Genomic DNA, 72,089 nt, shown 5'->3' with positions numbered 1-72,089 from the left:
TGTGTGTGTGTGTGTGTGTGTAGATTAAACATGAACGGGCCAAAAACGGACATGCAGCAGGTCAAAATCAAATACAAGAACATTCTGCAGAATGGTATGGTCCCTGACATTTAACAAAGCAATAAGCATATATTGTATCCAGAAGCTATTGTCTGACTGTTTTAGCAGTTTTTTGGGTCACCAAAGGCTATACCCCAGCAGAGGACATGGCCTTGGAGCTGAAAAGGCCTGTCTTAAGAGGGGACTGGGGGGAAAAAAAATACAGGCTAGCTCCACAGAATAAATCTCCATGGTAATTTATACCATAACATATCCTCCAGTTAAATTTTAATTGAAATGCACCTATCCATCTTTAGTGCAACCGCTATGATTACGGATCAATTGAGCCAGGATCATTAAAGATATCCTGGCTTAATTGGTGCAAGCCAAATTGGTGCTTTCTTAAGAGGGGATCCCTCACTCAAATAGGTTCCTCCCACAGACCTTATGACATCCAGTGGAACAGCCACTTTACAATAGTGCATCTAGGTCTTTTAATGAATCCGATTAAATGTAGTGGGGGAGGGGGAGAAGGATTACTTTATCCTATCCTAGGTATTCCTTAAAGAGGTGGGGTGATCAGATGTGTTCTACACTGTCAGATCAGATGTGTCAGATCAGATGTGTTCTACACTGTCAGATCAGATGTGTTCTACACTGTCAGATCAGATGTGTTCTAACATTACTGTCAGATCAGATGTGTTCTGAGCCACTGTCAGATCAGATGTGTCATTCATCAGATGTGTTCAGTGCCTGGCAGCACTGTCAGATCAGATGTTGTCTCCTCCAATGGCAAAGGCAAGATGATACTCGATTAAATCCTTTGTTTGTTATTTAACTGGGCAAGTCAGTTAAGAACAACAAATGATCTACAATGACAGCCTACCATGAAACAGTGGGTTAACTGCCTTGTTCATGGGAAGAGAGGACATATTTTTTACCTTGTCAGCTGAGGGATTCAATCCAGCAACCTACTGCTCAAATAAAAATTGGTATATTCCGTAAAAAGTTACTGGCCCAACGCTCTCTAACCACTAGGCTACCTCGAATCAACCATGTCCTCATCTTAAAGAAAATTCTAGAAATGATAGAACTGGTGTAATTCTAACTGTTGGGTTATGAAATGACAGATCAGGGGATATGAGGAGAAGAACAGGCAGAGGAAGAGAAAATAACAGACATGAGGTCATTTGGTCAAAAGGCCCCTAAAAAGGGCAGGGAGACATGTTACATAACTTTTTTACAGGACTTCCTGTCTGACTCATCTTATGATTTCAGATGGTCTGCAATGCTGACTGTGTGATCAGCATTCAAAATCTCCAATATCAGTTTTCAGCATTGGTCTTTTCCCATCTGCCTCACCTTGCCAAGTGTTAATATGACCTTTGGCCTCCAACAGCTTTACCTCACAGTCACACACAATTAGTGCCAACCTGTAGACTCATAGTTACCAGAATTAAAATGTGTGCTTTCAGTTAAAACACTGTTGCCTCAGTAACAATCTACAACATCATCTAAAAATCATTTTTTATCCAAAATCATTGAAATTAATGATCACAAACGTTTAAATAATAACAGATCACAAACGTTTAAATAATAACAGTGGGGTTATATGTGATAACAATGTATAGTGAGCAGTGAAACAACTATTGGTTTCCATTTGTTATATGTGACTGCTGACTGACATTAGTGGATGACATTAGATGAGATTAAATAGATCCTGGAATTTAGCCTGGTCTGGAGCAGGCTAGCTCCACAGAATAAATCTCCATGGTAATTTATACCATAACATATCCTCCTGCCCCCTATCCATCTTTAGTGCAACCGGATTACGGATCAATTGAGCCAGGATCACCAAGATATCCTGGCTTAATCCCTTATCCTAGTTTTGTGCAACAGGCCCCTGGTCTTAGTATTTTGTGTTTTCTTTATTATTTTGGTCAGGCCAGGGTGTGACATGGGTTTATTATTGTGGTGTGTTTTGTCTTGGGGTTTTTGTAGGTATTGGGATTGTGGCTTAGTGGGGTTATCTAGTATAGTCTATGGCTGTCTGGAGTGGTTCTCAATCAGAGGCAGGTGTTTATCGAACCATATTTAGGCAGCCATATTCTTTGAGTGTTTCGTGGGTGATTGTTTCATGTCTCTGTGTTTGTTTGCACCAGATAGGCTGTTTAGGTTTTCAAGGCACGTTTCTTGTTTCGTAATGTTCTTGTTTATCTTTTATTAAACATGTATCAAAATAACCACGCTGCATTTTGGTCCTCCTCTCCTTCATCGGAAGAAAACCTTAACAATTGCAATCACTCCCTGTCCGTAAACTGCCTTTAATAAGGTAAGGAAACAAATATCTATATATGTAAAATCACTGAAATGTCTCTTAAAATAATGAAATAAGTCACAACAAAAACAAATTATTCAATTTCTACTTGCAGTCCCTGTGGAGTTTTGCTTGCTTGCTTGCTTCAGCAGACTATAATGTGGGTAATTGGACACACACTTGTCCTGCTGTCATGTCAAGATTCATCCGCAGGTCAAGAAATGCCCTTCTGAGCTACTGACTCACTGACTCATACTGTAGGCTCAGTGGAGATGTATTGAGCATTTAAAGTGAGTTGGTGGCTTTTGGAATAAATATTTGATACACTGTGAGTGACTAATGTTTCTCAACATCCTTTAATGATATTTCTCTATCCTCTGTGAAGTCGAATGTCTCTAGTCTCCCATTTTAGTTGTGTTCATGTGCCTGTAGGGGTTCTATGCTTCCCTTTTGTTTATTTATTTTCTATGGTTGAGTCTGCATTCTAAATAGTCAGCTGATTGAGTATGCGGAAATAATTGATGTTACACGGATAAGAGGTATACAGCTAATACTTCATGCTCCATTTACCACACAGCACGTGTTCATTTCACCTGACTGCATGAAAGACAGGGAAACATATGTAGAGTGTAAGAAATGCAGAATGCATTTTTAAAGGGACAATCTGGGATTCCAAAAAAATGTATGAACCAATCCCAGATTGTCCCTCTAAAGGGGCAGTCTGCAATTTGAAAAATAACAAAGCGACACCCTGCCACTGATTTGGTAAACAGCTGAGGGGTAGGGCTGGAGAAATGTAACGATTCTCAAACTCATAGACAGAGCTATAGATACACAGACTGACCATCCCTAATATCGGATGTATATTTTTAACCATGTTTTGAGGCCATACAGTATTTGTTTACATTTACATTGTTGGAGTAAAACAAGCTTATATTTTGAGTTCTGATGGGGTACGACAGTTGAACTAAGCCCATGAGGCATCTATATGCTACAGTATATTCTTCAATAATCAATGGGTATATATCATTCATTTAAAAGTCTAAATGGATGTAGCAACTGCAGATTGCCCCTTTAAGTCTTGAATTTCTAATGTAAATGCATCACGCACAATGTCATTGAAGTACAGAATTCCATTGAGCACCATATTGTACACTACTGGACAAGTACAGTCCAATAAAAGGGCAAGTCCTTCAGCAGTCATTTAAAAAAAAACACCCCAAAAGGAAAAAAAAAAGACCTACAAAGAGAGAGTCACCGAGTAAAATACCAGTAAAAGGACCATTTCTATTTTTACCACTGTAAAAAAAAATCTTACCGCTCTGGTAAATCACTAGAGTGATATAATGGAAGCATTCGATGACATGGTTGCTGCATAGTTGTCTGTTGTTACAGCTGGAACTTCCATCAGAGAAAGCTCTTTGAGGATGACTGGAGGGCCTGTCTCCCCCAGGGCTACGCTTCAGGCTTGCCCGGCTTTGAACATCGACATCTCAGAGTGGAGGAGTCTGACGTAAACAAAGATTTTACAACAGGGAGAACAACGACGCAGCTGCATACACGCAGACATGGCCTCCACCACTCAACAGGCATAAGCGAAAGGATGAAACGATGACTTACTGAAGCAGTGTTCTCCACTTCACAATTCTGATCTTAGAAAGCTGTAGATAGACAGTGTGTGCATTCTTTTGTTCCAGCTCAACATTAAATCACCTAGTTTAATGACTCAGCTAATCCACTAATCATGGTCTTGGTGATTAGTTGACGAGACTAATCAGGTGTGTTGGGGCTGGGTCGAGACTAAAGCCCACACATACTGCAGCCCTCCATGAATAGGGCTGAATGACACTGATTTAAAGGGACAATACACTCCAAAATCAAACTTTATCAAAAGTAGTCTAATGTCAAGATGAGTTCATGTCCCAGGAGATCTGTTTTGAATTTAATATAATTTATTTTGGGCAACAGACATACACAACAAAATGCACAATGTAGACCTAGAGGATATCACTTGAAAGTATTAATTAAAACGCTTGTTTCCTAAATGGTCCTCGATGGTAGATCCAGCTCTATGCCACAATCCAAACTGAATGAATAAGGTAATCACCATGTCATTTCCACATTTGCAGTGCTTATCTTTTCAATTCATTTGGGGTTGAGCTGGATCTACAAACCAATGGTGCTTGACATCAACAGGGGCTTTTGGTGTACTCTCTTAGAAGAAAAGGTGCTATCTAGAACCTAAAAGGGTTCTTTGGCTGTCCCCATAGTAGAACCCTTTCAATAACCATTTTCGGTTCCAGGTAGAACCCTTTTGGGTTCTATGTAGGGGACAGCTGAAGAACCATTATGCAACCCTTTTTTTAACATGCTGACCACACCGCTCTTATCACGTGACCGAGCGCTGCAAAATAAATGTACACAAACATGTTATTCAATCACTGCACCCACATCGCTCGCACGCATCAATGAGTGTCTGCGTGGCCAGGCGCTAAAATATAACTTGGTTTGCCTCTCCCATCTCCTCATTGGTTTTTAGGAGCATATACCCATGTGGGAAATTGAAAGATGAACTCCAGTCCAGTCGGTTGTGGTAATGTACCTTAAAGTTGGTTGCCAACTGCTATATAAAGTCCAAAGAAGAAGAAGAAGCCTGTAGGAGGAGCGAAGACTAGAAACAAACATTTTTCATTTTATCTGTTGATTAATTGTCGAAGCAGAGGACCTTGTGCATTTCAGGTAAAATAACAACCCAATGTTTATATCCCAGGACAAATTAGCTAGCAACAGCGAGCTAGCTAGCTAGCTAAATTGCCATAAATGTTTAATGCTTTTCGACTTGTCCCCAAATGAATATAGTTGGTTCAGAGTTTGTTTTGATATTTCAACCTGCATGTCCTGATTGCGTCTGGTGTTGGGGAACAAAATCAACATCCGCGCAATGGCGCACATGCTCGTGCGGTCTGGTCAGCATGTAAGAGTGTATTCTACTGACAACCATAGCGAGCATGTCAGTAAGCTCTCACAGCATACCCATTAGGCTTCACTGCTCTTGGTGGAATGGCTTGAGATTTTGACTGAGGGATGCAAGACTGCTCATTTGAAACCATCCCTTCCTATGCCTACAAGACAGTACAATGACAATGTATGATTCCATCATATTGGTCAGACAGCATAACAAGATAACTTGGCATGGTATCATTTTGCAATATGACGATAGTAATTACAACCAATTTGGAGGCTTTTCTTCCCTGTATGACTTGATAATGAACTTACAGTACATTCTGATATTCTATGTGTATAATTTTCATAGATGCTAGACTGCAAAACTTTATGCCTCAAAAAGGTTGAGGAAAATTGAAAGTGTCACATTCTGTATGACATTTATATGACTTGTGACTTTGCAATGCTAAAGGCTTGTAGGGGACAGGCGATGTCAAGCATGTACACACACACACACACACACACACACACACACACACACACATACACTTTCTGTCATGTCATTGGTCTATTGGTCTATTGGGACCTTGCGTGAGAGCAAGAAGGTTTGAATCTTAAATACATTTAACCTCCAGTCTGGAATGGCTGTTAATCACTGGGTTAATTTGGTTAGTGATGCATGAACAGGCTATACCCACCCACCCACACCCATCCACACACACATGCAAGCATGTACGATTGCACACACACACACACACACACACACACACACACACGTAATTCAACAAGCTACTGTATACTCAGACTGGCTGATAAGAATACGTACTGACATATCATCACAAGCACACACACACACACGCACACGCACACACACACGTAATTCAACAAGCTACTGTATACTCAGACTGGCTGATAAGAATACGCACTGACATATCATCACAAGCACACACACACCAAACACACACACACACACACACACACACACACACACACACACACACCACTGGGTGGTGCACACCACACCGCTGCCCACTGGGCACGGACGTCAGTTCAATGTCCATTTATGATTTACATTTGGTTGAGTTGTCAAATAATGTGAATTCAACAAAAAATGTCACCATGACATTGGATTTAGGTTCAAAGTTGGGTGGAAAAAACCACAAAATTCCCTTGTTTTGCAAATACAATCATTTTCCCACATAGATTCAACGTCATCACTTTTTTTTTTCAAATGACGTGGAAACAACGCTGATTCAACCAGTTTTTACCCAGTGGGTGGCTGCCAAAGAGCCATAGTCACTGGCTTCCCCCTGGCAGTGGTGGAATTTCAACACTGATCCCCTTCCGCGCAATAAGCTGCTGTCACCTCCGTGAACGGTCACAAGTCTCAGCTCATCCAACGCCAGCCATGCTATACACACACACACACCCCTACACACAAACGTGTGCTCGCACACACACACACAGAGACGCACACTAATACACACACACCCCGACACACATACACACACAAACACACACAGATACTACCCACGTACGCACGCGCGCACACACACATACACGGCAACCCCAGAAATGTCAAGTGGAAAGAAAGGCGCCTTGTCACAAAGGCCAAGCCAACTACTGTAAAGGTCAGTCCCAGAATCCACCTCTATAAAGAAACATAGGGTTGTGTCCCAAATGGCACCCTATTCCCTATGTTGTACACTTCTTTTGTCCAGGGCCCATAGGGCTGTAGCCAGAAGTAGTGCACTATTTAGGAAATGGGACACATGCACAGACCTGGAAATTGTCATCATTAACTGACAAACTGAGAAGAAGGTCTTCATGTACCATTTTACTATGTACTTTTTTTTATTAATACCTGCTGTAAGTGAACTACTGTAACCACTTATTCCTGTGCCGTAAAGTAAAGTGTTACCCATGAAAAGATATTGTAGTTATAAAACATTCTTCTGGTTCTTTGGGTGTCAAAGGCAATGGAGGGAGGGGCTTGAGTTGAGAAGTGCCGTCTTTCTTTTCCTTCTTTTGATACAGTTTTTTACAAGTGAACCATTAATCGAATGAAAAAAGCAGCCACAATTCTAACCAACAGATAATAATATCAGGTTGTACACAATGCAATTCTATCTGAGCATTGCATTCTGTAATGGGGCCCTTCGCAAAAGACTCCTGATTAAAGTTAGATGGGATTCTGGGTATCCTTAGATGCCATGTACCGTTGTGCCCTTAAAGGTGATTGGCAAAGGATTCCCGGTCTGTAAAAATAATAAAATAATGTTTAGACAAGAGCGATAGTTTCTGTGTGTGAGCACGCATGTGCTTTCTCTCTATCAGCACAATGGGAATGGAAAGCAAGAGCATGCTCGCACATGGAAAAGTATCACTTGAGTCCAACATAATGGAATATAACGTTGCGGAGTTGACACATTTTTGGTGTGTACAACATCTAAAGACCTGGGCCTCCCGGGTGGCGCAGTGGTTAAGGGCGCTGTACTGCAGCGCCAGCTGTGCCATCAGAGTCCCTGGGTTCGCGCCCAGGCTCTGTCGTAACTGGCCGTGACCAGGAGGTCCGTGGGGCGACGCACAATTGGCCTAGCGTCGTCTGGGTTAGGGAGGGCTTGGTCGGTAGGGATGTCCTTGCCTCATCGCGCACCAGTGACTCCTGTGGCGGGCCGGGCGCAGTGAGCGCTAACCAAGGTTGCCAGGTGCACGGTTACCGACACGTTGGTGCGGCTGGCTTCCGGGTTGGATGCGCGCTGTGTTAAGAAGCAGTACGGCTGGTTGGGTTGTGTATCGGAGGACGTTCAACCTTCGTCTCTCCCGAGCCCGTACGGGAGTTGTAGCGATGAGACAAGATAGTAGCTACTACAACAATTGTATACCATGAAATTGGGGAGAAAAAAGGGGTAAAATTCGAATAAATAAATAAATAAACATCTAAAGACCTGCATCACTAGAGCTTTGCAGTTAGAAAATAAAATGACCTATTTGGGTGTTTTTGGAGGCTTTGTACATGTTTTATGGTAGAGCTAAGCTGTTGCAACGCCAGGGTCCCATGGGTGACCAGTACAAAAATTTATGCACTCCAGCTGCTCTGGATAAGAGTGTGTCTGCTAAATGCCTTAAAAAATATGGCTGGTGCGGTAAGTGAAATCACAAAAAAAGTGTCTGGACACTTCTATAATGTGCTGCCAGGACACCCACTATATCTGATCCTGGTTTCAAACTCCTCAGCGTATTTAAGTGTGTGTGAGTGTGTTCTTGAATGGGTTGGCTTTAAAGCAAAAACGTCACATTTCGGTAATCTGAAAGCCCTCTCACAAAAACTTTTGACACGCCAGTGATTGAAAGATCAATCCCAAAGTGTTCAACCAACATGCCAACCTATAACTATGAACGGAACTTGACATTTACGCTGTTGCAGGATCGAGTCACTCTACTGTTTATTTTTCCTTCAAATGTGACAAATAAGCTGGCCTACTTTCCAGCTGAGAAGATACCCTGCCAAGCATTTACGACATCCTGCTATTTCTCAAAATATTTCTATGCTCTCCTAAGACATGGAGGAAGAAATGCTTGCAGTAGAAACAGCAGCAGTAGCAGTGCTACCTCAATGACTCACGTCAGTTGTCCCTGGACATTGATCTTGGGTCTCCCCAATAATGGTTAAGGTTAGGATTTGGGGAGGAGAAGCTAATCCTAGATCTGTACCTAGAGGAAACTTCACCCTGGAGCACCTCGTTGACTCACGTTCCAGAACAGGAAGAATGGTCCCAGACGGCACTGTGTGATGATGTCGTAAGCCCCTGGTGCGGCTCCTAAAAGCAAAAGGCAGACAGGTATACATTAGCCCCTTAAATCAGACTGAGTGAGCATAGCGGTCAATCTGGTTGAGTTCAGCCATCAGTAATGTTGACCAGGCTTGCATAGCTACATATTCCAAAATAAAGAAAAGTGTAGAATTCAGGCTTGGGATAGTAATGTATATGCCAGTGTCTTCATTTATAAGCACACGCACGCACAAACACACACAAACACACCCCTCATAGTACACAGTAGGCCTATTTTACAGCTTCACTCACAACTGGGGCAAGAAGCCACAGGGAGAAAATAACATTTGGAAAAAACTATAATTATGAAGCCGTCTGTGAAGGAGACAGGAATTAAGAATTCACAAAATATCATGGGAAATCTCTGGAAGCATGTGCTACTTGAGTAATGGTGTGAAAAGTAGAACTTGCTACAAATAACCCTCACACGAGCAAGGCAAATGTAATCATTTGGGACTTGAATCAGCCGAGTGCCTAAAGATTCATTACTTAAGAAACAGGTTGCTGTGCTGGCACTCCAAAACACTGTGACATGCAGACTGGTAGTAGCTAGAAAACAAACTGAATAAATAAAAATAAGGAAATTACAATTAAGTCTTGGCAGTGATGGCTTGACTACTGTAAACTCACAGGCAGCAAACTCACAGGCAGCCAATGCAGAGACCTAAAAACCGGTGTAATGTTTACTCTCCGTCTGGTCGTGGTCAGTACCCGTGCTGCAGCATTCTGTATGTTTTACAATGCAGAGACCTAAGAACCGGTGTAATGTTTACTCTCTGTCTGGTCGTGGTCAGTACCCGTGCTGCAGCATTCTGTATGTTTTACAATGCAGAGACCTAAGAACCGGTGTAATGTTTACTCTCTGTCTGGTCGTGGTCAGTACCCGTGCTGCAGCATTCTGTATGTTTTACAATGCAGAGACCTAAGAACCGGTGTAATGTTTACTCTCCGTCTGGTCGTGGTCAGTACCCGTGCTGCAGCATTCTGTATGTTTTACAATGCAGAGACCTAAGAACCGGTGTAATGTTTACTCTCCGTCTGGTCGTGGTCAGTACCCATGCTGCAGCATTCTGCAAGTTTTGTAGTTGACCAATGGCTTTCTTGGGTCTACCCAAGAACGTCATTGGCAAAACATACAGAATGCTGCAGCACGGGTACTGACCACGACCAAACGGAGAGTAAACATTACACCGGTTCTTAGGTCCTTTGCTGTTGTTCTGGGATTGATTTGCACTTTTCTCAACAAAATACGTTAATCTCTAGGAGACCGAATAAGTCTCCTTCCTGAGCGGTATGACGGCTGCGTGGTCCCATGGTGCTTATACTTGCGTTCTATTGTTTGTACAGACGAACGTTCTACTTTCAGGCGTTTGGAAATTGCTCCCAAGGATGAACCAGACTTATTGAGGTCTACAAAAAAAATTCTGAGGTCTTGGCTGATTTCTTTTGATTTTCCCATGATGTCAAGCAAAGAGGCACTGAGTTTGAAGGTAGGCCTTGGAATACATCCATAGGTACACCTCCAATTGACTCAAATTATGTGAATTAGACAATCAAAAGCTTCTAAAGCCATGACATCATTTTCTGGAAGTTTACAAGCTGTTTAAAGACTCAGTCAACTTAGTGTATGTAAACTTCTGTCCCACTGGAATTGTGATACAGTGAAATCATATGTCTGTAAAACATTGTTGGAAAAAGAACTTGTGTCATGCACAAAGTAGATGTCCTAACCGAATTGCCAAAACTATAGTTTGTTAATTAACAAGAAATTTGTGGAGTGGTTGAAAAACGAGTTTTAGTGACTCCAACCTAAGTGTATGTAATCTTCCGACTTCAACTGTAGGCTTCCACTTTAATAAATGAAACAGTAGTTACTTTAAATAATGTTTACATATCCTGCATTACTAATCTCATATGTATATACTGTATTCTATACTATTCTACTGTATCTTAGTCTATGCCGCTCTGACATCGCTCATCCATATATTTATATATTCTTAATTACATTCCTTTATTTAGATTTGTGTGTATTGGGTATAAGTTGTGAAATTGTTAGATGTTACTTGATAGATATTACTGTACTGTCGGAGCTAGAAACGCAAGCATTTCGCTACACCCGCAATAACATCTGCTAAACACTTGTATGTGATCCCCAAAAATTGGATTGGATTTGATAACCTTAACCATAGCTGTAACCTTAACCATAACCTTAGCCAGAACGTTAAGTATAACCATAACCATGTAACTTGCTCCATTGTTGACATACTGTGCATTCATTTTCAACATAAACATAACCATATGGCTTCCTGCATTTTCACCATACTGTAGTCTACATGCATTGATTATAGCTTTTGAAATCCAGCCGACTGGAAACTATGACCACTAGATGAATCAAGTGTACAGAATGTTTTAATCGAGGTCATGAACCTTCCATTCATACGCTAACACACACGCAGAGAGAAACTTTTGCCTGCAGATAAGTATAGTAACTCTAGTCTTCGTCTTGTTTCACCCATGGCCAAACTTACTGTAGCCAGAAAAGAGAGAGAGACCAGGTGAGAGAGAACAGAGAGAGAGAGAACAGAGAAAAAGGAGGGAAAAGGTCACACCAACTAAGCAACACAGAGGTGGGGGAGAGTTCTCCAAATCATATCGTGGGGAGGCCAAGCATGAGGGCCCTGACAGAGGCAACGCTCAACCCACTGACTCATCAAAAACAGGAGGGATGAGATCAAATAAACAAATAAAAAACACATTTCTATTTTTTCTGTGGTTCCGGGCAACTGCTGTCCCTTGACTCTCAGCTCTCACATATATTTGACTTTGCAACGGGGGTGATTTCTATTTACACATTTCACGTGCGCCAAAGTGACACAACTAGGCCACACTGGCAGATGGGAGAGGCTGGTTTGTGTAAATCATGAAAGAGGACAAGACCCCCCCCACACACACACTCCCTTAACAACTAATAGTGGCCCAGTGAAGCGCAGATTGTTGACCAGACAGATGCCTTGTTGACCTGTTGTAAAGGCATTCATCCACCAGGCGTGAGTGTAACTACTCAAAATTGGAACACTGATGAGGCCAAGTTTGGGTTGTGTTCATTAGGACATGCAACAGAAAATGTTTTAAAAGTTTTTACAATGAAAAACTAAAACAAGTAGTTCTTATTGGACAAGTACAGATAGTACCTCCCCATTTCACTCCATTTAGGTGCGTTTCCCTCCGTTTCATGCCTACTGAACACAACTATGGTCTAGTGGTAGTGCTGAGGCAAACCTGCCCATCCAACTGGGACAAACATCCAACTGGGGCAAACATCCAACGTATGTCTGAATGCCTGTGACTGTAACAACTGAATACTGAGTTAGAGTTAAACTTGTGGAATTTCATTCATAGATGAACCTCTACAACACTATAGAAATAGCGACTTCAGTCGATTGATGTTGTTCTTTTTCAAACAGTTTTGTAGTGGCATTTTATTTTCATATACTGTATCTGTAGAATGTAAGATTGAAGTTGCTGAGGACCAGTTGCCTGTATTACAGCGACCTCTACTGGAAGCATGTTTGTATGGTTTCGTGACAGCTCTTGAATTGATGGTATGACAGATATTTTTTGTCATGATGATAATAACATAATTGATTTGACATTTGACGCCAAGATATGTTGTGCTGTGGCACTGAATATTTATAGTAAATAGTGAAGGAAAAATAAATGCTGAATACTATGCGATATCCTTACATTTGTATATTTTCACCAGTAGATGTGTTTTTCTCTTATTTTCACTTTTTTTCTCTCTTATATTGTGCACTTTAGTTATGATGATTAGCGCCCAACCACAGAATAATAGTGGTTAATGGTACAATATCATCTCAAAATAATTTCCATCCAGTACATTTGCGGAATTGTGACACTGAGGGAAAAAACAAGGAAAAGATTGTAGACTATACATGAACTGTAAATCATCAAGCATATATAGTGGGGGGGGGAAAGTATTTAGTCAGCCACCAATTGTGCAAGTTCTCCCACTTAAAAAGATGAGAGAGGCCTGTAATTTCCATCATAGGTACACTTCAACTATGACAGACAAAATGAGGGGAAAAAAATCCAGAAAATCACATTGTAGGATTTTTATTGAATTTATTTGCAAATTATGGTGGAAAATAAGTATTTGGTCACCTACACACAAGCAAGATTTCTGGCTCGCACAGACCTGTAACTTCTAATTTAAGAGGCTCCTCTGTCCGCCACTCGTTACCTGTATTAATGGCACCGGTTTGAACTTGTTATCAGTATAAAAGACACCTATCCACAACCTCAAACAGTCACACTCCAAACTCCACTATGGCCAAGACCAAAGAGCTGTCAAAGGACAGCACCATGCTGGGAAGACTGAATCTGCAATAGATAAGCAGCTTGGTTTGAAGAAAAGTAGCTGAGCCACAAAATCAACACAGTTTAGCTAGTATTTCATCAACTAGATGAGACTCTCAATGGCAACCTTGAATACACATGAGGTTATATGAGGTCTTGAGCTGCCCATCAGTAAAAAAATAGTTACAGGCCCAATAGCCACAGGGAGGAGGGTTTGGCACTTGGATCTATTTTTACTACGGCAATTAACATCAAAGAATGTGATATCGCTCCATTCTTTGGCCACAGTCTGACACGTAGCTTCGGTAGAATGTTGGATGGCTCCTTTCAACGCTGCTGCTATCCCTTGGATTGCATCCATCTGTTGCAAGAGCATACCTCCACGATACAGATAGAAGGGAGATTGTGGTGTGAGAGAGGAAGGGAGAGCGAGCTATAAAGAGAGAGAGATAACCACGCACCATTCAAAAAATGTAGAACCAGGAACAAAATTAGCTCTTGGTTCACTCCAGACCTGACTGCCCTTGACCAACACAAAAACATCCGGTGGCGTACTGCATTAGCATCGAATAGCCCCCGCGATATTCAGCTCTTCAAGGAAGTTAGGAACCAATATCCACAGGCAGTTAGGAAAGCAAAGGCAAGCTTTTTCATACAGAAATGTGCATCCTGTAGCACAAACTCAAAAAGGTTCTGGGACACTGTAAAGTCCATGGAAAATAAGAGCACCTCCTCCCAGCTGCCCACTGCACTGAAGCAAGGTAACAATGTCAGCACTGATAAATCAGTGATAATTGGGAATTTCAAAAAGTATTTTTCTACGACTGGCCATGCTTTCTACCTGGCTACCACTACCCCGGTCAACAGCCCTGCACCCCCCACAACAACTTGCCCAAGCCTCCCTATTTCTTCACCCAAATCCAGATAGATGATGTTCTGAAAGAGCTGCAAAATCTGGACCCCTACAAATCAGCCGGGCTAGACAATCTGGACCCTCTCTTTCTAAAATTATCCGCCGCAATTGTTGAAACCCCTATTACTAGCCTGTTCAACCTCTCTTTCGTATCGCCTGAGATCCCCAAAGATTAGAAAACTGCCACGGTCATCCCCCTCTTCAAAGGGGGAGACACTCTAGACCGAAACTGTTACAGACCTATATCTATCCTACCCTGCCTTTCTAAAGTCTTCGAAATCCAAGTTAACAAACAGATCACCGACCATTTCGATTCCCACCGTACCTTCTCCACTATGCAATCTGGTTTCCCGAGCTGGTCATGGGCTGGTCACCTCAGCCACGTCAAGGTCCAAAACGATATCATAAACGCCATCGATAAGACACAATACTGTGCAGCTGTATTTATCGACCTGGCCAAGGCTTTCGAATCTGTCAATCACCACATTCTTATCGCTAGACTCAACAGCCTTGGTTTCTCAAAATGACTGCCTCGCCTGGTTTACCAACTACTTCTCAGACAGAGCTCAGTGTGTCAAATCGGAGGGCCTGTTGTCCGGACCTCTGACAGTTTCTATCCCCCATAACTGCCACAGGGTTAAATTCTCGGGCCGACTCTTTTCTCTGTATACATCAATGATGTCGCTCTTGCTGCTGGTGATTCTCTGATCCACCTCTACGCAGACAATATTCTGTATACATCTGGCACTTCTTTGGACACTGTGTTAACTAACCTCCAGATGAGCTTCAATGACATACAACTCTCCTTCCGTGGCCTCCAACTGCTCTTAAATGCAAGTAAAACTAAATGCATGCTCTTCAACCGATCACTGCCCGCACCTGCCCGCCCGTCTAGTATCACTCACGCTGCCAAACATACCCTCGTAAAACTGACTATCCTACCGATCCTTGACTTCGGTGATGTCATTTACAAAATAGCCTCCAACACTCTACTCAGCAAATTGGATGCAGTCTATCACAGTGCCATCCGTTTTGTCACCAAAGCCCCATATACTACCCACCACTGCAACCTGTATGCTCTCGTTGGCTGGCCCTCGCTTCATATTCGTCGCCAAACCCACTGGTTCCAGGTCATCTATAAGTCTCTGCTAGGTTGAGCCCCGCCTTATTTCAGCTCACTGGTCACCATAGTAGCACGCGCTCCAGCAGGTATGTTTCACTGGTCACCCCCAAAGTCAATTCCTCCTTTGTCCACCTTTCCTTCCAGTTCTCTGCTGCCAATGACTGGAACAAATTGCAAAAATCACTTAAGCTGGAGACTCATTTCTCCCTCTCTAACTTTAAGTACCAGCTGTCAGAGCATCTCACAGATCACTGCACCTGTATGTAACAGTATAACTTTAGACCGTCCCCTCGCCCATACACGGGCACGAACCAGGGACCCTCTGCACACATCAACAACAGTCACCCTCGAAGCATCGTTACCCATCGCTCCACAAAAGCCAAGGGGAACTACTACTTCAAGGTCTCAGAGCAAGTGACGTCACCGATTGAAACGCTATTTAGCGCGAACACCGCTAACTAGCTAGCCATTTCACATCCGTTACACTCACCCCCCTTTTGACCTCCTCCTTTTCCGCAGCAACCAGTGATCCGGGTCAACAGCATCAATGTAACAGTATAACTTTAAACCGTCCCCTCGCCCATAGCTTAGTGGGTTGTTCTAGTTAAGTATATGGCTGTCTGAAGTGGTTCTCAATCAGAGGCAGGTGTTTATCGTTGTCTCTGATTGGGAACCATATTTAGGCAGCCATATTCTTCGAGTGTTTCGTGGGTGATTGTCCTTAGTGTCCTGATGTCCTTGTTCTGTGTTTATGTGCACCAGTATTAGGCTGTTTCGGTTTTCGTTACATTTATTGTTTTGTAGTGTTTGTATTTAGATTCGTGTTGCTTCAGTTTAATAAACATGGATCGCAATCTACACGCCGCATTTTGGTCCGACTCTCCTTCACACCTAGAAAACCGTAACAGAATCACCCACCACAACAGGACCAAGCGGCGTGTCAACAGGCAGGAGCAGCAGGAGAAGCAACAGCGGCAGCAGGAGATACGAAATAAGGAATTCTGGACTTGGGAGGAAATCCTAAACGGAGAAGGACCCTGGGCAAAGCCTGGAGAATATCGCCGCTCCAAGGAAGAACTGGAGGCGGCGAAAGCGGAGAGGCGCTGGAATCAGGAGAATCAACAGAGGCAGCAGCAGCAGCAGCAGTGGGAGAGGCTGCATTACTTGGAGAAATGGACTTGGGAGGAGATCCTTGACGGAGAAGGACCCTGGGAACAGCCTGGAGAATATCGCCGCCCCAAGGAAGAACAGGTGTTTATCGTTGTCTCTGATTGGGAACCATATTTAGGCAGCCATATTCTTTGAGTGTTTCGTGGGTGATTGCCCTTAGTGTCCTGATGTCCTTGTTCTGTGTTTATGTGCACCAGTATTAGGTTTCGGTTTTCGTTACGTTTATTATTTTGTAGTGTTTTGTATTTAGATTCGTGTTGCTTCAGTTTAATAAATCGCAATCTACACGCCGCATTTTGGTCTGACTCTCCTTCACACCTAGAAAACCGTAACACCCATCTCTCCACAAAAGCCGCGGCCCTTGCAGAGCAAGGGGAACTACTACTTCAAGGTCTCAGAGCAAGTGACGTCACCGATTGAAACGCTATTTAGCGCGAACACCGCTAACTAGCTAGCCATTTCACATCCGTTACATGTACATAACCCATCTGTAAATAGCCCATCCAACTACCTCATCCCCATACTGTTATTTATAGATTTATTTGCTCCTTTGCACCTCAATATCTCTACTTGCACATTCATCTTCTGCACATCTAGCACTGGTTTTTAATTGCTAAATTGTCATTTTTTCGCCACTATGGCCTATTTATTGCCTATCTTACCTCATTTGCACACACTGTATATAGACTTTTCTATTGTGTTATTGACTGTATGTTTGTTTATTCCATGTGTAACTCCGTGTTGTTGTTTATGTCACACTGCTTTACTTTATCTTGTCCAGGTCACAATTGTGAATGAGAACTTGTTCTCAACTGGCCTACCTGGTTCAATAAAAGTGAAAATAAAAATAAATAAAAATGTCAGGTAAAGCCAACACCATCGTGTTACGTTACATTTGAGCTGTTTATTTAAGTACAGTTAACAAGAACACTTGTTATGCTTACTCAAACATTGACAGTGCAGTATACTCAAAAATATATATATATATATATTCTCAAATGGTTCAGTGCCATTGGTTTCCTACAACCATTTGAGTAAATGTAACTAATCAGGTTTTACAGTGATAGTTGCCTTATGTATGGGTGCATGTGAAAATATGTTATAAATAGGTTTGGGAAAACCTGCTTATTACCTCATAACAATGGGGTAGAGTATAGCTGCCCTATGGCCTGAAACATTGCTGACTTTTGTCTACCTTGTGACAACCTTATGTCTACCTTATGACAGGGTAGTTATGTCAGCGTATGACAAGTTGTTATGTTTACCTTGTGACAAGGCAGGCACACAAACCCTTCCTCGCCAGTCTGCCAATCTTGTGTGTTTTTGTATTTCTCTGTATTTGTTTGTTTGTTTTTACTATCTCTAAACCCCACCACCAGGAGTGCCAGCGCAGAGCAGTGTAGGGTGATAAATGTTAGTTTTATTAACATTTTAATTTACCCTTTACTTAACCAGGTAGGCTAGTTGAGAACAAGTTCTCATTTACAACTGCAACCTGGCCAAGATAAAGCATAGCAGTGTGAACAGACAACAACACAGAGTTACACATGGAGTAAACAATAACACAGTAGAAAAAAAAGAAAAAAAGAGTCTATATACATTGTGTGCAAAAGGCATGAGGAGGTAGGCGAATAATTACAATTTAGCAGATTAACACTGGAGTGATAAATGATCAGATGGTCATGTGCAGGTAGAGATACTGGTGTGCAAAATAGCAGAAAAGTAAATACATAAAAACAGTATGGGGATGAGGTAGGTAAATTGGGAGGGCTATTTACCGATGGACTATATACAGCTGCAGCGATCGGTTAGCTGCTCAGATAGCAGATGTTTAAAATTGGTGAGGGAGATAAAAGTCTCCAACTTCAGCGATTTTTGCAATTTGTTCCAGTCACAGGCACCAGAGAACTGGAAGGAAAGGCGGCCAAATGAGGTGTTGGCTTTAGGGATGATCAGTGAGATACACCTGCTGGAGCACGTGCTACGGGTGGGTGTTGCCATCGTGACCAGTGAACTGAGATAAGGCGGAGCTTTACCTAGCATGGACTTGTAGATGACCTGGGTGGGTCTGGCGACGAATATGTAGCGAGGGCTAGCCGACTAGAGCATACAGGTCGCAGTGGTGGGTGGTATAAGGTGCTTTAGTAACAAAACGGATGACACTGTGATAAACTGCATCCAGCTTTCTGAGTAGAGTATTGGAAGCTATTTTGTAGATGACATTGCCGAAGTCGAGGATCGGTAGGATAGTCAGTTTTACTAGGGTAAGTTAGGGAAAGAGGCTTTGTTTGCGAAATAGAATGCCGACTCTAGATTTGATTTTAGATTGGAGATGTTTGATATGAGTTTGGAATGAGAGTTTACAGACTCCTAGGTACTTATAGATGTCCACATATTCTAGGTCGGAACCAACCAGGGTGGTGATGCTAGTCGGGCGTGCGGGTGCAGGCAGCGAACGGTTGAAAAGCATGCATTTGGTTTTACTAGCGTTTAAGAGCTGTTGGAGGCCACGGAAGGAGTGTTGTACGGCATTGAAGCTCGTTTGGAGGTTAGATTGCACAGTGTCCAAGGAAGGGCCAGAAGTATACAGAATGGTGTCGTCTGCGTAGAGGTGGATCAGGGAATCGCCCGCAGCAAGAGCAACATCATTGATATATACAGAGAAAAGAGTCGCCCCGAGAATTGAACCCTGTGGCACCCCCATAGAGACTGCCAGAGGACCAGACAACAGGCCCTCCGATTTGACACACTGAACTCTGTCTGCAAAGTAGTTGGTGAACCAGGCAAGGCAGTCATTAGAAAAACCGAGGCTACTGAGTCTGCCGATAAGAATATGGTGATTGCTGATGAGGTGAATCTTTTCAAAAGCCTTGGCCAGGTCGATGAAGACGGCTGCACAGTTCTGTCTTTTATCAAGGGCGGTTATGATATCGTTTAGTACCTTGAGCGTGGCTGAGGTGCACCCGTGACGGCTCGGAAACCAGATTGCACAGCGGAGAAGGTACGGTGGGATTCGAGATGGTCAGTGATCTGTTTGTTGACTTGGCTTTCGAAGACCTAAGATAGGCAGGGCAGGATGGATATAGGTCTGTAACAGTTTGGGTCCAGGGTGTCTCCCCCTTTGAATAGGGGGATGACTGCGGCAGCTTTTCAATCCTTGGGGATCTCAGATGATATGAAAGAGAGGTTGAACAGGCTGGTAATAGGGGTTGCGACAATGGCGGCGGATAGTTTCAGAAATTGAAGGTCCAGATTGTCAAGCCCAGCTGATTTGTACGGGTCCAGGTTTTGCAGCTCTTTCAGAACATCTGCCATCTGTATTTGGGTAAAGGAGATGCTGGGGAGGCTTGGGCGAGTAGCTGCGGGGGGGGGGCTGTTGGCCGAGGTTGGAGTAGCCAGGAGGAAGGCATGGCCAGCCGTTGAGAAATGCTTGTTGAAGTTTTCGATTATCATGGATTTATCGGTGGTGACCGTGTTACCTAGCCTCAGTGCAGTCGGCTCTTGTTCTCCATAGACTTTACAGTGTCCCAGAACTTTTTGGAGTTAGAGCTACAGGATGCAAATTTCTGCTTGAAAAAGCTGACTTCCCTGAACAGTTGCATATCGCAGGGGCTATTCGATGCTATTGCAGTCCGCCACAGGATGTTTTTGTGCTGATCGAGGGCAGTCAGGTCTGGAGTGAACCAAGGGCTATATCTGTCTTAGTTCTGCATTTTTTGAACTGAGCATGCTTGTCTAAGATGGTGAGGAAGTTACTTTTAAAGAATGACCAGGCATCCTCAACTGACGGGATGAGGTCAATATCCTTCCAGGATACCCGGGCCAGGTCGATTAGAAAGGCCTGCTCGCAGAAGTGTTTTAGGAAGCGTTTGACAGTGATGAGGGGTGGTCGTTTGACTGCGAACCCGTAGCGGATACAGGCAATGAGGCAGTGATCGCTGAGATCCTGAATGAAGACAGCGGAGGTGTATTTGGAGGGCCAGTTGGTCAGGATAACGTCTATGAGGGTGCCCTTGTTTACAGATTTAGGGTTGTACCTGGTGGGTTCCTTGATGATTTGTGTGAGATTGAGAGCATCTAGCTTAGATTGTAGGACTGCCGGGGTGTTAAGCATATCCCATTTTAGGTCACCTAACAGAACAAACTCTGAAACTAGATGGGGGGCGATCAATTCACAAATGGTTTCCAGGGCACAGCTGGGAGCTGAGGGGGGTCGGTATGCAGGCGGCAACAGTGAGAGACTTATTTTTGGAGAGATTCATTTTTAAAATTAGAAGTTCGAACTGTTTGGGTATGGACCTGGAAAGTATGACATTACTTTGCAGGCTATCTCTGCAGTAGACTGAAACTCCTCCCCCTTTGGCAGTTCTATCTTGATGGAAAATGTTATAGTTGGGTATGGAAATCTCAGAATATTTGGTGGCCTTCCTAAGCCAGGATTCAGACACAGCAAGGACATCAGGGTTGGCAGAGTGTGCTAAAGCAGTGAGTAAATCAAACTTAGGGAGGAGGCTTCTGATGTTGACATGCATGAAACCAAGGCTTTTTCGATCACAGAAGTCAACAAATGAGGGTGCCTGGGGTCATGCAGGGCCTGGGTTTACCTCCACATCACCCGCGGAACAGAGGAGGAGTGGGATGAGGATGCGGCTAAAGGCTATCGCCTAGAGAGCTGGGGACAAAGAATAAAAGGAGCAGATTTCTGGGCGTGGTAGAGTATATTCAGGGCATAATGCGCAGACAGGGGTATGGTGGGGTGCGGGTACAGCGGAGGTAAGCCCAGGGACTGGGTGATGATAAGAGAGGTTGTATCTCTGGACATGCTGGTTGTAATGGATGAGGTTACGACATGTGTGGGAGGTGGGACAAAGGAGGTATCAGAGGTATGACGAGCTAGGGGCTCCATTGTAAACTAAAACAATGATAACTAACCTGAACAACAGGTTGACATTTGAGAGAGACATACAGCGAGGCATAAAGTAATCACAGGTGTTGATTGGGAGAGCTAGCTAAAACAACAGGTGAGACAACAACAGCTAATCAGCTAACACAGCAACAGGTAAAATGGCGATGACTAGGCAGAGAGGGTCGGATTAACTACACACAGAGCCTGAGTTCGCGGCTGGGGCCGACAGATAAAAATAAATAAACAGAATGGAGTACCGTGATTAATGACAGTCCAGCAGGCATCAGCTATGTAGCCAAGTGATCATAGTGTCTAGGCGGCAGCAGTAGATGGAACAGGGAAGCCACCACTACGTTAGCACACGGGCGACACAACGTTTAAAGTTAGTAGCCCGGGGCTAGTAGGAGCGTCTGCTCCGACGGAGGCCGGTTGAAGGCACAGCGGATGGAGTATTCGTCGGCAGACCAGTCGTGGTGGTGCGGCGGGGCGCCGTGTCGACAGAGAATCCAAGCCAGATGGCAAAAGAGGTATTGTAGAATTTAGTTTGCTAGCCGGGAGATGCGTCTGGCTCACGGCTAACACGGCTAACTGGTGCTAGCTTCGTGGCAGTGGTGTTAGCCACTATAGCCAATCGGTAGCAGCCGGGATCCGGTGCCAAGGTCCAGAGTTTACAGCAAGGATCCGGTGGAGTATTGGGCTCTGGCTGTGTATGAGTGGGGTTCGGGTGAACAGCTGAGTAGGCCGGGAGGTGGGCCTCAGGGATAGCTTCGGTAATGGGTGCCACGGTGAGTGCAAGCTAGCTGTGAGCTAGCTAGCTGCAAGCTAGCTGTGAAGATCAGAAGTAGTGGTCCAGGGATTACGGCAGGAATCCGGCGTTGTTGTGGAGAGACAGTCCGATACTGGTAGACTAGTGAGTATTATCCAGGCTAAAAACATGGCTGGTATCTGTGCAGAAGGTAAAGCCGCTAGCAGTGGCTAACAATGACTAAATAGCTTGTAGCTAATTAGCTGGTTAGCTTCTGGAGGTTCTTGAATGTGTTCTAAAATGGAAAATAATAGCGATTCCGTATCACATTGGGTGAGGCAGGTTACCGGAAGGTATAATTGAATAAAAAATCGAAAAGAGATTGAAAATAAATTGAAATATATATACAAAAAATACAAAAAATACAAAAGTACACGAGAGGAAAAACAAACACGTCTTCACTGCTACGCCGTCTTGGTGTCCCTTGTGTCAGAGACGTGCCTGGCAGTGCCCACGGTTGGATGATTTGTGGAGTGTCCAACATTCCTTTCCTTGGCACTTGGGCTGTAATGTGCCATTAAGCAATCAAGGTGACTATTAGGTGACTCGTGGAATATTGGATCAGTGGATTGGCAAGAGACAAGGCTTAAACTTTTCCCACCTTTCCCTAACATGGGTTGCGTCATTATTTCGCAAAAGGTGGGACAGTAATTCCCAAACCCATGAGAAAATCCATTGTGCAATGCTTAAAAAAGGATTGTTATCATTTCGATTAGGGCCATTATAAAACATGTTTAATACGTTAAAGTAAACTATATATACAAAGTAACTCAAAGGTTACTTACATGAAACACAAAATTCCTTTTCAATTCAACATTCAGCAATGTTTCAGGCCACACTTTCCCCCTACGCTGATGATCTGAAATAATACAGGGACAGTCTGGTTTATTTAAGGTGTTGAGGAGAAAAGGAAGAGAAGGAGAAGGAGAGAAAGAGAAAAAAAGACAGCACACCTGACTTTCTCCACAATAAACAGTTGGGATCCATCCCAAATGGCACCCTATTTCCCAGAGGTGGGACCAAGTCATTGTTTTACAAGTCACAATTAAGTCTCAAGTCTTAGTACTCAAGTCCCAAGTCAAGTCCCAAGTCAAGACAGGCAAGTCTGAGTCAAGTCTCAAGTCAAGACCGTCAAGTATCAAGTCAAGTCTCAAGTCCTAAACTTTGAGTTTCGAGTCCTAAACAAGTCATAATGTGCTCTTCACCAAATGTTATACCATTTCATATTTTTAACAAGAGTAAGACAGTATATTACATTTACGCAAATCATGAATGCTTTTAAAAATATCTATATATTTATTACTTTCCAAATAAACGTTATTTGCCGTGGAAAAACATGGGTAGCCATGAGAAAGACAACCCCCCCCCCAATAGGGATCGACTAGGGATCGACTATCGAGGATCACTATGGGGCGGAATCGGGCGATGCAGGCTTGTACACAATCGCCCAACCTTAACACACTCTCTCTGTGTGGTTGCAGTAGGCTAACTAATGTCAATGGTTTTAGGAACAGCAGTAACATCAGGCAGGATTTAGGCTACCAACTGCGTAGCCAGTTGTAGCTCAATCTTGGTTGCAATGTTCACGTTCCCGCACTGACTGACTGTGTGGAGGGTCATTGATTTAACGTTATGTTAGCCTACAGTAGTAAAGTAATTAAATATATAGCTGTCGGCTATATTAGCCACGCCGTTCTTTGTGCAGCTTCAAATGTCGAACAAAGTTGGAAATTGTTGCATCTCCGTCTGTAATTTTCTTCCTGCATGTTTTGCAAGTTGCAATCCTTTTTTATGTTGATACAACGTAGTCTTTATATCCGAAAATACATTTTGGGTATCATCTTTCCAAGGGCTCCATCTGAATTCACCTGCCGACGTTACTCTGCATTGCCACGCACAACTTACTCTCAGCTGGCACAATTTGATTGGCTGCTGTCTGAATCCAACTGTGATCCCGTTAAATGAAGAGTTGATACACTGCACACTTTTTTAAATATCATAATTTATTATATTTGGGATTGGGTAGAGTATCAAATCAGTTCGAGTTAAAAGGCTCAAGTCCAAGTCAAGTCACGAGCCATTGGTGTTAAAGTCAAAGTAGAGTTGCAAGTCATCATATTTGTGACTCGAGTCCAAGTCATGTGACTCGAGTCCACACCTCTGCTATTTCCTGTGTAGTGCATAGGGCTCTGGACCATAGGGCTCTGGTCAAAGGTGCACTAGATAGGAAGAATTTAGGGTAAGACTTGCAACCTTGAAAATGAGCTGGCATGGTAGGCATCCAAGAATATGAAAATGTCTGCCCACATTGACAAAACCAGGTCCCTTGTTTTCCATGGGAGCGGTGAACCGCGTAAGTGACATAAAAATGAGGGCAAAACAGACGGTTAAATAGTATACCTCCATCTTTTGCAACACCTTCTTAAAGGGGGTTGGTATATTGTGACACCCTCTAAAGGAGGTGGTAATATCGCAGCCATGTAGATAGGGGCAGGAATTTATATTTGGTATGCATCTGTTAAGAAACCCAGTGCGCTTATCACTTTGGGTCAACTGGGCCTTTCTTAGTGAGACAATACATATCACAGACTGAGCGATGTGGGAGTTTATGTGGGTCGTGAATGCGCAGTTGCTTGAGTCCTCTCTCCACGTTCTCTTTAAATGCTTACAGCCTTCTTCTGTGAAGGTATCGCTTTTTCAAAGCCCCCATGTGAGAATAATGGATAAATTGCAACGATTTAAGGTTAGCTTAGACTATTTATCCATAAATTGCTGTGTTCATTCTATCCAATCATTGATTATGATTTTGACTCTGCTTCCATAACGAACTGGTGTTTCATCCATAACGTTTCATCCATAACACTGCAAAAGGTCACTTTACACACAGCTGTTTTGCATACACGTGCATCGGAGAGGCACACTCAGCTGCAAGCCAAGACTGGCAATGCCAATACTGTGATGCTTCCAACACCACGGATCGGTTCAGGTCTACCCGCAGGTGCCAACGTCAGCACCACGTACCATCATGGCAGGGCCTAACAAAGCCTTCGGTGTTAGGGCGTGCAAAGTCACTGCCGCCCGTCAGATGGAGCAGAAAGGAGAAGGTGAGTTATTGCCAAACATACCCTGTGCCACAGTGCCAATGTTGTTGAGTAATTTTATATGTGGCAGCAAGGTGGGCCTAATAAGCAACTGAGGAGATGACAGTCAGGCTGGCCATGAAGTGAATATAATAGGCCTACCTACTATCCAAACATACAGTACCGGTCAAAGGTTTGGACACACCTACTCATTCAAGGGTTTTTCTTTATTTGTACTATTTTCTGCATTGTAGAGTAAGAGTGAAAACATAAACTATTAAATAACACATATGGAATCATGTAGTACACAAAAGAAGTGGACACCCATTGTCTTGATGACAGCTTTGCACACTCTTGGTCTTCTCTCAACCAGCTTCACCTGGAATGCTTTTCCAACTCCCTTGAAGGAGTTCCCCCACATATGTTGAGCGCTTGTTGGCCACTTTTCCTTCACTCTGCAGTCCAACTCATCCCAAACCATCTCAATTGGGTTTAGTTTTGGTGATAGTGGAGGCCAGGTCATCTGATGCAGCAATCCATCACTCTCCTTCTTGGTAAAATAGCCCTCACACAGCCTGGAGGTGCATTTTAGGTCATTATCCAAATGATAGTCCCACTAAGCGCAAACCAGATGGGATGGTGTATCACTGCAGAATGCTGTGGTAGCCATGCTGGTTAAGTGTGCCTTGAATTCTAAATAAATCACTGACAGTGTCACCAGCAAAGCACCCCCACACCATCACACCTCTTCCTCCATGCTTCACGGTGGGAACCACAAATCATTCGTTCACCTACTCTGTGTCTCACAAAGACACGGTGGTTGGAACCAAAAATCTCAAATTTGGACTCGTCAGACCAAAGGACAGATTTCCATCAGTCTAATGTCCATTGCTCGTATTACTTGGCCCAATCAGGTCTCTTCTTCTTATTGGTGTCCTTTAGTAGTGGCTTCTTTGCAGTAATTCGACCATGAAGGCCTGATTCACACAGTCTCCTCTGAACAGTTGATGTTGAGATATGTCTGTTACTTGAATTCTGTGAGGCATTTATTTGGGCTGCAATCTGAGGTGCAGTTATTCTAATGAACTTAACCTGTGCAGCAGAGGTAACTCTGGGTCTTCCTTTCCTGAGGTGGTCCTCCTGAGAGCCAGTTTCATCATAGCGCTTGGTGTTTTTTTCGACTGCACTTGAAGAAACTTTCAAAGTTCTTGACATTTTCCAGATTGACTGACCTTCATGTCTTAAAGTAGTGATGGAATGTCATTTCTCTTTGCTTATTTGAGCTGTTTTTCCCATAATATGGACTTGGTCTTTTACCAAATAAGGCTATCTTCTGTATATCACCCCTACCTTGTCACAACACAACTGATTGGCTCAAACACATTAAGAAGGAAATAAATCCCACAAATGAACTTTTAACAAGGCGCACCTGTTAATTGAAATGCATTACAGGTGACTACCTCATGAAGCTGGTTGAGAGAATGCCAAGAGTGTGCAAAGCTGTCATCAATGCAAAGGGTGGCTTCTTTGAAGAATCTCAAATATAAAATATATTTTCATTTGTTTAACACTTTTTTGATTACTACATGATTCCATGTGTGTTATTTCATAGTTTTGATGTCTTCACTAATATTCTACAAAGTAGACATTTTTTTTTTTTTTTACTTGAATGAGTAGGTGTGTCCAAACCTTTGACTGGTACTGTACAAAGGGGTATTTCAGAATTCAGAGAGTGTATTATAAGGATGTTATATCTACTTACGAGTTCTTATGACAGTTCACAGCCAGTGTTACAACACACTACAAGGGTAGGCCTATCATAAGGCATTATAAATGCATGTGCCTCATAGAAAGTTACCAAAAGTTGTTGTGAAAATACCCTCCCTTCTTAGCGTATCTAAGATAGTATTAGCAGAAAAAGTTCCAGCAAGCCAACTGTTACTCAGACAGACCTTATCAAAGCACTTTTCATATCAGGGATAATTACGCCCCAGATGTAGCCACTGAGAGATGTTAATGGTTACTGTGCAAACAACAACCACTCTAAAGACTAGCCCTCTGTGAGAACATCTTAACCTTAAGGGTTTACATTGTATAATTCAAGTTACAACTCTACAGTGTTCAAAAGTAGTCAACTGTATTAGGGTTCATTTTCAACTCTTTGCGGTTACTGAAACTCCCCGAAAGCGAACACTTATAGGATTAAATGTAACACAAAAAAGTGTCTATATTGTTCCACACTACACAGAGGTAGCTAACACTGTGTGGTGTAGGACAATATAGACACTTCTGATTTAACACTTGCTGTTTTGCTGTGAGATAACCACCACAATGTTGGGCTGTCGATCAATTTTGGAATGTTGATTAAAAACTATATTTGTTTTTAAGAAATCTTGAATTGTTGGGAAAGGGCTAGTGGTCAAGTCAGCATGGATGAAAAAGCAATTCATCTAGGACTCTACTCTAAAATTAACTTCAAGCTTTAAGATAACTACAGAAAAAAGCAGTTAGAAAAAGCCCCTAATGTTCTCTTCAAAAACTTGGCAGACAAAATGTCTGCCTCAGTTCAATTCTCTACCTCTCCCTAAGATAGCAATGAGAAATAATCATCTTTGGGTAATTTTATGTCTTATCCAAGGGCGGCATGTCATAATCAGTGCCTTGACACACTTCATGTAATGGCTGAGTTGGCCCTAGTGCCTAGAAAAAACTTGGTAACACTTTCTAGTGTTATAATTTACTGTAAGTATATCTTAAGGCATAACGCAATTTGAAAGTGTTGGTGCCTCATAGAAAGTCTTACCAAACGTTTCTACTTGGTGATTTGTGTTGTTGTTGTTTTTTAAAATTACATTTGTGTCCCTCTGTTTATACAGCAAAAATGGGTATTAATCACAATCAAAATATTTTTGTTGTTGTTGATATTTGAACTATATTTGATTTAAAGTGCATGCTCAACTTTTTAAATGCACCAACACCCTTTTATTCCAAAGTTGAGGAGTATAATTTTGATGATACACTTCCAGCTCATGGTTTATTATAACCCTGCTAGGAGACAGTAAGGTTGCAGGTTGGTCTTCCTTGTTTTTACAATGAAACACATTCATGCCTTCTTCTTCGGGAGAGGTAAAGGTTGAGTGCTATATGAGGTCCTCCCCTCTAAAAAGACTGAAGCCGACTGTGTACGTGGAGCCAGACTCAGTTCCTACAGTTCCTGTAAGAGTGCCAGTATTTACCAAGCAGGTATTCAACTCGGTTTGATATTAATCCTCATGTATTTTATGCTGCTGGTGCAGAGCAATTTCTAGGTAAAGGAACATGACCGTTTGCCAGTATCTATTTTCAGTGAATGAGTCAAACATCAATGGGTGGTGAATTATTGTCAACAGTTTTGATAAGGTGTTGCTGTTTCTTCTTATTTACAGTCCAGGTATTTCTGGTTTATGATGTAGGAGACATATTTCTGGTTTATGATTATTATGATATTAAATTTATAATGTAGTATCATATATTTTTTAAATAAACTCTGAATATACCGTTGTATATGTTAGGCTAATAAGTTCACTCTTTATCCTAGTATAAAAAGTAAATTTGATGAAAGACATATTGCAAATTAACAAAGCTTCATTGCAGGTCGAAACACTTTCTATTCAATGATGAGAAGAATATTGGGAACATCAAATCATGAAATGTACCTAAGGACTTCATAACACATTCATAACTTAGAAACACATTCATAAGCAGTAAACATAACATGCATATGTAAACAACCACTTTAACTTTAACTGCAAATATAAAATAATGAGTGGTTATAGTTAATAATGATTTGAATGACAAAAACAACAACTAATTTGAAAAAAAAACTGCACTCTTTGTTTCAACCTTATGAATGGGCCTTGGCCCTTAACAGTTGGCCATGCCCTCGTTATGCTGACGCCAGGGGTTGGGTTACTTTGGGCTACGTGTGGAGTGAGTTGGGGGGGTTGGGGGGTGTACCCGTGCGTCGTCGCCATGCGACTCGACCAGAACGTCACACTGCAAACAAGAGTCAGACAATTTGTTATGTCGCGTTCAAACAGTATTTGATCTATTACGGAACCCAAAAGGAGCGCAAGTCACCGCATGATTCAATGATTTACCTGGGAGCCCCCGCTCTCCGGTTTCGTTTGTATTGTTTCAGGAGCCTTCTAAACTTTCACGGTAGAAGCGCGTGAAAAGACCTCGGTTTAAAGTGGCATTCGCTCTTGTATAAGCATGGAGAGAGAGAGCGTAAAGGAAAGGGCCGCCGGGACCGATTTGGACATGGACCAGCAGTATTGTGAGCTTTGTGGAAAGATGGAAAACCTGCTTAAATGTGGACGGTGTCGGAACTCTTTCTACTGTAGTAAAGAACACCAGAAAGCGGACTGGAAGAAGCACAAGCAGTTTTGTAAAGAGGCCGAGAAACCACAGTGTCAGCCACAGCCCGAATCAACACAACAGCCCGCACGGACTGCGAAAGGAGGGCAAGACAAGCAGCTAAAAAAGAAAAGCACAGAACAACAGAGTAAAACAGCTTCTCAGAGCACCACAAACACTGGGCTTTCAAATCCGCCTGCAGGTGGCGAAAGAATGAAAGATTTGATCACTTCAGCAACTCGCTCGGGTAGTGTGTCTGACAGCAAGCAGACTGGGGAAGGAATTAAACTCAGCTCTAAGACCAACGGACAAACGATGTCCCCCCCGCAAAAACTGGCTATGGACTATATTGTTCCATGTATGAATAAGCATGGCATTTGTGTTGTTGACAATTTCCTTGGAGAAGAGACTGGACTGAGCATTTTGGAGGATGTGAGAGCCCTCCACAAGACTGGTAAATTTACTGATGGGCAGTTGGTTAGTCAAAGAAGCGACTCCACTAAAGATATACGAGGAGACAAAATAACCTGGACTGAAGGAAGAGAACCTGGTTGTGAGAAGGTAGCCTTTCTCATGAGTCGCATGGACGACATGGTCCGACACTGTAATGGTAAACTGGGAAACTACAGAATAAATGGAAGGACGAAAGTAAGTAAACACTGAAAGTGAGTAGCACATTATTATTAGATTTGAACTTATTGAAATAGCTATTTATCTTCTCCAGGTAGGCATATTTAAAAGTTATGAAAGTCTTAAGCATTTATTTTTGCAGCAACATAATAATCATAATATTGAAAACAATAATAAAATATTTTTAAATGTGTAATAATAATCATATGAATATGGTATCATATTAATTATACTATAAGAATATATAATACATATAATATTATAATAACAGATAGGCTTATTCTTAAAATAATATGGAATAAGCATAGGCCTATACAGTGCATTCGGAAAGTATTCAGAGCACTTGACTTTTTCCACATTTTGTTACTTTACAGATGTTCTAAAATTTATTAAATTGTTTTTTCCCTCATCAATCTACAATCTGCAAATGTATAAAAAAACGGAAGTATCACATTTAGTATTAAGACCATTTACTCAGTACTTTGTTGACGCACCTTTGGCAGCGATTACAGCCTCGAGTCTTCTTGGGTATGACACAACAAGCTTGACACACCTGTAGTTGGGGAGTTTCTCCCATTCATCTCTGCAGATCCTCTCAAGCTCTGTCAGGTTGGATGGGGAGCTTCACTGCAAAGCTATTTTCAGGTCTCTCCAGACATGTTAGATCAGGTTCAAGTCCGGGTTCTGGCTGGGTCACTCAAGGACATTCAGAGACTTGGCTGTGTGCTTAGGGTTGTTGTCCTGTCGGAAGGTGAACCTTCACCCCAGTCTGATGTCCTAAGCGCTCTGGAACAGGTTTTCACCAAGGATCTCTCTGTACTTTGCTCTGTTCATCATTCCCTTGATCCTGCATTTTGGAAAACTCCAACAAGGCCTGATTGGTGGAGTGCTGCAGAGATGGTTGTCCTTCCGAAAGGTTCTCCCGTCTCCACAGAAGAACTCTGGAGGTCTGTCAGAGTGACCATCGGGTTCTTGGTCTCCTCCCCGATCAAGGCCCTTCTCCCCCGATTGCTCAGTTTGGCTGGGCGGCCAGCTCTAGGAAGATTGTTGGTGGTTCCAAACTTCCATTTAAGAATGATGGAGGCCACTGTTCTTGGGGACCTTCAATGCTGCAGAAATTTTTGCTCCGACATGAACTGGTCAACTGTGTGACCTTATATAGACAGGTGTGTGCCTTTCCAAATTATGTCCATTCAATTGAATTTAAAACAGGGGGACTACAAGTTGTTGAAACATCTCAAGGATGATCAATGTTAACAGGATGCACAGGATGAGTTCAATTTCAAGTCTCATAGCAAAGGGTCTGAATACGTATGTAATTAAAGTATTTCTGGTTTTTATTTGTAATAAATTAGCATACATTTCTTAAAATTTGTTGTCACTTTGTCATTATGGGGTATTGTGGTGTAGATTGAGGAAGAAAAACATTACTTTAATACATTTTAGAATAAGGCTGTAACGTAATAAAATGTGGAAAAAGGCAAGGGGTCTGAAAACTTGTATGAACGAAAATTTGGAAAGTAGCCCTGATATGGACAGGAACCCGTGTCCCTGCGTCTGTCAGTCCAACACCTCACACCTTACACCAAGAGTTCTGAACGTACTAAGGAGCCTACACACACTACCCCCATCCTGCAGAGAGCTCACAAGTCCGTCCCCCCCTTTCTCCAGCTGGTACCCAGTCAGGTCCCTGTGTCTGTCAGTCAAATAACAGTCATTTAATGGGGGGAAATGATAATTGAATAGTGCACATTGCATTCCAGTGGTGGAAAAAGTACTCAATTGTCATACTTGACTAAAAGTAAAGGTACCTTAATAGAAAATGACACAAGTAAAAGTGAAAGTCACCCAGTAAATTACAACGTTTTAAATATACTTAAGTATCAAAAGTAAATGTAATTGCTAAAATATACTTAATTATCAAAAGTAAAAGTGTAAATTATTTAAAATTCCTTATATTGAGCAATCCAGACAGCACAATTGTCAATGTTTTATTTATTTGATTTAGGGATAGCAAGGGGCCACACTCCCAACACTCAGACATTCTTTACAAACAAAGCATCTGTGTTTAGTGAGTCCGCCAGATCAGGGGCAGTAGGGATGACCAGGGAAAATGTATGGAGTAAAAAGTACATTATTTTCTTTAGGAATGTACTGAAGTAAAAGTTGTCAAAAATATTTACTGACCAAAAAATATAAATGCAACATGCAACAATTTCAAAGATTTTACTGAGTGACAGTTCAGTCAATTTAAATAAATTCATTAGGCCCTAATCTATGGATTTCACATGACTGGGCAGGGGTACAGCCATGGGTGGGCCTGGGAGGGAATAGGATTATTTTGGCAAAGGAGAAATGCTCACTAACAGGGATGTGAACTAAATTTGTGCACAACATTTGAGAGAAATACACTTTTTGTGCGTATGGAACATCTCTGGAATGTTTTATTTCAGCTCATGAAACATGAGATCAACACTTTACATGTTGCGTTTACTTTACTATTTACACTGGAAAATATATATAAAGTACTTTAATGTATTTTTTACTTAAGTACTTTACACCACTGCTTGAAACAAAACAAAATCAACAAAATTACTTGATTATTAAATTGTTTAATTCATTTAATATTACATACATTTATTAAGACTTAAATTATTACTACGATATGCTACTTTCCATATGCTAGGATATTTGAGTCTTATGACAAAAAAACAGAGAGAATGGGGTATTCCCTATTACTAAAGAGTCCAGATTCTCTTTCCCTCCATCACTACCTCCTTTTTCTTTGTAAGGACAATGGAGCTCTGTCGTCCTAACGTATGTTTTTCAGTTTATTCATGAGGAAAGTGGTGGCAGGATTTGATTTCATGCAGTTATTGGCCATATGTGCTTGGGGGACTACAGCACTACCAATGTGCCACACTCCCACACAACAACCTCTCCCTCTTAACACTAGAACCGCTGGGCCTCGAGGAACCCCTTTCAAGCGAATGAGGAGTGATTCTGTCTGCAACACTCTAACAGTGTAATTCATACATTTCATATATGATATGGCAACAATTATAATTTGATTGTGTTTATGAAGGCCTTGGGTAACATTAGAATATAATTGTTATTTTATTTCAAATAACACTACAGCATTTCCATTAGTTTATGTTACTGTATGTAAAAACAGAAAACACCCAAATTCAAGTGGTGAATCAATTTTATTTGTGGAGTGCCATTGTTACAACAATAAAACAGAAAGCATATGTGTTCGAACTCGGTAACAGCTTCTGTTTATAATGACAAAATAAAATAAATGCCCCAACCACCAAGACACACAGTCAGCAAGATGCGTGGTCAAATGATTAAAACATCTGTAGCCTAAACATCATTATAAGCGACAAGTAACCTTGATAAATTGTAAAAATCATCAGAAAAGCAATAATGGCATTATAATGAATATAAGTGTCTATGACAGCAGTCAAAAATAGTTAATTATTGTCAGCTCATGCTCACATTGTGTGCGTCGTCACGCAATTGCATAATTTGGATTTTATTTAGCTGTTATCGGTTGTCCAACAGTTGACAAAAATCTTCATACTTTTCACTTGCTTGACACACAGTGCATTCGAAAAGTATTCAGACCCCTTGACTTTTTCCACATTTGTTACGTTATAGCCTTATTGTAAAATGTTTTTTTTTTTTTACCAATCTACACATAATACCCCATAATGAAAAGCAAAAACAGGTTTTTAGAAATGTTTGCAAATGTATTAAAAATAAAAAACATACCTTATTTACGTAAGTATTCAGACCCTTTGCTGTGAGCTCCGAGACAGCATTGTGTCGAGGTGCAGATCTGGGGAAAGGTACCAAAAATTTCTGCATCATTAAAGGTCCCCAAGAACACAGTGACCTCCATCATTCTTAAATGGAAGAAGTTTTGAATCCACCAAGATTCTTCCTAGAGCTGGCCGCCCAGCCAAACTGAGCAATCGGAGGAGAACGTCCTTGGTTAGGGAGGTGGCCAAGAACCCGATGTTCACTCTGACAGAGCTCAGAGTTCCTCTGTGGAGATGAACCTTCCAGAAGGACAACCATCTCTGCAGCACTCCACCAATCAGGCCTTTATGGCAGAGTGGCTAGACGGAAGCCACTTCTCAGTAAAAGGAATTTGCCAAAAGGCACCTAAAGGACTCTCAGATTATGAGAAACAAGATTTTATGGTCAGATGAAACCAAGATTGAACTCTTTGGCCTGAATGCCAAGCGTCACGTCTGGAGGAAAACTGGCACCATTTCTACAGTGAAGCATGGTGGTGACAACATTATGCTGTGGGAATGTTTTTCAGCGGCAGGGACTGGGAGGCTAGTCAGGATAGAGGGAAAGATGAACGGAGCAAAGTACAGAGAGATCCTTGATGCAAACCTGCTCCAGAGCGCTCAGAACCTCAGCCTGGGGCGAAGGTTCAACTTCCAACAGGACAATGACCGCCAAGACAATGCACGAGACAATGCACGAGTGGCTTCAGTACAAGTCTCTGAATGTCCTTGAGTGCCCCAGCCAGAACCTAAAAATAGCTGTGCAGCGACGCTCCTCATCCAACCTGACAGAGCTGCAGAGAAGAATGTGAGAAACTCCCCAAATACAGGTGTGCCAAGCTTGTAGTGTCATACCCAAGAAGACTTGAGGCTGTAATCGCTGCCAAATGTGCTTCAACTAAGTACTGAGTAAAGGGTCTGAATACTTATGTAAATGTGATATTTCAGGTTTTTTATTTTTTACATTTGCAAAAGTGTATAAAAACACTGCCATTGACAGTGGAGTGGAGAAATTGTCCATGGTGACATTTCTCCCCTTGCCAACCCTGATATAGGGTACATACCATTTTTCAATACCATACCAATTAGAACAGATCAATACAATAGAATGGCCCGTCCTGTTCTTTATTCACAGTTGGTGATTCCATAATTATACATTGTTCGCTTTCCCTCGCTCATCAACCCATTTACCCCCTTTTCCCCCATTATACTTTACTTCATTTATTTAATCTGTTGTTATATGTGTGCAATCAGTTTCGGTTTAGTTTCGAGTCAATTATTGGGGTGATGGGCATGGCAGGTAGCCTAGTAGTTAGAGCGTTGTGCCAGTAACCGAAAGGTATGACAAGGTAAACATCTGTCGTTCTGCCCCTGAGCAAGGCTGTTCCCCGGGCGCCGAAGATGTGGATGTTGATTAAGGTAATCCGCTGCACCACTCTGATTCAGAGGAGTTGGGTTAAATGCGGAAGACACATTTCAGTTGAAGGCATTCAGTTGTACAACTGACTAGGTATCCCCCCCCCCCCTTTCAACTGTGGGGAGAAGCAGGGGCAACGGGGGATAACCATTCTAACACTTATTTAGGAAAAGTCAAGAACGTAGGGGGCAGTCAAAAGTGTTAAGCCTAAAACAGAAAGGATTCAGCGTTGGCTGGCCACTGACTATTCTTTACCCTTTGTCCGCCCTGAACAAGATTATACATTAATTTGGGAATGACGGCCAATCGCTCACGTCCAACTAACGGCGAGGGTGCGGCACACACCTGTGAGCAATGGTCGACCACAGACGGTGTTGGACGGATCGTTGATTTCGATGTTTCCCCTACTTTATGATTGAGTTCCTGCCTGACTTTATTGCTTCATTACATGCCAGACCTTACTATGCTTGGATATGTATTTAACATATAAGCTACCCACATCATATGATATAGCCATCTGATGCACAGGTAATGATATGGCACACAACCATTGGTACACATCTAGTTGGGCAGGAACGCAACCTATACTTGTGTGTGAGATCATTCTTCACCCCTCCACCAGACAGAACTGTTCTAGGGTTATAATACAGTGTTATTCCTCCAGTCTATCCACACACACCAGTTGAACCACGCTGCTAGTATGCACTCATTAAGTCTAATCTCTTGGAAAACTTTGAAGACTTAACCATTCTATATACAGAGTTGGTGTGTACTGTTAACCGGTTGACAGGTGATGCAATTTTTACAAGACAATGGAAAATAATTAAATGCAAAGCAATTCGAATACCTTCGATTGAGTTGCATTGCTGCCCCTTGTGCCTGTTAATGGTACTCTACTGCCAAACTCTACTTCATTCCACAATCTGTCCCCCTCGGGAGGACTAATGCATCTGTTGTGGCCCTTATAGGTTCTCGCCAGGGGTTCATTGAAGTCCCCAGGCCCACAGCCAAACTGCTGTGTATCTTCTCTCTCTATTGTTCTGAACTCTCTGATATAAAAGCTAGAGTCCATTTCTTTAAACAGGGACTTCCTGGCAGGCTGCACCCAATGCTACTGATAGGCTGTATTTGAGTCATCCATCGCCAGGACGACCTTCACATTTCCTGCATGCGAGGAACGCCCCTTTACCGTCAGCTTTGCGCCCATGCCTCAAAAAGGTTGTGTTTTGTTTTAGAGGACAGTTGCCTTAAAGATACACATTGGAAGTTTAGTTTTGTCAATGTTTAAGTCAAATTTTGGCTTGGATGTTGTCTGCATGTTTCATATGCATATTATACGTTAATACATTCATTTCCTATTTTATGAAATCACACATCCATTTAATAGCATTAGGGAAACAATGTATGCTTTTTCTCATGGTTGTGATGTGCCACTCTGTCCAATGAGGTCATTTCTGGACAATGGGTTATTTCTGTCCATTTAGGGTACTTCCTTTGGCTCAAGAGCACCTCCGGGCAGATGCTACATATAGCCTCTTTAAGTTGTTTGACCATTAGAGAAAAAAATACACTGATGTGTCAGTTACTGATGGGTTTTGTTTGGGTATGTGTATCTGAACCCTTCGAGCTGTTGTAGTTCTCTCCACACTGTTGGCTAGCTAGGTGACTTGTTTTGTCACAGCTGTGAAGAAGGATGACCCCTGATAGATTGACTGTTTGGACTGTAGATTGGAGGGCTTCCCTTATCAGGCCCTACACACAGACAGACGCACGCATGAAGCTCAACTTTGTGGAAAACAGTGCAGCTCTGCTTGCTTGTCACGCAAGCCCCAGATTCAAGGTCTGTGAACTTTATATCCGAGTGTCTAACCAAACCAAAAACGTCTAAACTGCTCTGAGAATGTTGCTTTTGGAGCCCTAACATGCTCTGTGTCTTGATGTGATGTATCTTCTATCTATAATGATTGGTTCTGTTGTTGACGTGGGGAATGCAAACACAACATTTCACTACAAGCAAAGCCCGGCTTTTGTGGTTACTAGAATTGGTATCTGGTGTCAAGATCTCAAAGTAATATGAAATTACAGCAATACTACACTGGAAATAACACTATGGTATGATCTTAAAGGAAAACAATCCTCTACCTAGAGTACAGATAGGGCTTTCAAGAGAAATTTGATAGGAAGTAATCCGCCCTGCAAGCTTGTTTATTTTCTATAATAATTGGACGTTTGCCTCAGTCATTAGTTTGTGAGAAGCAGAGCAGTGTCCAGGCCTGAAGGTTTCATTTGAACATTTTCCGGGTGTTAGGCCTAAACAGTAGGAAAATAAACAGACTGACCATGATATTGTGCGGCGAGTATTCAGACTCCCCTGCAGTATCAGCTAACAAAAAAACAAAAAAATACATTATTGTTTCCTTATTGATTGTTTTCCAGAGGTCCTGGGACCTGCCGTATCAGTTAACAATTTTTTATTTAAATTACATTATTGTTTCCTTATTGATTGTTTTCCAGCGGTCCTGGGACCTGCCGTATCAGCTAACAAATAAAAAAAGAATTACATTATTGTTTCCTAACTGATTGTTTTCCAGCGGTCCGAGGACTTTGCACAAATGCACTCTGTCAAGGTCTTAAAGGATAAGAAAATGTCCCCTTTCTGTGATTGCAAGGCTTTGACTTATTTGCCACCAAATATTGCACATCTATGTGTTGTCTCTTGTCACTATTTTGAAATATACATTATCACCCAAAGTGTTTGGAGCCTAACACGCTAAAGTTCTTGATTGATGGACTGTGACTTTTAAAATGTGTTCATTTATCAACACTTTTCAAAGTTTTAATTTAACGCTTTTCCGGATAATTATATGTACATGTTGAAAGTGTTTATTTGAACACTGTGGGTGTTAAAATTGCTTAGGAGATTTTCCTGTGTACTTTTCTGTTTGACAGTTCGAAGGACATGTCAACTGCAATTGATAGACTTATTCCGTTGGGAACAAATGGAAGATACTAGGCGATATTTGGAAAATGCACAACACCAGATACACTTTTGTACACATTCAAGGAAATTGGCAACAGTTCAATGCAGCTGGTCCCTGTGTCATCTGTGGCCGTGCACTACAACAGGATGTTTCCAGAAGCGCCGAAGCAGTACTTCCTGCAGACACTGATACAGGCAGCAGGGCCATGCTGGTTTCTCTGGCCATTAGCACAATAGCATGTTAGCACCTACTAGACAATGAGAAAATGCTCAAGTTACTAGGCAAATAATTGTACACTATCCCTTTCCCCTTAACATGGCCCATTGCATAAATTTGGGATCCACCTGTGCTTCCTAAAGAATCTTACTTATGGGGACCTACAAAATGCAGTGGTCCACACGTGGTAATGGGAAACTTATGGCATAATTCCTCCTGGTTGTCTATACTGGTTAACTCAGGCCTCATAAAATTCCAAAAGCCTTTGGTGAGTTACAGGCTGCGTTAGGGTTGTTTGAACCAGTCCTGGCAGTTTTCTCGCCATTTTTCTCCTGTCTAGGAAGCGCTATTGATTAATTTAGGGGCTTGTTTGGACAGGCAGCGATGCAACGGGTTGACCCTCACAGGCTAAGGAGATAAAGGCTAATGGGTGCTAAAACAGCAATTTAGGGAATGTAAACAAAACAGGCTGAGAACAGGGTCAGCGTCCAATAAGAAACACACATTTTCATTTTTCGTGGCAAAAATTGTTTTCCGTTGCGTGCCCTAATGAGCACGACCCTGGTGTCTCTGGGTCTGTCAGCCTATACTTCCTCCCTGGTGGTGGGTCGGTGCTGGAGCTCTAGGAAATGCCCAATGCCTCTCTATACATTCTAAGGTGGAGATGCACAGACTAAGGAGAGACGGTTTTTCCCCGTTGTTTTAATTCAGAAGACCAAGGCTGCTCCAGTCGCCCAGAACTCACAGTGGCTCTGTAGACTCCCCGTGGAAAGTCCCCCTCAGTACAGTCTGAAACTGACAGGAAACAAGAGTTTTATGTTACTCTGTTTGAGAGGTTATTTAAGAAATGTTCACATCATAGCAACGTCCTTTTTTAAAAATCCTTGAGTGCTTGAACTCCTTATCTGTGCTGCAGCTCGTATGTGAAAATCAAACGAATCCTGGTCCAAATGGGTTCTCATGTGCTTCTGAAATAACGTTGCTTTACCAATGGTTGAATTGGGGCTACCGACTTTCGTCTCCAGCTGCACAGAAAGCTTTGATATGATGGCACGACTTGTTGTAGCAAATTCTTACAGTAGTGCAATACTCTTCTGTCGTGATCTTAGGGGACCCACAGCTTTTGCACATTCACGCCCCTGATAAGTTTTAATGTGGTGTGTTTAGCTCTGGGATAGAACTTAAATGTCCACACCCTTGGTGGTCCCCAGGACCTAAATTGTAGAACACTGCCATAAAGAAGAGCATATTTATTGACTATGATTGAATTGGATATTGCATGCAATTTCAAACATGGATGAGTTGCTCCCTGTTATAAGTGAAGTTGCATTGAAAGAGTGAAAATAGTTGCTTTTTAAAACAGCTGCTTTAAGTAAATCTAGCTTAAGGCATAAAACAGTGCACAACCGACGTGAAAGTCAGTCTCACTTTAAAAGGTCACTTTGAAGGCAGTTCAGGTCCTCCATCTCAAACAACACTAAGTGTCTGTGTCATACAGTAACTCATTAAACGTAAACTGCACACTGCGGGGGTTGTGCATGACCCGTCTCAATCCTCAATTGGCTCGCTAACCTCCCTCCCTTTGACCATAACATATGTGTTTACTCCAACACCGGTTGAGCCTGGCCTGGATGCTCTTCTAGTGCCAGGGCAGGTCCCCACTCCCCGCTAGAGGAACAGCAGCCAGCTAGAAGACAGACAGGCAGCCTCACGCACCGCACGTAGCGCGATCATTAAAATAAATCCTGTCTGGATGGGCTCCAGCTGCCGACACAGCCACCGCCGAGTTTAGATCAGTTCAGCCACTCTTCACCCTGGAGTAACTTGGGCAGTATACCGTTTATACCGTATACTGCAGTGGAGGCTGCTGAAGGGAGGACGGCTCATAATAATGGCTGGAACGCAACAAATGGAATGGCATCGAACACATGGAAAGAATGTGTTTGATGTATTTGATACCGTTCCTGTCACGTCTGCTCCCGCTCCCCCTCTCTGGTGCTCGAGGTCACCAGTTCACTCATCATTACGTACACCTGCCACCATCATTACGCGCACCTGCGCTTAATTATGGGACTCACCTGGACTCTATCACGTCATTTACCTCATTTACCAAGTCAGCATTGATGTTATGTTTCTCCTGTCCAGACGCTGGTCTTGTTTTGTTTCATGTCTATTTATTATTAAAACCACACCCTGTACTTTCAATTCGCGCCCGGCGTCTCTTCTTACAGAACCATTACAGAATCCTGACTCACCAATTGGAAGCAGAGTTTTTTTTATTTTTTATAAAAAAAATTTGGTGACATTGGGTCCGGGTGCCGCTACCGACACAATCGGGGATGCCTCAGCTGGCTTGAGAGTTTCGCAAGCCTCGGCCGGCTCGTCGGGCTCCCACACCTCGGCCGGCCCGCCAGGCTCGCTCAGGTAGGACGCCAGGTGTCACCCCTAGAGGACGGGGTACTGCTCGAGGATACCAGTTCACTCATTACGCACACTTGCCACAATCGTTACGCTCTCCTGCGCTTAATTATGGGACTCACCTGGACTCCATCATGTCATTTACCTCCCCTATATTTGTCACTTCCTCAGTTTCATTCCCGAGTCAGCATTGATGTTAATGTTTCTCCTGTCCAGATGCTGTTCTTGTTTTGTTTCATGTCAATTTATTATTAAATCCACACACTGTACTTGCATCTCGTCACCCAGCGTCTGTTGTTACAGAACCGCTATAATTCCACTAATTCCGCTCCAGCCATTAACACAAGCCAGTCCTCCCCAATTAATGTGCCACCAACCTCCTGTGGTATACCCGGGGTATTGGACAAAGCCACAGGATGGTTTTTCAATACTGTCAACAATTTCTATTAAGTTTTCAATAAATGTGAATATTTGTACCTCCCTGCAGTCAACTTGTGTTATATGTTAGGAGATAAAGCAGATTGAGTTCTTCATTTTACCTGTCACATTATGAAGCTTACCATATTTCCCCAGAACAGATGAGCCGGCGTGTGTTTATTTTTAAATAGCACAGCAGGAGCTGGTGAGTCCATAGCATTCTATGTATATCGGTGAGTCTCAGTTGTGTGGCGCACATGAGGTGATGAAGTTACGCTTGTATGTAATTCACCAGATATCTTATTATGCCTTTCTGCCGGAAGTCAAACTCTGGATGAGTTATTTGCACAGCTACAGTTCTTCCCATGTGCTTCCTATTAGCATTTTCTTCCCTCCTCCGTTTTTCTCCCATCTGCTCAGTGTTCACATGCTGCTCTTCCTTCAGAAAAGCATGCATCAGAACTTTGTTCATTTGCACAATTTCTCTTATTTCTCTTATTACACAATTTCTCAATTTCTCTTGACTTTCGGTAACTTTATGAGCTCGATTTCCCTTTGCAAATTGTTTGTTTGTTTTTCATTCATTAGCAGTTAGCAGTGTCTTTGATTTTTTTTTTGTGCTAATGTTGTTAGCATTCCGGTGATAGAAGGCCAATTAGCTTTTCTTGCGTTTTTAGCTCCCGCTTGTATGCTATGTCGGTAATATCCCGGAATGAGAGAAGGATGGTATCACGATATGAAAATCTGGATACTACCCAACCCTACTCTGGAGGTGGCGCGTGTGAGAGATCGAGCAGGATGAGAGAGCAGCAGACCATTCTCACGCACACACTGACACACTCACTGAGGTGCATTCACACAGACACACACTCATTTTCAAACCATGCAATTACACAGAAAGACTGAAATATGCACAGACAGCCTTACCTTCAGACACACAAACACAGGAATACTCAGACATTTACACTCAGATACAGATACACTCACTCAGATACACTCCAAGTGTGCAAGACTGGAGTGTTGAAGTGTATTGTGCGCAATGCCTACAAGTGCAATATAGCCTATTCCATTTATGTGGCCTTATACAGTTCAGAGCTGTGACCCATTTATGCATTGTGCCTACAGTAAGCGAGTACCTCGCTCCAATACATTTCTATTCCATAACGCATACATTGGCTTTGTCACGTCTGCTTGCAGCAGTGCAGAAGACAATGTAACTGATCACCAACTTTGTTAACATAAAGCGTTCATTAAACATCTGGAAAATAAAGTAACGAGCAGAAATTTCAGGTCACAGTTACCAAATGACTCTCAACCCCCATAACAGTCTTGTTATGCATATTAAGTGCTTACAGTGTAAGATGTTTCTTGTATTTTGTAGACTGCTGTTGTATCATAGTAAGGTATGTGTAGGGTTGCAACATTCTTGGAACTTTGAATCAATTCTCTGGTTTTCCCAAAATCTCAGTTGGAGGATTCCCAGATTCAGGAGCGAATAAGCAGAAAATCCATAATCCTCCAAACAGGATTTCTAGAAAACCAGGGAAGTTATTGAAAGTTTCCAGAATTTTGCAACCCCAGGTTTAGTATGGGCACTGTCTGTATGAAGGCGGTATGGCTGCCAACCCCCTCACCCGCCCTTCTCTCCATTCACATGCCCTCTCTCGATGGAAATCGCTCTTGCACAGCACTAATGGTTGGAATAATGGATTGTGGGGGCTGTCATCTGTCACACACACACACACACACACACACACACACCTATGGTCACCACTGCCTATACCAGTTAGACTCAAGGCCTGACCCAGAGCGCCGGTGACCGATTTCGTGACCTCCGACCCCCTTTCCTCCCTTTGATTTCCTTTCTTTTGCGTGTGGGCCTCTCTTAAATAAAAAGACGAGGGGGTTTCCACCATCTGGAAATGACCCTGGCAGAGCGGCGTGAACGTGAGACGTGCAGAACATCCTGGTGGTTAACAGCCTCCCGTCCCCGTCCCCCTCTCCCCTCCCCTCAGCTCATCTCACCCCTCCGTCCTCCTCCCTCCTCCACAGATGGAAAAGAGATCAGAAGGCCTTCCAGGTCACAAATAAACACATACAGAGAGAGCCCAGCGATCTGGGGAAAACGGCAGTGTAAGCAGTCTCATGTCATAGTATCATACAGTCCTGTGGGGTGGTGAATTACACTCTGGCCCTTGTTGACAGTCTAAGGACCTATCGGAATTCTGTTATTAGTTTAGCATAGTTATGATTATTGTAGAACATAATTGAAGAGGACTTGCTATAGGAACTTGACAGGGATATTGTTTGGAAAGCAGGTCGAATTCAGAGTGTTGTCAGTTTGTATACTTTGGAATTGAATGGTAACAGATTTGTAGCATCAATGTCTCCTGTTTCTGTGATTAGATATGAAATATATACGGTAACACTTTATTTGGATAGTCCAAAATAAGTGGTTTGTATATGATTTGTAGATGTTCCGTAGTTGACAGTTCAATAACTGTCAACAACATTTCAACTAACTATCCACTAACCCTAGCCCTAATCTTAAACTTAGCAAGCAATTGCTTATCAACAGATAGTTGTCCCCCATGATTAAATGAGTCCCCTTCCGTCAGTATGTTTGTTCGCCACACATGATTTCTCAGGCACCACTGGACTGATTTTGATGAAAATTTGCGTGAATGATGTGTCTTGCCATAGAGATCCGGCATTTACAAAATTACACTGATTGTCCAGATGGTGGCGCTTTAACAAGCTAGTTAAAATTTGCCTCAGGAACCCAGGGATTTTCCACCCTTTAGAATGTTGTGAAAAACACTTAAAATGCAACTCACGCAAAAAATGTGACATCTATGGACAAAAGTCTCTCAACACAATATTTTCCTAAAACAACATGAAATTTGGCACACATGCTCAGGGATATGAGTAGCTAACCCATGCGATATCTCAGACACCACTGGCCCGATTTTGATTCAACTTGGGTGAATGATGCATCTTGCCACAGAGATCTGTCATTTACAAAATGACACTAATTGAACCAAGGGGGGTGCGGCATCATTCATGGGGGACGACATGTTTACTGTTGCCTTGTTTGACCATCTGTACTTTCAAGTTTCAAGTTGTATTGTCACATGCACAAGTACAGTGAAATGCCTTTTTTGCAAGCTCTTTCCTAACAATGAATGAATCAATATCAGAGCACAGTGCCATCTCTTTTGATATGTAGATCATCTATATGGGACTATCCAAATAAAGTCTGACAAAATATACTACTTTGTGACTACTCAATTATAGCCTATGTCCTTGGAAGTACTATACATCTCCAATGACTGAGCAAAATACACGTGTGTGTGTGTGTATGTGTGTGTGTGTGTTTGTCCCTCCACTTTGGCCCGGTCCCGTGGCAATACCCGAGAACCAAAAGGATGTATCCATTTATAAAAATAAATAAATACAGAGGATGTATCTGTGTATAAAAATAATCCAGCTGGCTTTTTTTCTTCTTCCCACCCACGGTTTATTACGTAACAACTTGTGCGTGTGACCCAGAGACCGACATAACAAATCATTGTTTTCTAACACTTGAAGTAAAGGCCAGACCGATGACACAGCAAAAACAACTTACTCCAATTAGCCTCTTTCCTTTCAAATCAGCCCAGCAAGCGTGTCAATCTCCTCTCTGCCTCGTCTTTCACATATCAGCAATTATGAATAACAAGCTCCCCTTTTTGTTTGTGATTCTCTTTTTTGTTTGCATGTATTGAATGGGAATAATTTTGTAAATACGTTTTATACACATATTAATTTCAACAGCAGTATTATCAATTATGAATCAATGAGACTTCTTAAATGACATGACAATTTCATAATAGGAAATATGTTGTTCTGTTATATGCTTTATCAGAGTGTAGACTAATCACGGAGGCAAGTATTCTGAAGTGACATAGAATAGCCTGTTAAAAGGGGTCACTTTAACCCAATTGGCTATGCGTTAATCATTTGTTGTGAAACGCATTGTAATGATTGTCACAAAATGTATTTAAAAATGAATTTGGAAGCAACAGCCAAGCAACTGAATTGCATCTGCAATGATATCCTCAACCGGTGTAATTTATTGCTGACTTGAATGGACATCTCAGAAATAGGTGTTGAAAGTATGTCTACTGTTGGGAAGCATTTTTATCTTGTGACAACTTTTACAACACTGTCAAAATGGCTACCCAAAATATTTCCTCCTAACATGTCCTTCTCATGTTCTTTTTCAGGCCATGGTGGCCTGTTACCCAGGCAATGGGACTGGGTATGTACGTCATGTGGATAACCCTAACGGCGATGGGAGATGTGTAACGTGTATTTACTATCTCAATAAAGACTGGGAGGCTAAGGTATGTCAATACAATGAACTGAAAGCAAACTTTATGTCCAATATTTAGTTGATTTTTTAAATGTTTTCTGCTACTAAACCCCAAATTTGCCTTTTTCTGGTTGTAAACTGATTTTCAGTTTGTGGAGACTTCACCGGGTAAAGAAGTATTTTTCATTACAAGATGAAGATGGCGTGGGAAAGACTACATATTTTGGTCAAATTCTAACTAGTAAAAAAAATATTGTTCCTTATTTTTCTGGTTCCTTAAAAAAAAAACAGTAGACCTATACAAGGCCTATTAATCAAAGATGCCATAATGACGTCGTTGCAACCAGTTTTCTCTGCTGGGACAACACTGTGGCTTTGTATATTGACTTTGTTAATTCCATGCCATCATTGTAAATAAGAATTTGTTCTTAACTGACCTGCCTAGTTAAATAAATTCCATGCCGTCATTGTAAATAAGAATTTGTTCTTAACTGACCTGCCTAGTTAAATAAGTTCCATGCCAGTCACACTTCAGTCACCCTTTAGAGGTCAGTTTCTGGATGTACTTCCAAAGTTCACCAACCAGCCCACTAAATGAGTTTATGCGGAGGGGAGAAGTGTTGATCGATAAAGTGAGGGGAAAGGGGGGTGTCTAAACAGGTACTGACACGCTATGGATGAATCCCACACATACTGTACAATGACTCCATTGCCTGGCTTCTGAAACTCCTTGCTCCAGAGACCAGTGGGTTGGGCCAGAGCCAGAAGTCATTTTGAAAATGTATCATTGGCTTTGATACTCTGATTGGTTAGAGATGATCCAATCACTGATGACTTTGTTTTGTAAAGCACCCCTCATTTTGACGTCACCACAGACGACTTTAACAATGGCAGTCTGACTGAAGTGTGTAGCAAATGATAGAGCAGCGAAATAACTCAGTTTGAGTCGTCAGGTAACTGACTCCATACCATATGTATGGTGTCCATATAAGGACAGCCTCTGATGGACACCAACACCTTGTGAATCTGTTCTAATATGGCAACCATACATGCTACAGTGTGACAAGTGATGACAAAAGCACGGCTGGAGTCCTGTTGGGACGGAAAACATGTAATGGACACAGTCTGCATAATTTACAGCTAATGTAGGCACTCACTGCTATTACATTTTCATGTAATTGCACAAATAATGCTCACAATCCCACACACACAGGCATTCATGCACCAAAGGAAGGGGCAATAACTGCTAGAACCAACCCCAGGGCACTAGAACATTGTGATTGCAGGTGGAAACTATGCTGGAATGGGGATGACAGGCAGGCAGCTCCTCTCACACTCCCACTCTGACATTGTGGGCCTTAATTCTAATCCGATAGCGCCCCCCCTTCTCTTTTCCCCTGATCTTTGCCTTTGCTGACCCTCCTCTCAGATCTGAAAGAATGAACGTGAATAAGGGGATAGGGAGTTATCAGTTTGGAATCCGCTAGTGGGGTCGTATAGTAGGGCTGCAGCCAAGGTCCTAGTAAGACTCAACAGAAGAGAAGCTGTCAGTCTCACTGCCCTACAGGCCTGGTGTAAGATTAACAGCTAATTATGAAATTAGGACCACTTAGAGATTTTACCTGGGTCATGTTCAGTAAGGAGAAAACGGAGTGAAACAAGGAACTACCTAAACTTTTCCAATAAGGACACAGATTTTAATTTACTGTTGTTTAATTTGCCTATGGTGTGCCCTACTGAGCACGACAGTAAACTTGCAAATGCCTCACCATCGGACACCCAAAACATTTTGTTGTAGCCCTAAACCAGCACACCTGATTCAACTAATCAAGGGCTTGATGATTAGGTGACAAGTTAAATCAGGTGTGCTAGCTCTGGAATATCACATAAATGGAATGGCTGGAAGTCTCCGTGGAATGGTTTGAGGAATGCTGGAGAAGTTGATAGCAGCTGAGGTTCTATCAATAGATGCATCATCAGTGTTTCCGTCATCCAGTACCCCCGGACAAGCACACCTGATTCAACTTGTCAACTAATCATCAAGCCCTCAATTAGTTGAATTAGGTGAGTTTGTCCAGGGCTACAACAAAAATGTGTGCTGTTGAGGACCAGGGGTTGGAAATTATTTAAAAAATAATACCTGAGAACCCGGGAATTATTGTCAGACAGCTCCCTTCAAGGGCTGTTCTGAGACCCTAGGTGAAGCCAAGGGCCGGGATACAGCCCTTGGAGGGAGTTGTCACATGAACATTTCTGGGTATGTGGGCATTATTGCTTTTAGAAAATGTTTGTCAACATATTTATAAAAATATTCATTACAAGTAAATTTGGTTTTGCATTCTGAAATTGCTCCCCTAGCTGGCTGGTCTTTAGTTATTTTCTCATGTTTTTACCCAGTCCTTAATTCAAATAATTATATTCATTCAACATAGTTATGCTAAACAAATCATTGGCATTGTAGCTAGTTAGCAGAGATTCAATAATGATGAGAGACAAGAACCTCAATAAATAATGATTTAATAAATATCCAATAGGCTAGTTGGTGATGTTAATAGTGACGTTTTCCGTTGATGGCACACGAATGGAAGAACTGGTCGTGAGTTATTTTCTCATGTTTTGGCCCAGTCGTTAATTCTATTCATTCGACGTTGCTATGCTGAACAAATCGTTGACATGTAGATAGCATCCGATGATGAGAGACAAGAACTTCAATAAATAAGGATTTAATAAATATTAATACATATCCCACACTGCGCTGGTTAATGACGGAATCGAATTCTGAGTGTTTACGGTTTCCATGGTAAATGATTAGGTTCACGTTCGTTCTTGGGCTAGATAGCCTACTGGCACAGGAGAGATAGCATTTGTCAAATGATACATTGTTGCACATGACGCAGACAACTGTTGCAAACCAAATAGTATTTTTTCCCCAAGGGAGATTAAGTTTATAAGTTTATGAATTTCCTGCCTGGGCTGCGGGACAGTGGAATTAACACGTCATGGTATATTGCGGGAGTTGTTGTCCCACAGATCAACCAATCAGCATCCAGGATCCAAACAACCTGTTTTATAATGATCTACATTAGGAACTCTACTAAGAGGTAGATAATTCCAGTGGGTCTTAATAGCTGCTAATACACTGAAGAAAAATATAAATGCAACATGCAACAATTTCAAAGATTTTACTGAGTTACAGTTCATATAAGGAAATCTGTCAATTGAAATAAATAAATTAGGCCCTAATCTATGGATTTCACATGACTGGGAATATAGATAGGCATCTGTTGGTCACAGATACCTTAAAAGAAAGGGAGTGGATCACATTTTCCCTCATGCAGGGCAACACATCTCCTTCGCATAGAGTTGATCAGGCTGTTGATTGTGGCATGTGGAATGTTGTCCCACTCTTCTTCAATGGCTGTGCGAAGTTGCTGGATATTGGCTGGAACACACTGTCGTACACGTCGATCTAGAGCATCCCAAACATGCTCAATGGGTGACATGGCTGGTGAGTATGCAGGCCATGTAAAACTGGGACATTTTCAGCTTCCAGGAATTGTGTGCAGGTCCTTGTGACATGGGGCCGTGCTTTATTGTGCTGAAACATGAGGTGATGCCGGTGGATGAATGGCACGACAATGGGACTCAGGATCTTATCACGGTATCTCTGTGCATTCAAATTGCAATCAATAAAATGCAATTGATTTCGTTGTCCCGATCTTATGCCTGCAAACCGCTCGCCCACACGACACCATACACACTGTCTGCCATCTGCCTGGTAGTCATCCATGAAGTTGGTTACGGACTTCCGAACTGCAAGACCTTGGTGAGGACGACAAGCACAAAGATAAGCTTCATTGAGATGGTTTCTGACAGAAATTCTTCGGTTGTGCAAATCCACAGTTTCATCGGCTGGTCTCAGACGATCCCGCAAGTGATGAAGCCGGATGTGGGGTCCTGGGCTGGCGTGGTTACACGTGGTCTGCGGTTCTGAGGTCGGTTGGATGTGCTGCCAAATTCTCTAAAACAACAACACAACACATTTTAGAGTGGACTTTTATTGTCCCCAGCACAAGGTGCACCTGATCATGCTGTTTAATCAGCTTCTTAATATGCCACACATGTCAGGTTGGTGGATTATCTTGACAAATTAGAAATGCTCACTAATAACAGCGATGTAAGAATATGTGTGCCAAAATGTGAGAGAGATAAGCTGTTTGTGCATATGGAAAATGTCTGGGATATTTTGTTTCTGCTCATGAAACATGGGACCAACACTTGTTGCAATTATATTTTGTTCAGTTTATTTCAGAGCACATAGTAGGATGTTAGATTACACCATGACTTGGTCTGTGCCATCTACAGCAGTGTTAATCTTGGGACCCAAAGGGGTGCACATTTGAGTTTTTGCCCTAGCACTGCACAAATCCACTAATCAAAGGTTAGAGGATGAGTTGATTAGTGGAATGACATGTGTAGTGCTAGGCCAAAGCAAAAATGTCCAGCCCTTTGGGTCTCCACAAACAGGTTTTAAGAAATACTCATCTACAATATAGGATTATTAACAGATCAAGTTTCTAAAAGGAGGCCTGGGTAAACCCAGATGTGCCTTCAGTTATGGATAAAGAGACTTTATAAAACAAACTGCAGGACGAATTATAAAGTATGTGTGTTTAGTGCCATTTACACCATGCAGATCCTCGGGGTGTTTTCACACTTGGTCCCTTTCAGACAATTTTTGTGAACTCAGTGCGGTTCCCTTGATTTTTTTGGTGCAGTGTGAACACTCTAAAGGAACTCAGACCCCTCAAATGAGCCCCCATATGGAAATACATAAAAATGTTATATCAATAATTGTCTTTCTTTATATCAATAATTGAATTTCTTATATTAGTAATTTAAATTTATATTCCACGAAATATTTATTGATATAAAATTGCTTTTTATATCAATATATATATATATTTTATTCATATGAAATGTTTTATTTGTATAATTTGTAAATTATTTTTGATATCAATAAATCATTTTTTGATATCAATAATTCTATGATAATGACCTTCATGTGGGCAGGATCACATTTGCATGCTGCTACATACGTTCTCTGCTCCCAACAGGAAGACACAGCACCGTGACCCTAACCCTGTTGCTACAGTAATATTCACATTATGTAGGTCTAAGCACAACTCTTCTGGCGCTGTTGAGGAGCAGCAGTGGATAGTATTTTCAGGGAGGAAAAAAGTTTGTCTGCTGGGGGAATCGAACTCACAAACACCAGTTTCTCCATTGAATCCTATTGGGAGTTATTGATATATATAAAAAAAATATTTAAAAAATAAATGAATACATGTTAAAACAGCTTTCCATAGCCCACGTGATCTCGAGAGGTTGCTTGAATTACGGGGGTCAGGTTCCCTTTTTTAGGGCAATGTGAGCTCCTCAGGTTCGCTTGTCATTATTCTTGCACCACACTAGGCTAATGCAACACAAGCCCTCACATTGGTGCCACAAGAGAGAGATGGTGCAGGTTGGCAAAAAAAGTGCAGTTTTTTTATATTGATTAGCTATTGTCAAGGATGCACAGAACCTAAATAATTGTGTTAACAAATAATATGTTTTAGTTAAGATTATTTGTTTGCAATATGTGATCTATAGGCTAAGAGAGCTTCATAAGCTGTTTATTCAACATCATATTTGGTGAGAATCACAACATAGGGTCCAAAATCAATTCTAGCTCTTAAGGGAGCAGTAGCCTACATTGGGTGTACAATTTTGAATGAAAGCATGATTTACTCTGCAGTTATTCTTTTGCTATTTATTTAAATTTTTTCCACATTTTGTTGTTACAGCCTGAATTAAAAATGTTTTAAATTTAGATTTTTCAAAGTGGAATTATATTTTGTCAACATTTTTGCAAATGTATAAAAAATGAAAAGTTAACATGTGAGTCTATAAGTATTCAACCCCAGTGTTTAACATTTTTGAATGAATACCTAATCTCTATACCCCACACATACAATTATCTGTAATGTCCCTTCAGTCGATTAGTGAATTTCAAACACAGATTCAACCATAAAGGCCAGGAAGGTTGCAGGAGAGGAAGGAAACCACTCAGGTATTTCACCATGAGGCCAATGGTGACTAAAACAGTTACAGAGTTTAATGTCTGTGATGGGAGAAAACTGAGGATAGATCAACAACATTGTAGTTACTCCACAATACTAACCTAATTGACAGAGTGAAAAGAAGACAAGCTGTACAGAATACATTTTTTAAGCATCCTGTTTGCAACAAACTTTTGGTCCTGAATCAAAAATCCAATACAACACGTTACTGAGTACCACTCTCCATATTTTCGAGCATAGCGGTGGCTGCATCATGTTATGGGTATGCTTGTAATCGTTAAAGACTGAGGAGTTTTTCAGAATAAAAAAACAAACGTAATGGAGCTAAGCGCAGGCAAAATCCTGGTTCAGTCTGCTTTCCCCCAGACACTGGAAGATGTATTCACCTTTCAGCAGGACAATAACTTAAAACACAAGGCCAAATCGACACTGGAGTTGCTTACGAAAACAGGGAATGTTCCTGAGTGGCCGAGTTACAGTTTTGACTTAAATCTGCTTGAAAATCTATGGCAATACCTACAAATAGTTTTCTAGCAATGATCAACAATCAATTTGACAGAGCTTTAAGAATTTTGAAAAGAATAATGGGCAAATGTTGCACAATCTAGGTGTGGAAACCTCTTAGAGACTTACCCAGAAAGACACTCAGCTCTAATATTTTGTGTAGATCCTTTGACACAAAATGACAATTAAATCCCACAATTTAATCCCACTTTGTAACACAACAAAATGTGGAAAATGTCAAGGAGTGTGGATACTTTCTGGATACTTTGACAACTCCATTGTGTCCTCCTCCCAGAGCGCTAAGAACCTTGGCGTGATCCTGGACAACACCCTGTCGTTCTCAACTAACATCAAGGCGGTGGCCCGTTCCTGTAGGTTCATGCTCTACAACATCCGCAGAGTACGACCCTGCCTCACACAGGAAGCGGCGCAGGTCCTAATCCAGGCACTTGTCATCTCCCGTCTGGATTACTGCAACTCGCTGATGGCTGGGCTCCCTGCCTGTGCCATTAAACCCCTACAACTCATCCAGAACGCCGCAGCCCGTCTGGTGTTCAACCTTCCCAAGTTCTCTCACGTCACCCCGCTCCTCCGCTCCCTCCACTGGCTTCCAGTTGAAGCTCGCATCCGCTACAAGACCATGGTGCTTGCCTACGGAGCTGTGAGGGGAACGGCACCTCAGTACCTGATCAGGCCCTACACCCAAACAAGGGCACTGCGTTCATCCACCTCTGGCCTGCTCGCCTCCCTACCACTGAGGAAGTACAGTTCCCGCTCAGCCCAGTCAAAACTGTTCGCTGCTCTGGCCCCCCAATGGTGGAACAAACTCCCTCACGACGCCAGGACAGCGGAGTCAATCACCACCTTCCGGAGACACCTGAAACCCCACCTCTTTAAGGAATACCTAGGATAGGATAAAGTAATCCTTCTCACCCCCCCCCCTTAAAAGATTTAGATGCACTATTGTAAAGTGGCTGTTCCACTGGATGTCATAAGGTGAACGCACCAATTTGTAAGTCGCTCTGGATAAGAGCGTCTGCTAAATGACTTAAATGTAATGTAAAATGTTCTGAAGGCACATGTTAATAGTATCTTCTGATAAAATTGATTGTCTAATCTTTTAACTAAATGCAATCTATTAGCGTCCAATATGTATGTAGGCTGTCTGATAACTGTCCGACAACACCCTGAGTGCATTGAGTGAATGTTAGAAAAAGTTATTGGTTCCTTTCGAAACATCAATTTCAATGCAAAGAGGACTCGGATCACAGAATAGGTGACGTGAACTGGCAAAGTAGTTGAGTTCTCATTTTAAAGGCAGGGGCAGTGTGAATACAAAGATAACTGAGTTATTTAGCTTATCCAAGAGTTCACTTTAAAGAGGACTATGTGAAAACACCCTCAAAGAGTAGAAACCATGTTGTAGACCGATTGTTACCTCGTACAAATTAAAAATAAGTTACGGTACTTCCACATTTTCAGTTAACTTTATTAGCTGACAGTGGGTAACAAAATTGGAGGCATAGTTGGGATTACTATGAAGGAAAACAGTCAAGAGGACACAAGTTAAGGTACCAAGAGAGTACAGACCACTGATTTACAAATACCTAAACAATGAATAGAGAGAGTATTTGGTTAGCCAAATCACATAGATTAAACTAAAAGTGATAAAGGTATTGATTTTCAATCATGTAAGCATGAGGTATCATTTGCCCTTTTTGAATTGTATTTATTTATTTCACCTTTATTTAACCAGGTAGGCCAGTTGAGAACAAGTTCTCATTTACAACTGCAACCTGGCCAAGATAAAGCATAGCAGTGTGACAAAAACAACAACACAGAGTTACACATAAACAAACATACAGTCAATAACACAAAAGAAAATAAAAATAGAAAGAATCTATGTACAGTGTGTGCAAATGTAGAAGAGTAGGGAGGTAGGCAATAAATAGGCCATAGAGACGAAAATAATTACAATTTAGCATTAACACTGAAGTGATAGATGTGCAGATGATGCTGTGCAAGTAGAGATACTGGGGTGCAAAACAGCAAGAGGGTAAGTAATAATATGGAGATGAGGTAGTCCGGTGTGCTATTTACAGATTAGCTGTGTACAGGTACAGTGATCGGTAAGCTGCTCTGACAGCTTATGCTTAAAAAAACATCCCCTTTTACGAGGGAATGTTTGGCGGCATGAGTGAAGGCTTTGTTATAGGAATAGGAAGCCGATTCTAGATTTAATTTGGATTGGAGATGCTTAATGTGAGTCTGGAAGGAGAGTTTGCAGTCTAACCAGACACATAGGCATTTGTAGTTGTCCATATATTCTAGGTCAGAACCGTCCAGAGTAGTGATGCTAGTCGGGCGGGAGGGTGCAGGTAGCAATCGATTGAAGAGCATGCACTTAGTTTTACTTGCTCGGAAACCAGATTGCATAGTGGAGAAGGTACAGTGGGATTCGAAATGGATGGTGATCTGTTTATTAACTTTGCTTTCAAAGATTTTTAGAAAGGCAGGGCAGATGGATATAGGTTTATAACAGTTTGGGTCTAAGGTGAAGAGGGGGATGACCGCGGCAGCTTTCCAATCTTTGGGGATCTCAGACGAATAGGCTAGTAATAGGGGTTGCAGCTTTTTCGGCTGATAATTTTAGAAACAGAGGGTCCAGATTGTCTAGCCCAGCTGATTTGTAGGGATCCAGATTTTGCAGCTCTTTCAGAACATCAGCTGTTTGGATTTGGGTGAAGGAGAAATGGGGGGGGTTGGGCAAGTTTGCTGCAGGGGGTGCTGAGGTGTTGGCCCGGGGTAGGGGTAGCCAGGTGGAAAGCATGGCCAGCCGTGGTAAACTGCTTATTGAAATGATCGATTATCGTAGATTTATCTGTGGTGACAGTGTTTCCTATCCTTAGTGCAGTGGGCAGCTGGGTGGGGGTGCTCTTATTCTCCATGGACTTTACAGTGTCCCAAAACTTTTTGGAATTAGTGCTGCCGGAAGCAAATTTCTGTTTGAAAAAGCTAGCCTTAGCTTTCCTAACTTACTGAGTATATTGGTTCCTGACTTCCCTGAAGAGTTGCATATCGTGGGGGCTATTCGATGCTAATGTAGAACGCCACAGGATATTTTTGTGCTGGTCAAGCCCAGTCAAGTTTGGGGTGAACCAAGGGCTATATCTGTTCTTAGTTGCAATTTTTTTTGAATGGGGCATGCTTATTTAAGATTGAGAGGAAAGCACTTTTGAAGAGCAACCAGGCATCCTCTACTAACAGGATGAGGTCAATATCCTTCCAGGATACCCGGGCCAGGTCGGTTAGAAAGGCCTGCTCGCTGAAGTGTTTTAGGGAGCATTTGACAGTGATGAGGGTTGGTCGTTTGACCGCGGATCCAATACACACGCAGGAAATGAGGCAGTGATCGCTGAGATCCTGGTTGAAGACAGCAGAAGTGTATTTAGAGAGCAAGTTGGTCAGGATGATATCTAAAAGGGTGTCCATGGTTACGGATTTTGGGTTGTACCTGGTGTGTTCCATTGATAATTTGTGTGAGATTAAGGGAATCTAGCCTAGATTGTAGGACGGCCGGGGCGTTAAGCATATCCCAGTTTAGGTCGCCTAACAGTACGAACTCTGAAGATAGATGGGGGGCAATCAATTCACATATGGTGTCCAGGGCACAGCTGGGGGCTGAAGAGGGTCTATAACAAGCGTCAACGGTGAAAAGACTTGTTTCTGGAAAGGTGGATTTTTAAAAGCAGAAGCTCAAATTGTTTGGGCACAGACCTGGATAGTATGACAGAACTCTGCGGGCTATCTCTGCAGTAGATTGCAACTCCGCCCTCTTTGTCAGTTCTATCTTGTTGGAAAATGTTATAGTTAGGGATGTATATTCAGGATTTTTGGTGGCCTTCCTAAACCAGGATTCAGACACAGCTAGGATATCCGGGTTGGCGGAGTGTGCTAAAGAAGTGAATAAAACAAACTTAGGGAGGAGGCTTCTAATGTTAACTTGCATGTAACCAATGCTTTTACGGTTACAGAAGTCAACAAATGAGAGCTCCTGGGGAATGGGAGTGATGCTGGGGGCTGCAGGGCCTGGGTTAACCTCTGCATCACCAGAGGAACAGAGGTGGAATAGTATAAGAGTACAGCTAAAGGCTAAAAGAACTGGTCGTCTAGTGCCTTCGGAACAGAGAGTAAAGGTGGCAAGTTTCTGGGCACGGAAGGATGGATTCAAGGCTAAATGTACAGACAAGGGTATGGTAGGATGTGAGTACAGTGGAGGTAAGCCTAGGCATTGAGTGACGATGAGAGAGATTATGTCTCTAGAAGCACTATTTAAGCCAAGTGCTGTCACCGCATGTGTGGGGGTGGAACAACAGGGCTAGCTAAGGCATATTGGGCAGGGCTGCAGGCTCTACAGTGAAATAAGACAACAATTACTAACCAAAACAGCAATGGACAAGGCATATTGACATTAGGGAGAGGCATGTGTAGCCAAGTAATCAAAGGGTCCAGTGAGTAGGCACAGAGATTCAGACAGCTAGCAGACCGGGGCTAGCAGATGGGCCTCAGGGGGACGTCGCAACGGGGAAGCGTGTTGAAACCCCCTTGCACGGTTATGTCAGCAGATCAGTCGTGATGGATTGGCGGGGCTCTGTGTCGGCAGTAAAGGGTCCAGGCCAATTGGCCAAAGAGGTAATTGAATCCCAGGAATTCTTGATAGATCTATTCGGCTAGCCGGGATTCGAGGCTAGCTCCAGGCTAACTGGTGCTTGCTTCAAGACAGAGACGTTAGCCAGGAGTAGCCACTCGGATAGCAGCTAGCTAACTGCGATGATCCAGAGTAAAGGTTCAGAGCTTGCGGTAGGAATCAGGAGATATGGTGGAGAAAAGCAGTCCGATATGCTCTGGGTTGATATCGCGTTGTGCAGGCTGGCAGGAGTTGACTGGGCTGAAGCTGGCAGATGTCCCTTGTTAACAGTGATGGCTAACTAGCAGTGGCTTTCTGACTACTAGCTAGTAGCTGGCTAGCTTGAAGGGGGTTACGGTTCTAAATAATAAAAAATAGCAGATCCGTACCACATTGGGTGAGGCGGGTTGCAGGAGAGTATGTTCAGTCCGTAGATGGAAAAATGAGATTAAAAATACATACGAAGAAAGAAACTATATATACAAAGGACGGGACAAGAAAAATCAAAACATCTCACTGCTACGCAATCTTGGATTCAATGCTGTCATGCTTTGGGACTGCAAGTGTATCCACACGGCACTATGGAGTGATATTAGAGCCAACAGAAATGGATTCTGAATTTATTCATTTCAAAATGATTGAGATCAGATTACATTTCTGTTGACACTAAAATCACTCCATAGAGCAATACGTTCCCTTTAAGTTATTTTATATTTATGATGTAGGGTTAAGAACAAGTTAGTACTCTCTCATACCCACCAGTTCTTCATCATTCCCCAGCCTCATTTAGGAGGTGAACGGATAACTTGATCCTCCGGAGAAGCTTGGGGGAAACATGCATGTTTGAAGGTCAACAGACCCCGCTCTCATGTCTTCTTTACACACTGCACACACACATCGGCCCCCTAGTAGTCACATGCAAACACACACACACCCCTCACACATACCTGTCACACACCGGCCCCCAAGCAGTTCACGCAAACCTGCAGTTATGAGTCATGTTTTTGCAACAAGGTAGCCCCACACATGAAAAAGCCATTCTCCTTTTAACATTTTCGCACCCTTAACATTCCTATCCTGCGTGTTTCAAGGGGTGTGTGTGTGTGTGTAGGGATGCATGTGCTGCTGTGTGTACCTATGTGTGTTTGCATGCATTTATTTGTATGTGTGTGTCAGGATCATGTGTTGGGATGTGTGTGTTACGAGGAGGTGTGATATATGGCCGATATACCGCAGCCAAGGGCTGTTCTTATGTACAACGCAACGCAGAGTGCCTGGACACAGCCCTTAGCCGTGGTATATTGGCCATATATCACAAAGCCAAGAGGTTCCTTATAGCTATTATAAACTGGTTACCAATGTAATTAGAGCAGTCAAAATAAATGTTTTGTCATGCCTGGTATACGGTCTGATATACCACGGCTGTCAGCCAATCAGTATTAAGGGCTCGAACCACCCAGTTTATAATGTGTATTTTGGCGTGTGTGTTATTGTGTTTGTTATCTTGGTGTAACAAATTTTCCTCTTAACTCACACTAACCCAACTCCCAGGAAACACTTCACATGGTAACAGCTTTGTATGGGGCATTTGGAAAGAGGTGGAAGTGATTGCTCCTCTTGTTTGTTTTCCTTGTCATGTGTGTACACCAAACCACACTTATCTGCATGAAGTAAATAGCAACAAACACACATACTTCCTCATTTAGCTTCAACTGAAGGTGAATCTGGTACAAATGGTTTGAACCAAAATACAGCCCTGTTTGGCTCCCAAACCTCACATCACTTTTTTTATGCAGTCAGGGTCACGTCATACACTACATGGGCAGAAGTATGTGGACACCCCTTCAAATTAGTGGATCCAGCTATTTAAGCCACAATGTTGCTAACAGGTGTATAAAATTGAGCACACAGCCATGCAATTTCCATAGACCGACATTGGCAGTAGAATGGCCCGTACTGAAGAGCTCAGTGACTTTCAACGTGGCACCGTCATAGGATGCCACCTTTCCAACAAGTCCGTTTGTAAAATTTCTGCCTTGCTAGAGCTACCCCGGTCAACTGTAAGTGCTGTTATTGTGAAGTGGAAAAGTCTAGGAGCAACATAGGCTCAGCCATGAAGTGGTAGGCCACACAAGCTCACAGAATGGAATAGCCGAGTGCTGAAGCGTGTAGCGTGTAAAAATCGCCTGCCCTCGGTTGCAACGCTCACTACCAAGTTCCAAACTGCCTCTGGAAGCAATGTCAGCACAATACCTGTTTGTTGGGAGCTTCATGGAATGGGTTTCCATGGCTGAGCAGCCGCACACAAGCCTAAGATCACCAATGCCAAGTGTCAGCTGGAGTGGTGTAGAGCTCGCCGCCATTGAACTCTGGAGCAGTGGAAACGCGTTCTCTGGAGTGATGAATCACACTTCACCATCTGGCAGTCCAAGGACAAATCTAGATTTGGCAGATGCCCTAATGCATAGTGCCAATTGTAAAGTTTTGTGGTGGAGGAATAATGGTCTGGTGCTGTTTTTCATTGTTTGGGCTAGGCCCTTTAGTTCCAGGGAAGGGAAATCTTATTACTACAAGCATGCAATGACATTCCAGACGATTCTGTGCTTCCAACTATGTGGCAACAGTTTGGGGAATTCCCTTTCCTGTTTCAGCATGACAATGCCCCTGTGTGAGGTCCATACAGAAATGGCTTGTCGAGATCGGCGTGGAAGAACTTGACTGGCCTGCACAGAGCCCTGACCTCAACCCCTCCGAACACCTTTGGGATAAATTGGAACGCCGAGCCAGGCCTAATCGCCCGACATCAGTGCCTGACCTCACTAATGCTCTTATGGCTGAATGGATCCAAGTCCCTGCAGCAATGTTCCAGCATCTGGTGGAAAGCCTTCCCAGAAGAGTGAAAGCTGTTATAGCATCAAAGGGGGGACCAATTCCATATTAATGCCCATGATTTTGGAATGAGATGTTCGATGAGCAGGTGTTCACATACTTTTGGCCATGTAGTCTATTTCAAATAATATTTATTACAAAAGTTATTGTTCGATGATAGTTGCTATTACTAATCAAACTTGGTGCTTGGTTTCCCTGCGAAAGCTTGTCATATTAACAGGTGAATCTGAAGAAAAAAGTTATGTTTCGATGCCCAGAACAGTAGATGTTTTTAAAGCTTCTTATTCGATGTGATTTTTCTTTCTATTCACACATTTTGCTGTTTTATGAGGGGATTGGTTCTATGTTCTTTGACAAATCGAAATGGGAGAATACATTTTTATTAAATTTGGACTTAATTTCTGAATGAATGAATTCATTATTTGGATAATGTATTGATGTCACACATGACTTGTATTGTCACGTAGAAACACGGAGGAATCCTGAGGATTTTCCCAGAGGCCAAGGCGCAGTTCGTCGACATCGAACCCAAGTTCGACCGCCTGCTCTTCTTCTGGTCGGACCGGCGGAACCCCCATGAGGTGCAGCCGGCATACTACACCAGGTAGGGTGATCTCTTAGCTTGACCTCTGACCTTTTGACCCCACAGAAAATGTCAATACTCTTGACCTTGGACCCAGGGTTTTCTGCTTGTCTTCCAGCACAATCCCAAACCTCCTGTTTTGTGTTGCTTATTGTAATGTCATTTAAGTAAAGCATCCATCACAGGCCATTTTGAGAACTTGGCTGAAGCCTGAATTGTGACATAGTTTACATTAGGTTAATGCATGCCATGATCTATGAACAGACATTATTGTAAAGTGTTACCACATTAAGCAACACCACCAACAATATCCAGCTTTAATATATTGGAAAATGCTCAATACTGTTAGAAAAGTTGGACCATGACAAATGGTAGTGTTGGTGTTAGTAGGTATACCTATTATGTGAATAATTGTATGTTAGTTGACCTCTCTGTTTCCGTTGTCTCACTCGCTGTCCAGGTATGCCATAACAGTGTGGTATTTTGATGCCGATGAACGAGCTCGGGCCAAGGAGAAATATCTAACAAGTAAGATGGAGTCCTGGGCACGTATTCATAAAACATCTCAAAGTAAGAGTGCTGATCTAGGATCGGTTTTGCCTTTTGGATCATAAGTGAAATAAGTTCAAATGATCGTAGATCAGCACTTGATCCTAGATCAGCAATGTGAGACTAAGACACTTTATGAATACAGGGTCAAAGTGATCATCATAAGAACACATTCATAAGAACATATTTTTTGTTAATTTTTTTTGTGTTGTTTGTAACTGATTTTTTAAAATTATTCTGTACATAATGTTGCTGCTACCGTCTCTTATGACCGAAAATAACTTCTGGACATTAGAACAGTGATTACTCACCACGAACTGGCAGAAGCTTTTTCCTTTTCCTGCTTACAAGCAAAAATTAAAGCAGGAAGCAACAGTGACTCGGTCAATAAAAAGTGGTTAGAGGAAGGAGATGCTAAACTACAGGACTGTTTTGCTAGAACAGACTGGCATATGTTCTTCCGATGGACTACACCCCATCAGTCATTGGCTTCATTAATAAGTGCATTGATGACATCGTCCCCACAGTGACCGTACAGACCCCAACATACCCCAACCCGAAGCCATGGATTACAGGCAACATCTGCACTGAGCTAAAGGCTAGAACTGCCGCTTTCAATGAGCGGGACTCTAACCCGGAAGCTTATAAGAAATTCCGCTATGCCCTCTGACGAACCATCAAACAGGCAAAGCGTCAATACAGAACTAAGATCGAATGGTACTAAACCAGCTCTGATGCTCGTCTAATGTGGCAGGGCTTGCAAACCATTACAGACTATAAAGGGAGGCACTGCCGAGAGCTGCCCAGTGACACAAGCCTACCAGACGAGCTAAACTATTTCTATGCTCGCTTCAAGGCAAATAACACTGAAACATGCATGAGAGAATCAGCTGTTCCGGATGACCGTGTGATCACTCTCTCCGCAGCCGATGTGAGTAAGACCTTTAAACAGGCCAGATGGATTACCAGGACGTGTACTGCAAGCATGCACTCACCAACTGGCAAGTGTCTTCACTGACTTTTTCAACCTCTCCCTGTCCGAGTCTGTAATACCAACCTGTTTTAAGCAGACCACCATAGTCTCTGTTCCCAAGGACACTAAGGTAACCTGCCTAAATGACTACCGACCCGTAACACTCACATCTGGAGCCATGAAGAGCTTTGAAAGGCTGGCCATGGCTCACATCAACACCATTATCCCAGAAACCCTAGACCCACTCCAATTTGCATACCACCCTAACAGATCCATAGATGGTGCAATCTTTATTGCACTCCACACTGTCCTTTCCCACCTGAACAAAAGGAACACCTATGTGAGAATGATATTCATTGACTACAGCTCAACGTTTAACACCATAGTGCCCTCAAAGCTCATCAATAAGTTAAGGATCCTGGACTAAACACCTCCCTCTGCAACTGGATCCTGGACTTCCTGACGGGCTGCCCCCAGGTGGTAAGGGTAGGTAACAACACATCCACCACGCTGATCCTCAACACAGGGGCCCCTCGGGTGCATGCTCAGCCCCCCCCCCCCCCACAGCCAGGCACGACTCCAACACCATCATTAAGTTTGCTGATAACACAATAGTGGTAGGCCTGATCACCGACAACGACGAGACAGCCTATAGGGAGGAGGTCAGAGACCTGGCCGTGTGGTGCCAGGACAACAACCTCTCCCTCAACGTGATCAAGACAAAGGAGGAATTCAGTTCTCATCGACGGAGCTGTAGTGGAGCAGATTGAGCTTCAAGTTCCTTGGTGTCCACATCACTAACAAACTAACATGGTCCAAGCACACCAAGACAGTCGTGAAGAGGGCACGACAAAACCTATTCCCCCTCAGGAGACTGAAAAGATTTGGCATGGGTCCTCAGATCCTCAAAAGGTTCTGCAGCTGCATCATCGAGAGCATGGTTGCATCACTGCCTGGTCTGGCAACTGCTCGGCCTCTGACCGCAAGGCACTACAGAGGGTAGTGCGTACTGCCCAGTACATCACTGGGGCCAAGCTTCCTACCATCAATGACTTCTATACCAGGTGGTGTCAGAGGAAGGCCCTAAATTGTCAGACTCCAGCCACCCTAGTCATAGACTGTTCTCTTTGCTACCTCACGGCGGCAAGGGGTACTGGTGCACCAAGTCTAGGTCCTAGAGGCTTCTAAACAGCTTCTACCCCCAACCCATAAGACTCAACATCTAATCAAATGGCTACCCTGACTATTTGCATTGCCCAACCCCCCCACCCCCTCTTTTACGCCACTGATACTCTGTTATTATCTATGCATAGTCATTTTAATAACTCTACCTACAGTGGCTTGCGAAAGTATTCACCCCCTTTGGCATTTTTCCTATTTTGTTGCCTTACAACCTGGAATTAAAATAGATTTTTGGGGGGTGATATCATTTGATTTACATGCCTACTACTTTGAAGATGCCAAATATTCTTTATTATGAAAGAAACAAAAAATAAGATAAAAAAAACTGAAAACTTGAGCGTGCATATCTATTCACCCCCCAAAAAAAAGTCAAAACTTTTGTAACGTGTGCGCTGACAGTCAGGAAGCAAGTTCTGGGAGTGAATCATTTAATTAATAAATTAAAACATAATAAAAACCAAGACACTCGAACAACGCACAGACATGAAACTGAAACAATGACGCCTGGGGAAGAAACCAAAGGGAGTGGCAGGTAATCAAGGAGGTGATGGAGTCCAGGTGAGTGTCATAATACACGTAACGATGGTGACAGGTGTGCGCCATAACGAGAAGACCGGTGACCTAGAGGCCGGAGAGGGAGCACACGTGACTACACCCCCTCCCCGACACGCGGCTCCATCCACAGGACGTTGACCAAGATGACGATCCCGGGCATCAGGAGCGAAGCGTTCACCTCTGCTAATGCGCGGGAACCTGTCGATCCAGCATAGGTGCGGGAGCATGGTGACCTAGAGCGCTGGAGAGAGAGCATACGTGACAACTTTGTAGAGCCACCCTTTGCAGCAATTACATCTGCAAGTCTTTGGGGGTATGTCTCTATAAGTTTGGCACATCTAGCCACTGGGATTTTTGCCCATTCTTCAAGGCAAAACTTATTCAGCTCCTTCAAGTTGGATTGGTTCCACTGGTGTACCCCAATCTTTAAATCATACCACAGATTCTCAATTGGATTGAGGTCTGGGCTTTGACTTGGCCATTCCAAGACATGTAAATGTTTCCCCTTAAACCACTCAAATGTTGCTGGAAGGTGAACCTCCATCCCTGTCTCAAATCTCTGGAAGACTGAAACAGGTTGCCCTCAATAATTTCCCTGTATTTTGCACCATCCTTCAATTCTGACCAGTTTCCCAGGCCCTGCCGATGAAGAACATCCCACAGCATGATGCTGCTACCACCATGCTTCACTGTGGGGATGGTGTTCTCGGGGTGATGAGAGGTGTTGGGTTTGCGCTAGACATAGCATTTTCCTTGATGCCCAAATGCTCAATTTTAGTCTCATCTGACCAGACTACCTCCTTCCATATGTTTGGAGAGTCTCCCACATGCGTTTTGGCTAACACCAAACTTGTGTGCCTATTTTTTTCTTTAAGCAATTACTTTTTCTAGCCACTCTTCCGTAAAGCGCAGCTCTGGAGTGTACTGCTTAAAAGTGTACTGCTTAAAGTGGTCCTATGGACAGATGCTCCAATCTCCACTGTGGAGCTTTGCAGTTCCTTCAGGGTTATCTTTGGTCTCTTTGTTGCCTCTGATTAATACCCTCCTTGCTTGGTCTGTGAGTTTTGGTGGGCGGCCCTCTCTTGGCAGGATTGTTATGGTGCCATATTCATTCCATTTTTTTAAATAATGGATTTAATGGTGCTCGGTGGGATGTTCAAAGATTCAGATCTATGGAATACTGAAGTATAATTACAAGCATTTCATAAGTGTCCAAGGCTTTTATTGTGGCAAGGTGCTCTCTCCAGCGCAAAGAGTCAATATTTGCAGTGTTGAACCTTCTTTTTCAAGAATCCGTCTGCAATCCGTCCTGGCATCATGTCAATTAACTTCTGGACCGCATCCTGACTAATGGCAGCCCGTTCTTGCATAATCAATGCTTGTAGTTTGTCAGAATTTGTGGGTTTATGTTTGTTCACCCGCCTGGGGAGTCTGGGGAGTTTCCTGGCCATGGACCCAAAATATCGATGTTTTGTTCCCTGAGCCACTTAGTTATCACTTTTGCCGTATGGCAAGGTGCTCCATCATGCTGGAAAAGGCATTGTTCGTCACCAAACTGTTCCTGGATGGTTGGGAGAAGTTGCTCTCGGAGGATGTGTTGGTACCATTCTTTATTCATAGCTGTGTTGTTAGGCAAAATTGTGAGTGAGCCCACTCCCTTGGCTGAGAAGCAACCCCACACATGGCTGGTTTCAGGATGCTTTACTGTTGGCATGACACGACTGATGGAGGCACTCACCTAGTCTTCTCCAGACAAGCTTTTTTCCGGATGCCCCAAACAATCGTAAAGGAAATTCATCAGAGAAAATGACCCAGTCCTCAGCTTTACCTCAGTCCTCAGCAGTCCAATCCCTGTACCTTTTGCAGAATATCAGTGTGTCCCTGATGTTTTTCCTGGAGAGAAGTGGCTTCTTTGCTGCCCTTCTTGACAGCAGGTCATCCTCCAAAAGTATTTGCCTCACTGTGCGTGCAGATGCACTCACACCTGCCTGCTGCCATTCCTGAGCAAGCTCTGTACTGGTGGTGCCTCCGATCCTGCAGCTGAATCAACTTTAGGAGACGGTCCTGGCGCTTGCTGGACTTTCTTGGGCGCCCTGAAGCCTTCTTCGCAACATTTGAACCGCTCTCCTTGAAGTTCTTGATGATCTGATAAATGGTTAGGTGCAATCTTACTGGCAGCAATATCTGTGAAGCCCTTTTTGTGCAACGCAATGATGACGGCACGTATTTCCTTCCAGGCAACCATGGTTGACAGAGAAAGAACAATGATTCCAAGAACCATCCTCCTTTTGAAGCTTCCAGTCTGTTATTCGAACTCAATCAGCATTACAGAGTGATCTCCAGCCTTGTCCTCATCATCACTAACACCTGTGTTAATGAGAGACTCACTGACATGATGTCAGCTGGTCCTTTTGTGGCAGGGCAGAAATGCAGTGGAAATGTTTTTGGGCGATTCAGTTCATTTGCATGGCAAAGAGGGACTTTGCAATTAATTGCAATTCATCTGATCACTCTTCATAACATTCTGGAGTATATGCAAATTGCAATCATACAAGCTGAGGCAGCAGACTTAGTGAAAAATTAATATTTGTGTCATTCTCAACTTTTGGCCACGACTGTATATATACTGAGATCATTGGACAGATCATGTTACACTTAGATTGGACTTTATTTAACTAATTATGTGATGTCTGAAGGTAATTGGTTGCACCAGATCTTATTTAGGGGCTTCATAGCAAAGGGGGTGAATCAATATGCATGCACCACTTTCCTGTTTTCTTTTAAACAACTGTTGTTTTTTTATTTCACTTCACCAATTTTGACTATTTTATGTATGTCCAATACATGAAATGAAAATATATTTAAATTACAGGTTGTAATGCAACAAAATAGGAAACACCAAGGGGGATGAATACTTTTGCAAGGCACTGTACCTGTACATATCACCCTGCACATTGACACTGTATGTAGTCTCCTATTGTTATTTTACTGCTGCTCTTTAATTACTTGTTCCTTCTATTTCTTATTCTTATTCATATTTTTAAACTGCATTGTTGGTTTGGGGCTTGTAAGTAAGCATTTCACTGTAAGGTGAACCTGTTGTATTGGGAGCATGTGACTAATACAATTTGATTTGATTTGAAGAAAGAATAATTTATATGAAGTCATAAGAAATAAGAATGTGTTCTTAACTGGTTGAATAAAAATGAATAAAATTAGAATTCTTTCTTAACGGGTTGAATAAAATTGAATAAAATTGAACTCTCCCGCTCACCCTCCTTCTCTATTCCGTCCTATAGGTGCAGGAGAAAAGGGAGTAAACGTAGAATTGAACAAGCCGTCGGATCTGAGCTAATATGAGAGAAGCTTCCTGCCATCACCCGCTGCTGCTGTGGACAGATGGGGAAAGAGGGATGGATGGTGGGAGAGAGGGAAGGAAAGGGATGGTGGGATGTAGAGGAGAGAGATGAAAGAACCCAACTTGGAATAGTCTGCTTTCTTTAAACTTTTAATATCCAAAGTTGACACACAACACACAGAGACCCTGAATGTGATGTCATTGCACTGCAAGGAATCATCATTATTTGCCAAGTTTCTGTTTTTGCTTGTTGCATTGATTTTTGGGCTTCATTATGTGAAGAATGCCGGTGTAAAAATGAGCTATGGAGAAAAATAATATATATTAAGTGAACCGAATGCAAAAAAAAAATATTGTTGTGAATTTTGGGGTGATGAAAGAAGTGTACCTATATGTACTTATCTGTCAGACGGGTTGTCGCGGTCTCCATCGGATGGATCTCTCAGTGTTATAAAAAGGTACAAAAGACTGTGCGTGATGTCCCTCGACAGGAGGTTGTGACACTGTCCGGCTATTGCCTGATGCGCACTATAGAGCCGACTCAAACCGCACTGCGCTAATTTGGATACTTTCTTTTCACATGATCCTTTGCATCACAATTCTAGAATGATGAGTAACCACGCCAGACCAGTACAGTACAACTAGTCACGGCTCGGTTTGGCTTAGTTGAGTAAAAAGGCTATTAATAGCTTGAGCTGCACTGACTCGAATAAGATAGAAGTTTTCACATTTTTTGCAAACTGCGGTAGTGATTTTCACATTGCAGGTATATGTTAACTGCGGTGCTGTTCTGTGTCCTGGCACTCATTGCTTGGTAACTGGGTCTTGTTCATTAGGCACCAAACATAAGAAAATGGACTGAAACTGACATGCTCGTTTTCCGTTGCAAAACAGTTTAAAAAGTTTTCCTTGCGTGCCCTAATGAACACGGCCCTGTGTGCGCTACAGGAGCATCCTGACCTGCGATCTGTCAGTTGTTGCAGACGTTCATATCACCGTTGTCTTAAAAAACAAAAACTGACACCTACCTATTAGCCTTGCAGTTCTGAAGTTGATTTTTTTTGTAAAAAGGTGGGTTTTATATGTGCAATTTGAGTCTACTGCTGTATGGTCTCATCATTACAGCATGTGTGTGTGTGTGTATCTGCACGTATGCATGTGTGCGATACCTTCACTAACCACTGAGCAGAGGTTGAAAGTGAGTGAGAGTGACTGCAAGAATACCGGCATGACTATTCTCTCTGGCTATACACCATCGCCATCATGTGGTCACATCTGACCAATGAGTTTATCAACAGGAGAATTGGCAGAGCCAACTGAATGCGGCAGGTATCCTAGCGGTTAAGAGCGTTGGGCTAGTATCCGAACTCGCTGGTTTGAATTTTTGTTCAAACTGTATTTATTTGCCATTGATCTATTCATGTATCAATACATCAGTTGACATGTAAATAAGACAACATTTAGAGAGCAGTGTATGTATGTATTGTTTGTATTAACTTAAAAATATAAATTCCAGTATGTAATTACTGACCTTTCAATTGGTTCCATTGTAAAGGGCAAGCTCAATCAAGCACAGCGGAAATATACATTTTTTCACCCATGTCTGAATTTATATCCCTTCATTGCAGAGTCTCCTCAGGAACTTCTCTTCCCAGGTGTTGTCTCACATCACATCCACAGGAAAGCCAATTACCTTTTTCTAGTCCCTACTCTTTTGGTGTTTACAAATGTATGAAGGAATAAAATATGTGCAAGGAATATGGAGGAAACTCTCTAAATAAATGTTGATGATGGCTCTGCCAACCCTGTTTACGTAACAGCAAATGAGTCACTGTACAGAGCTGTTAGAGAGAGGTTGAGTGAATAGCAGAGTCTGGCTTGTTCTGCTCTAACCATGAGTATGGTCCCTACTATCAGGAGCAGGACAGGGGCCCACCTATTGCATTCAGAAAAAACACCAAGATGATTCATGATTTGGTAGTTTTTGGCTTTCGAGTTTACATCAAGAGCAACCAAGAAGACAAAGATCAGATGAGCGGTACCGGCCAGGATGAGAAATGTTCCAGCCAATGACCGTCACCTTGTCTATGGACAAATTACACTTGAGGTATTCAGTGCACTTGGCCCAAGGATGCTGGTGATGGAGGTGATGGCCAAAGCTTACAACCCCAATGTAATGGGGAAACAGAATAATTGCCAGTATGGACATAATCCACCCTGCCACTCCCAGGGTGTTGACCACAAACTCCATCCAACTCTGCTTTAGTGGGGCTTTAGGAGGTATTGGAGGGGTAGACAGTTCTGTACAGCATGGTCCCCCTGGTCAGGAGTGTGCAGACCACAGTGGTCATGAAAAATCCTATGACTCTCTGTCCATGCCCATCAACATGCTCTCTTCTACACCTGCCCTTTCTGGAGGAAGGGTGATACAGTAAAAAGCCCTGTCTGCTTTACTGTGGTGTCAAAAATTAGGCTGTCATGGAAACACAAACAATTAATATAGACGTGGTTGTACATTTTCATTGTATTTACAATTGAGATTTTATTAAAATGAGAAAGTAATTTGGCATTGTGATATCAACAATTATAAGTGGGCAGGCACAGCTACATCCTTTTTGGTTCTTTATTCCGAACACTGCTTGACGTGGCCTCTACGCAGGGAGCCATAACTTCCATCTGCTCTAGCACACATACAACCCAATGGTGCATATAAACACTAGATGACTGACAGGTGGCGCTATTTTGAAGTGACTGTCACCATTTTTGTACCCCTCCAATACTTTGTCAAGCATATTACATAACAGACACCTCAATGCATACTTTTAAATTGTATTATATGAACAAGCAAAACAAGAATAGTTTTTCCTTAAAGTATAATTTTTTGAGAATACGAATGTTACTGTTCACTCTACAACAAATACATGCTTAAATATATGTAATTTTGCCCTTAAATTGAAATAATGTAGCATTCCATTCATTCCTATGGAGGACTGCTCCTGAGAAGTACCAATATGGGGGACAGTGGCTTTAAAGTCTCTCAATGGCCAATACATATCAAATCAAATTTTATAATCAACAATCTAGTGTTTTAATACATAATTGATACAACCCCCTACAGCAGGATTCCCCAGTTGGTGGCACGCAGGCCAAATTTGGCCCCTGGGTGGATTTATTCCTCCCCCAAAACTTTTCTTGTTTTCATTTTCATTGTTGGACAGAAAAGACTGTAAAACCACCAGGAAATCAGCTCCAAGTGATTTTAATTTTGGAAATCTGTTCCACACTATTCCCACACATAACAGACACATGATCGTATACAAAAGTAAGCATGGTTTGAAATGATCTGTTTGTGATTCTTGAGGTCAAATGTTAACAGGTCAGGTTCTGCATCCTCTCAACAACCACATAGTCATGCCTTGTGTATTTTAGTGCGTTCCAGTTTACCACATTCCCTGGAGATAACACCTCCCCCTTCATGTAGCTTTGGATCTCACATGGGGAGAGCACTCTGTCCCACATGTGGACATCAGTCTCATGTCCGTAAAAGGAGTCATACACATCAAACCCACCAACGTATGCATCTTGGTCCTGACCTAAAATAATACTGGGAGTACCAGAGATGGAGCTGCCGGCTTGGAGCGCTTTCCTTGCACTTGGCTTCCCATTCACCCACAGTTGTGTCAATCCTGTACTGGCATCCCACGTCCCACAAACAGAGTTCCACTCGTTCATTTTGTCTGGCATTCCCCAGAAATAGATACCTTGGTCCCCAATGTAGACCCTGTAATTTCCCCCATCTCCCCTGAAGATGACAAAACCATCAGCATGAGAAGGTGTGGCCAATGAGAAAATGTCTGGTAGTCGGTGAAAAATCGAACGCAGACAGTCACAGCAAAGAAGATTTTGTTCATGTCAGGGGTTATCTTGACATAGGCGGTGTTTGACTTCACTGGGAAAATGATTTGCTTCCCTGACATGTCTGTTACAATTAGAATACGATTCGTTATTAGAGTTGCAAAGGGAGGAAACTTTCTAAATCTAGTGTTTGAAAATTTGTAGAACTTAGGAAAATTACAGGGAATTTTGCAATCCTATTAGTATAGTAAATACAGTAAGTACTACTGAAACACATGTAATTATTCAACAATTCATGATAGTATTTTGGGCCATCTCCAAGATTTCAGTCTTACCTTCTGGCACAGCATAGCAGCACGTAAAGACCATCAGGAGCCATGTCTGCAGCTCCATTTCGTAGTTTCACTTGGAGTAACACTAATGTTATGGACACATCCTCAAAGGATATTCCTATTTATAGTATAGAAAACGGACTGAAAATGGGAGGAACTACCTGTATGCTCTTATGAATGCCAGCCAGAATAACACATTCCCCACTTCCTTGTTTTTTATATTGGTCTAGATTAGAAAATAGAGTCATCTGAGAATCTACATTCATATGATTGATCAACATTGCCAGTTTATCAAGATGTTTTATGTTCTGCCATCAGACTTTCTAGGTCAAACCAATTTCTAGGTCAACA

General features: G+C 42.5%; 1 protein-coding gene and 1 pseudogene across 3 annotated transcripts; one reads left to right on the top strand and one right to left on the bottom strand.

The window, feature by feature from the left end:
• The first annotated feature begins 29,499 nt into the window (after nucleotides 1–29,499).
• LOC115103956 (egl nine homolog 1-like) lies at nucleotides 29,500–69,309 on the top strand. Of its 3 annotated transcripts, none has more exons than XM_029625025.2 (5): nucleotides 29,500–30,552; nucleotides 46,058–46,177; nucleotides 60,819–60,955; nucleotides 61,395–61,504; nucleotides 67,493–69,309. In XM_029625025.2, exons 1-5 carry the CDS (start codon nucleotides 29,761–29,763, stop codon nucleotides 67,546–67,548), a joined length of 1,215 nt encoding a protein of 404 aa, XP_029480885.1. In that variant the 5' UTR covers nucleotides 29,500–29,760; the 3' UTR covers nucleotides 67,549–69,309. The 3 variants fall into 3 exon arrangements, with proteins under 3 accessions (XP_029480885.1, XP_029480887.1, XP_029480886.1); XM_029625026.2 differs by having other exon boundaries at nucleotides 29,501–30,552; nucleotides 61,395–61,462; XM_029625027.2 differs by lacking the exons at nucleotides 60,819–60,955; nucleotides 61,395–61,504; nucleotides 67,493–69,309 and adding an exon at nucleotides 46,296–46,822.
• Nucleotides 69,023–71,849, bottom strand: LOC115103958 (C-reactive protein-like; annotated as a pseudogene).
• Nucleotides 71,850–72,089: the final 240 nt, after the last annotated feature.

The sequence above is a fragment of the Oncorhynchus nerka genome, linkage group LG21, assembly GCF_034236695.1.
Source record: "Oncorhynchus nerka isolate Pitt River linkage group LG21, Oner_Uvic_2.0, whole genome shotgun sequence".
Lineage (NCBI taxonomy): Eukaryota > Metazoa > Chordata > Actinopteri > Salmoniformes > Salmonidae > Oncorhynchus > Oncorhynchus nerka.
The sequence above is the reverse complement of the archived record's forward strand: the minus strand, read 5'-3'. Positions and strand labels throughout refer to the sequence as shown.

Coding starts and splice junctions, on each gene's coding strand:
- LOC115103956 (XM_029625025.2), top strand. CDS start 29,761: ATGGAGAGAGAGAGCGTAAAGGAAAGGGCCGCCGGGACCGATTTGGAC. Junction 30,553..46,057: donor GAATAAATGGAAGGACGAAA/GTAAGTAAACAC, acceptor GTTCTTTTTCAG/GCCATGGTGGCCTGTTACCC. Junction 46,178..60,818: donor ATAAAGACTGGGAGGCTAAG/GTATGTCAATAC, acceptor ATTGTCACGTAG/AAACACGGAGGAATCCTGAG.